At 45.9% G+C, this 72,089-nt stretch overlaps 1 non-coding gene and 2 pseudogenes across 1 annotated transcript; all 3 read left to right on the top strand.

Moving 5' to 3' along the window:
* Positions 1-24,181: 24,181 nt before the first annotated feature.
* On the top strand, positions 24,182-24,351 carry LOC117356089 (annotated as a pseudogene).
* Positions 24,352-41,771: 17,420 nt separating this feature from the next.
* Positions 41,772-41,962, top strand: LOC117356069. Its single transcript, XR_004538534.1, has one exon. It is a non-coding gene; the product is annotated as a U2 spliceosomal RNA (small nuclear RNA).
* An 8,657-nt stretch (positions 41,963-50,619) lies between these two features.
* LOC117356092 lies at positions 50,620-50,743 on the top strand (annotated as a pseudogene).
* Positions 50,744-72,089: the final 21,346 nt, after the last annotated feature.

Raw genomic sequence — 72,089 nt, 5'->3', positions numbered from 1 at the left:
CAGATGTCCCACCCGAATCTGCGGGAGGCCGGGTGAATGGGAATGTGAGTGTAGGCCTCCTTGAGATCCAGAGAGCATAACCAGTCGTTCTGCTCGAGGAGTGGGTAGAGAGAAGCAAGCGTCAGCTTGCGAAACCTCTCTATGACCAGGAGTTTGTTGAGAACCCTGAGGTCCAAAATGGGTCTCAGGTCGCCCGTCTTCTTCGGAACAAGGAAGTACCGGGAGTAAAACCCCTGGTTGTGTTGGTCCACAGGGACCGGCTCGACGGCCCGGAGCCGGAGCAAAGCCTGGGCTTCCTGAAGAAGAAGGGCGGACTGAGTCAAGTTGGAAGGATACTCTCTTGGAGGGTGGTCCGGAGGGACCCGATGGAATTGAAGAGAGTACCCTTCCCTGATGATAGTAAGGACCCAGAGGTCGGTGGTTACGGCCTCCCAGTGATGATAAAAATGATGGCGGAGCCCTCCGATGGGAAAAATAGGGGGAGGCAGAACGAGATTGGACATGTCCTCGACGATACAGTCAAAAAGGCTGAGGAGCCTTGGGGACAGCAGACGGCTGAGACTTTTGCTGACCCTTCTGAGGAGGCTGCCGCTTCGCAGGTTGCCTCGCTGGAAGAGCTTGCCTCGGCTGATAACGCCGCTGATAAATCAATGGCGGTCGAGAGGGTCGAGACTGTTGAGGCTTAGGCTTCGGCCTCAGAATGGACTGGAAGGATTTTTCATGATCCGACAATTTCTTTGTGACAGTCTCGATGGATTTGTCAAAAAGATCCGCCCCAGCACACGGAACGTTAGCCAGGCGGTCCTGAAGATTCGGGTCCATGTCAATGGTCCGTAACCAGGCCAAACGGCGCATAGCCACCGAGCAGGCTGCCGCTCGTACCGAGAGCTCGAAAGCATCATAGGCTGACTGCATCAACTGAAGACGAAGCTGGGACAGCGAAGCGACGACTTCTTCAAACTCAAACCGAGCCTGGGACTCGATGTAGGGCGTGAATTTTCGAAGCACAGGCAGAAAAAATTCCAAATAGGTGGCGAAGTGGAAATTATAATTCAGGACTCGGGACGCCATCATAGAATTCTGATAGATGCGTCGTCCAAACTTATCCATCGTCCTGCCCTCGCAGCCCGGAGGCACCGAAGCATACACCTGGCCTGGATGAGACCACTTGAGCGAGGATTCTACCAGGAGGGACTGATGAGAAAGCTGAGGTCCCTCGAAGCCCTGATGATGCACCGTGCGGTACCGAGCATCCAATTTGCCAGGCACCGCCGGAACGGAGTAAGGAGACTTAAAGCACCGCATAAAGGTCTGATCAAGGAGCTTGTGCAGAGGGAGGCGCAAAGACTCGGCCGAAGGGCGAGGCAAGTGCATGGTATCGAGATATTCCTTGGAGCCGCGGGACCCCGCATCGAGGGTAATGTCCATGTCATCCGCCATCTGCCTGAGAAACGAGGAAAAGGACAGTTGGTCCGCCAACGCCGATCTCCGAGAAGGACTAGAAGAAGTCGAGGGCGAGTAAAACACTTCGGGGTCCTCTAACTCCGGCCCGGGAGGAGGAGACCCAGCAGAAGCAGAATACCCCATCCAAGGCAATTTCTTATGAGGCGAGACGGTGGAGTGCCGGGAGGAATGCCTCGAAGAGTGTCTGGAACGATGCCCCTCTCGATGCCTGGAAGGGGATCGAGTCCGCCTATGAGAATACTGGTCCCCAGAAGCCTCCAAGGAGCAGATAGGACTCGAAGCCGTCGATCGCAGAGGCGGATGCGTCGGAGCCTCCCCGGAAGCCGCCCAGGCTTGATAGGGGGTCCGGAAGAACTCGTCCTGCCTCCTGCTATGCCCAGGACTGGGAGGCCTCGAAGATGGACGCCACACAGTGTCATGGGGCGGAGTAATAGGTTCCAAAGGAGGCAGGTCACTAAGGGAGGCTTTCCTCGAGGGAATCGGCTCCAATGGAGGCATCTCCCCAAGAGGAGCCTTCGTCGATGGAATCGGTTCCAAGGGAGGCATGTCACCAACCGAGGCTCGCCTCGAGGAGCTGGACACCGCCCGCCCATCCTCCTCGCTGAGCAACGAGGTCGTGCGGCGCAGAGGAGGAGGAGGAGGGGGCGGCCCGCCCCTCGGGACCGGAACTGGGAGGTCACCCTGGATCGAGGCAATCAGCCGGGGACCCATGGTGGTCATGAGTTCCACAAACTGAGCCTCCAGGATGGACTTCAACGAAGCCGATATGGAGGAATCCGCACCAAACGGGGGCCCTTCCGCACGGTCTTAGCGCAATTTCGGTGCAGCGTGCTTCTGTTTGCCAGCTTTCGGCACTTTAAGCACCACCGGAGGAACTATGGGGGTCGGTGCCTGTTCCGAGGAGACAGATGAAGGCACCGGCGCAGAAGACGAGGCCAAAACCGGCGTGAACGAGGCCGGTTTCAAAAGGCCCGAAGCAGCCGGGGAGATAGAGGGCTATGTCGATGAAGTCGAAGCCCCAGTCGATGTTGAAGCCACAGGATCCAACGAAGCTTCCATCTTGAACATGGACTCCCACAGCAGGCAGCGACGCTTAAACGCTCGCGCCGTCCAAGTGGAGCAAGGCTGGCACGATTTCGGAAAATGATCCGGGCCCAGACACTGGAGACAGCGTTGATGAGGGTCCATGAGCGAAATCGCACGCTGGCACTTGCTGCACTTTTTAAAACCGGTGATCGGCCGGGACATAGGCCGAAAAAGTTCCGTCGCAAGGTCGAACGCGCGGGGCCCAAGCCACGCGACCGACCTGGAGTCGGAAGGAAAAATTTTTTTTTTTTTTTTGAAAAAGAAATCAAAGAAAGAAACAAACACACGGGAGAGCCCAAAAGAACCCAACCCGCGGAAATTAGAAGGCAAAAAAACAGATTCAATGGGCGCAGAACTGAAGTTGAACTTCTCAGCTCCGCGGAAGAAAATGAACTGAGGAGACACGCCCGGACCATCGGGCGGGAAGGCACTGGCGCATGCGCGGTGCGGGCATCTCGAAACTTCTAAGTTTCTTCAAGCAAGACATGCTTGTGAGACGTCCGTATCGGGGCTCTGTCGGATGACATCACCCACTAGTGAGAATACCTGCCTGCTTGTCCTGGGATAATAATAGTTTGTCTAAAATAATAATTATTTAAGCCTTATGAATTTTTATCTTTATCTTTTAGAAATTAACCCCTGATGAAGCCCCTAATAGGGTGAAACGGGGCCCTTTGGGTCAGGATTCGCATTGAAAAATTATACCGGCAAAAGAAAACAAAAAAGCTAAGTGCTGGTTTTTCAAATGCGTTTTCAGTTTATAACATTTTGCACATAAAGTTCGTTGCACCTTAGCATCTTAAAATTTCTTAAAAAAAAGTTTTAGTATACTCTGGAGCTCGATGAAAGATACCTCCTTGCCTGCATGAGTTAGCTTTAACAACTTGTTGTAGCTAACACAGGCGTCTGAGAGCTCTAGAGTTTAACATTGTTGATGACAATACTATAAGTTCTAGTTGGCTTTTATTTCAGATTTTGAGGACTTTTTCCATTACTTAGATAGAGTGTGTTCCCAAATTCTCCCACACAAAGTGTGTCCAAGGTTACTGAACGTAGCCAAGCCTAACCTAGGCTAACTTTCAGGAGCTTCTTACCCCTCTAGGTCCTCCAGAGGTAAGGTAACTATCACTTCTCAATTGGGCCAGGATTGCCCTGACTCTGCTTCAAACACTGCAAGTGTCCAGGGCTTCAATTAGCCTAGACTGGATGATTGAGGAAAGGGGCAAGACCTCTCATATCTCCCACTCCCCTAAGTCCATGTCCTCCCCGGGCTCACTCTCCCCAGGAATGCTATTCATTTCCCAGTCCATAGACCCATAAACCTGGCTGGTTCCCCACCCAATTTTGGGCTAATTCCCCCTCTTGGCCGCTGGCTGCCCTACCTTCTCGGGTCTCGAAACAATCCCAAAAATAGGGCCACTCCCTGCCTAGGATTACTTCATAGGGAGGCCTAGGCATCAGGGCCATCTTTAAGACATGTTCCTTCCCTTGGTACTCCACCCAAACCTGTTTGAGCTCATATGGTAGGGAGGTCCCATGCATGCATTGGATCCGTGACTGCCCTTGGGGTCTATCCACCTCCTGACCCCGAGCCTTGAGGATCCATGCCCACACCCTCTGGGATAGGATAGATTGGTCGGCCCCTGAGTCTAACAGGGCCATTACTGGCACCCCCTCCAACTTTAACTGGACCATGCACTCCTCCTTAGGCTCCAGTACCGAGGACCCAACCCTGTTCGTCAGCTTCCTCTTGGCCGGGCAATGAAGCTTCCAATGACCAGGCTTCCCACAGGAAAAACACCTGCTAGGAAGAGGAACCCTACCCTGCCCCCGGTACATTCCCCTGGATCTCCGGAAGCATCTTTTAAGGCCTGGTATCAAGGCTCTAGGGCTCTCACTCAGAGCCACATATGTTGCTCGGAGCTGTCTCCCTCCCTGTTCGGGGCTATAGCCCGGATAATCCATCAGGGTCTGTTTTAGGGTCTGGTAATCCGCCGCCTGTTCAGCAGTTAAAGTCTAGTAGGCCTCTAAGGCTCTCCCTCCCAGGCAGGGTATTAACCTCATGGACCACTGGTCCACCGGCCAGCGTGAGGCAACAGCCACCCTTTCAAACCCCACCAGAAAGTCTTGGATGTCATCATCCGCAGCCAACTTATTTAGTCTTATTGGCTCCTCATAAGGAGCTCCTACCGGCCAGACGACTGCTCCTCCAGCGTTGCCGGCCACTGGCACTGCCGGTCTCTGAGCCAGGTTATTGATGGCCTGGATCTGTGCAGTCATCTGCTGCAATAGTTCGGTGTGTCTGGCTTTCTTGGCTTGCTGGTCTGCCCTCCATAGGTCTGCCTGACTCTGCAGCATGTCCTGGAAGTTCTTCTGGAGCTTCTGCATCTCCGACTCTAGTTCGGTGAGGAACTTTGATGCCTCCATCCTGAAAAATAACCAGCAGAGAAAAAGGAAACCTAAGTGCGGCTCTTTTTAAGCTTAAGGGTCTCCCCTCCGCCCTCCGTCCAGAGCTCTCTGGTCCCCTTACCCTGCAATCCACACCAGCACCTCCCTAAACACTATTACCTTGGGGACTGATGGGTCTCAGCATTCGGGATCTTAGGGCCTCCCCAGCCACTCCTCCGACCAGGACCTCTGGACCACAGCTCACACGTTCGATTCCTCTCCCTGGCCCAGCAGTCTGCTCTCCTGGGCACCTCACTGCTGCTCCTTATACTCCTCCGGTCCCTTTTCTTCCGGCTTCCAACTTTGCTTCCGGCTTGGCTTTTGTAATCCACAAACTGGCTGCTTCAAAGTCCAGTTAGCTACAATCGGTGCTTTATTTTTTTTTTTTTTTTTTTTTCCTTCTGACCTCAGGATACAAAAAAACACAAAATGTCCCACACTCTGGGGTCAAATTCTGGGTGTTAGTTGCCTACTTTTCCAACACAGTACCTTGGCAACTGTTCCCCCTTTCCAAAGGCACACCTCGCAGTCAATTATGCTCAGTTCCAAATCACAAGCAAAAAAAAAATTGTTCAGTTTTTCTTGCCTTTTCTTTTTTCCTTTCAATTGTTCCTGCAGTTCCTTTACCTGCCTGTGGGCGACGCTATATCCCACTTCTGACACCAACTTCCTATGACCGGGCCTGTCCCTGAGTAGGTGGGAAACCGGGCTCCGACCACAAGTAGATTTATTAATGCGCCTTTCATATGGCTGAATGAACAAAAACCCGGAGGACGGATTTCTTAGGAACTGGAACCAGGTTTATTGAAGTTTTCAAAAAAAAAAAACCCCAAAAAAACATGTTGGAACATATAGTACTTTCTTCACACTTTCCTCCACCTGGGCTAATTTCAGGAGCTTCTTACCCCTCTAGGTCCTCCAGAGATAAGGTAACTAAACAGTTCTGCTAATCACTTCTCAATTGGGCCAGGATTGCCCTGACCCTGCTTCAAACACTGCAAGTGTCCAGGGCTTCAATTAGCCTAGACTGGATGATTGAGGAAAGGGGCAAGACCTCTCATATCTCCCACTCCCCTAAGTCCATGTCCTCCCCGGGCTCACTCTCCCCAGGAATGCTATTCATTTCCCAGTCCATAGACCCATAACCTGGCTGGTTCCCCACCCTGTCTCCTCGGGCTGCTTCTCCCAACCCCCATCTTGCCTGGGTGTTAGCTCCTTGCTAACCTGTCCTCTCCAAGGCCAGTCTTTTGGTCCACCCTCCCCATGTTTTTCTGGCAAGCCAAGATAGCGACCAGGGATTTCAATCTCCCGCCTGCTGGGCTGTCTCCTGGATAGCATACGGGGCTGGGGAACAGGAACTCCTTGGAAGCTGCACTCCCTGCTGGTGGCTGGCTGATTGTGATTAGCCCCAGCTGAGCTCTCCAACTGACTTCCCCTGGTTTGTATTTGAGGCTTTCTGACGTGCACACCTCGAGTGTTAACCTCACCACCTCCTGAGTTGGGTTTAGGTTTCAGAGCAGGAGGAAAGGAGTAATAGGGGGAAGAATTCGGTTCAAGTGCCCTCCCCCTCTGGCTCTTAGGCTGGGTTATGACCGGGTTTTTCTCTTCCCTTCCTGGCTGTGCCGGCTCCATGCGCCAGGTTTTCCTGGGACCAGGGCTTGATGCATGCTGGGTTTTGTGGTTCTTTTGGCTGGGACAGGGGCTTCCCTGTCACATACCCCCCTACTTAAAACCCTATTGGTCCTTTCTTTCTTTAAACTCTCAGAGGACTTTTCCCTTAAACGAGACAGACCTTTTTGGGGTATGGGTTTCTTCACCATCCCTTCTCTTTCCTCTGAGGAGGCCCAGCCCTGCTCCCCCCGAGCAGTGTCTGTCTTTATCTCTTCCTCTCGTAGTTCAGGAATCATCACTCGCTCACATATTAATTGAGCTATACAATCTCCCTCCTTTATTTCATATTCTTTCTCCCCTATATTCATTACCAAAATCTTAAGGGCTCCCTGATAATCCGGGTCGACCACTCCAGTCCCTATGTGTATGCCATGCCGGAGGGCCAAACCCGATCGTGGCGCCATGCGTCCATAACATTCCCCTGGTAGGGCTATCACTAACCTAGTATCCACGACCTTCCTGCCCCCTTGACCTCTTGGATACTACTTAAGTCCCAGCCCACGGACCCTGGCGTCGTGCGGACTGGCAGTTTAGCTTTGGGAGATAGCCGCATAACCCTTAAAATGGGCTTCTCCTCATCCAGTTTAACCGACGCCCAGTGGACCTCTTTAATGTCTTTATTCAGGCCCACTTCTTCTTTATTCCTCGGCGGACTCCCCCTGCCCTCACTACACCCTGGGCATTCCTTACACCATGCCATCACCTCTTGCACTAGGCCAGGCCAATAAAATTTCATTTGGATCCCTTTTATGGTTTGGTCTTGGGTCAAGTGCTCCTTCCCTAGGTCCCTATGGATGGACCAAAATATCTGTTTTCTAAAGCTTGCCGGTATTACTATGCGCCTTTGCACCCTTCGGACCTTAGGATTCCACCCCCTCTGATATAGGAGCCCTCCTACTACCTGGAATGCACAGGCTCCCCTCCCAGCGTCTTCCCACTGTTCTATAGCCGAACTTCACGAAGGGTCTTTTCTTTGTTCCCGGCCTAAAGTAGGGAATCGTTGGGCCACCTCATAAGGCACCCAGGGTCTCCAGGAGAGGTGACTCCCCCCTCTCGTTCCTTGAGAGCAGGGTCTTTTGTCTGCCCGCCTCTTAGCTCTCTTCTGGGACGGTTCTCCTAGGATGTCATCTTCTAGAGGGAAAATCTGGGCTAATTTCTCCTCCTGCCCTGGGGAAGCTCCTGCCCCTCGCATGCCAAAGCATTCCCAGAAATAGGGCCACTCCCGTCCCAGGATCACTTCATACGGGGACCTAGGCATCAGGGCCATCTTCAGAGCATTCTCCCTCCCTTGATACTCCACCCAGACTTTCTTCATTTCATAGCGTAAGGAAGTCCCGTGCAAGCATTGTATCTCAAATTGTCCTTGGGGTCTATCAATTTCCTGACCCCGAGCACTTAAGATCCTCTGCCACACCTTCTGGGCCAGGATGGACTGATCGGCCCCAGAGTCTAATAGGGCTACCACCGGGATTCCCTCTATCTTTATCTGGATCATGCATTCCTTCTTACGACCTGTTTCCGAGGAGCCCACCCGGTTCATTAAGTTCAATTTGGCCTGGCACTGTCGGCTGGGTTTCCCACAAGAGAAACATCTGCCAGCGGGGAAACGCTGCCTAGCCCTCGGGACATTCCTCCAGATCTCCGGAAGCTTGGGGGCTTGGACCCTACCCCCTCCTGAGCAGCAGGCCCCTGTTGCTGAGTTTCAAAGAATGCTTCAGCCACCCCGATAGCCTGGCCTAAAGATGTAATATTCTGCCTTAATAACCAGTTTTTTAAGGCCCCAGGCACTGCCTCCAGGAATTGTTCCCGCACCAACTCGCTCATAACTGCTTGCATGTTATGAGCGTATGGTGCCATCCAGCGCTCACACAATCGCTTTAGACGCTGTACTAAAGCCTTAGGACGCTCCCCTGGAACCATCTTTACTGTCCTAAATTGGACTCTATATCGCTCCTGCGATTGACCCAAATAGTCCAGCAGGGTTTGCTTTAGAGTTTGATAATTAGCCACTTGTTCAGCACTCAAAGTCTGATAAGCCTCTAAGGCTCTACCTCCTAAACAGGGTATCAGTCTTACGGACCATTGGTCCACTGGCCAGTGCGAAGCCATGGCCACCCTTTCAAAACCAACAAGATAGTCTTGTATGTCATCATCCACATTTAACTTATGCAGTCGTATCGGCTCCCCAAAAGGAGCGCCTACCGGCCCGACGATTGCTCCTGCACCGCCAGCTGCCGGCGTTGTAGGCCTCTGCGCCAGGTTGTTAATGGCCTGGATCTGGGCTGACAACTGCTGCAAAAGTTCCATATGCCGAGTTTGCTGTGCCTGGTGGTCCGCCTTCCAGAGATCCGCCTGCGACTGCAGCATCTCCTGGAACTGCTGCTGGAGTTTGTGCATCTCCGCTTCCAATCCAGTCAGGAACTTGGACGCCTCCATCCTGGGAACATAAACAAGAGAGAACAGGAACCCAAGTGCGGACTTTCACTGCTAGGGTTTTCCCTCACTAGCCCCGAGCCTCTGGTCCCCTTACCCACCAATCCACATCAGCTACCCCCTAAGCACTTTTACCTCAGGGACTGATGTGTCTCAGCCTTGGGATATTCGGGCCTCCCCAGCCACTCCTCCGACCAGGAACTCAGGAACCTCGAACCGCTCCTCCGGACTCCGCTCTGCTCCCCCAGCAGATTGTGTCCTCCAGACGCCTTGATGCTGCCTTGTACTCTACCAGGAACCACACCTCACCGGATGCTGCTCCTTCTTCCTGCTTTGCCTCTGGGTATTTGTAATCCACGGGCTCAAATAAAGTCAGGTTAGGGCCCGTAAGGCTTTCAAAAAAAAAAAAAAAACTCAAATTGCTCCAAAATCACAATCCCAAAATACTGTATTGCCAGCCTTTACTCACAGTACTTCTGGCACTAGTCTCCTCCAAAGGTCAGCGACTTGGCTAGCTTTGTCCCAAAAAAAAAAAAATCACAGGTTTTTTTTTTCCCCTTTTTTTTTCCAAGTCTTTGGGCGCGCTTCCTCCACTAACCTGTGGGCGGCGCAATCCCACCACTGCCACCAACTTCTTGTGGCCGGGCCCGTCCCCGAGTAGGTGGGAAACTCAGGCTTGGATAACAAGTAAGAATTTTGTACGCCTTTTATATGGTTACGTGAAGGAAAACCTGGATACTGGATTTCTGGAAAACAGCATCAAGTTTATTAGTATCCCAAATAAAAATAAGAAAAAAAACATTCAAACTTGGCTTCTTAGATGCGCCCAGGCGCTTCCCGTACTCTCATACAGTTCAATCCAGGAGAGTCATATGGGGCTTAACTCAGGGACTGGATAGCCCATTTTCACCACAATAATCAAAATTCCAAAACTCAAAATTGCCCCAGTAGTTCAGTACCTTCACTGTCCCATATCCCCTTTGGGTTTATCAGTTTCTCCTGACCATTGTTCCTTGCTTTACAGCTGAGCACGTCCCGTGCCAGCTTTCTCACTTTTCAGCTACTTCACCATCCCAGTATAAACAAACTTAACTTTGCTTCTGCTGTTCTCCCAAAGAACATCCACAGCCCTGCCTGCCAGGCTGTGAGGGCCACGCCTCCCTTTGGTTTAAGGTCTCCAGGTGTGACCCTTATCTTCTTTAGTTCCTGCCCCTAGGGAGTCTGAATATGGGGTTTATTTAAACAAGCATTCTCACTTAATTAAGCAGGGCTGCCTCAGCCCTGCTTGCAGCCATGCTCTGGCTCAAGTTTAAAGGAAACAGAAAACTTTCTTTATATGAATGGACGGGACCCTCATACATTGTACTCTCCTAGGTCCATGTCTTCATCACCCACACTATCCCCAGGATCACTACACATTTCCCACTCACACTCTTGGGAACTCTAGCTTTCCATTTCCAAATTCATTCCAGGCTTTACATCCCATCCCCCTCCCTGCATATCTGCCAAATCTCCTGCAGCATTTCCATGGGGTTAAACTTCCAGCCCTTCCCTCTGGGGTTTAATCTGCAGGTCACTGTACCTCCCAAGTGTTGTCCTGCCTCTCCTTATGAACTGGCTTCCTGCACCACGGTCCTGCTGGGGCTTAGGTAACTGGTGAGAGCTAGCAACCCCATGATTCGTTTGGCTTCTGTAATCAGGGCCAGCTGTGTCCTCTTCCTTTCACCCCACCTGACTTTGCCTATGAGGTTCTGTGCTTGTAAACTCCAGGGTCTGACTCCACCCCTTTGCAAACTGGTGTCAGGTTTCTCTCTGACTTGGGGAAAGGAGTGATAGGGGAAATTAGTGGTTTTCAGAGCCCTCCCCATCTGGCTCTTGAGCTGTGCTGGGACCTGCCTTTTCTTGCATTCTTTTGGCTGAGCCAGCTGCCCTGGCTCCATGCCGGGTTTTACAGGACCCTGTGCTGCATGTTGGGGAGTTTTAGCAGTAGTTTTCACTGTGACAGGAGCTTCCCTGTCACAGTATACAACAGCTCCCATCCAACCAAAGTTCATCATCTATGAGTTTAAGTTCATCTGGCAGTTCCACCTCTGGTAAACCTTTTTTTAGGACAAAGAACCGGCTATCAACAACACAGAAACAAGCGAGGCAGAAATCAAACAAGGGGAAGACCCTGGACAAGATCACAACAATCCAGCAACCAGTCACAGTGAATTTATCTCACCATCCAGTGGCGTACCAAGGGGAGGGCGTGGGGGAAGGTCCGCCCTGGGTGCCAAGCCCTGAGGGGGTGCTCCCGGTCCGGTCCGGTTCCCCCCCCTGCGCCGGGTGTCGCATTTGGAAACAGCCTGCAGCAAGATCGCAATGCTAGCGATCTTTGCCTGCTTCGGATGTTTCCTCCGCCATGGTCCCGCCCCTCCTCTGATGTCAGAGGAGGGGGTGGAACCGCGGCGGAGGAAACAGCCGAAGCAAGCAAAGATCGCTGGCACCATGCGATCTTGCTGCAGGCTGTTTCAGGGAAATGAAGCATAGAGGCCGGGGGAATGAGCAGTGCTTCGTGGTGGTGGTGGGGCCGAGAGGTCCTTCGATGTAGTGGGGGGGGCAGCAGGACTTCAGGGTGGGGTGGGCAGGCAGACCTTGTTGAGGGGGGGGACAAGCCTTCAAGGGGGACAGGCAGGCCTTCGGGGAGGGGGGGTGACAGGCCGTCGGGGGGGGGTGCAGGCCTTCAGGGGGGGACAGGCCTTCGAGGGGGATGTAGGCCTTCGGGGGGGTGCTGGCCTTCAGGGGTGGGATGCAGATCTTTAAGGGGAGGACAGGCCTTCAGGGGAGGGGGGGCCCTGGTGTAGAAGTACACAGAGGGAAGGGGGAGGAGTTCAAAGAGATGTGCATATGCCGGACTTTAGGTGGGAAGAAATAATGGGTCTGAAAATAGAGGAGAGAGAGAGAGATGATGGACATGGGTTTTAGGGAGGGAAGGAACAGAAAGGGAGAGAAGTTGGACACAAGGGATGGTGTGGAGGGGGGGATAGAGATACTTGTTAGGAGGGTAGTTGGGAAAAGAAAGGGAGAGATGGTGGACCCTGGGGTGGTGGAGAAGGAGGGAGAGCTGCTGGATGAAAGGGTAGTTAAGAAAAGGTGGATCTGTGGAGGGAGACAAAAAAAGGAAAGATGCCAGACATCCGGGGGAGAGAAGGGAAACGGAAGGGGAGGACAGAGATGGCAGATGGATGGTTAGCACGGAGAAAGAAGAAAGGAGACCCTTGCAAGCAAGTTATCAGAAGACAACCAGAGCCTTGGACCAACATGATTTGAAAAATAACCAGACAACAAAAAGGTAGAAAAACTAATTTTATTTTCTGTTTTGTGATTACAATATGTCAGATTTGAAATGTGTATCCTGCCAGAGCTGGTGTTAGACCGCAAACGTGAGCTAGGATTTATCAGAGAGAGGAAAAGTCCTTTTTGTTTCTTTATTTTATTTACACCACAGCGCCAGTGTGGTTAGGAGAAGCCAAAGGGGGGTGAAAAAGCTATAAAATAAACCCACCAGGATGTTTGAAAAAAACACCCAATTGGGCAGGAAAATCGAATCGATAAACCAATTCAATAGGCTGAATCGAATCGAAATTTTTTTTCCTGAATCTGGCAGCACTAGTTTGTGCTACTGTCTTAGACTTTAGGACCTGGGATTGGGGAGAGATGGCATCCTCAGTACTTTATAATGCAATTGAAATGAGGATTTGGTCAGATTTTTGAAGGGTCTGCACTCTGCAGAAGAAAAATATTGTATAGGCCGGGGACATGAGACAGCAGGAAATGGGAACTTTTCTTCCTTCTATTTTTGTGAATGGAAAGGCTGAAAATGTCAGAGAGTTCAGTTAAAATATGTGCTTTATAAGAAAATATAATAATGTGTTTTATAAAGTTTATAGCATTGCTGGCCTACCCAGTGAGGTGTTCCTAGTGGTGGTGGTGGCAGCGTGTCAATGTGTTGAGAGGAAGAGGTGATCTGGGAAATTCTGCTGAGCAAACTCCGGGCCCATTTCCACCCCCCAATTAGTCCACTCCACTCAACTGGTTCACACACTGAGTGGGTCTTTGGGTGTTGTTCCTGGGTAGTTGTTTTGGGATCTCTTCTAGTGGTTTGTCAGCATCTCCTTCTGGTCCAAGGAAGGAAACTTTATTAACCTTAGCACTGACCTACAGAATATGTTTGTAACAGCGCTGCTTGTGTGGCATTAGTCTATGTAGTGATCGAAAGAAAAAACCAGACCTTTGCACATTTTTGCACTATATGGTGGGTATATGAGGAGATTCACATTTCCTGCACAGCTAAGTCCGTGTGAAGTTACCTTGTGCTGTATTTGACATCTAGCAAAGTCTCTGTTTGGAAGGAAAGATCTCAGCTTAAAAATGAAGTGGCCAGAAGTTATGGTAAAAGCAGATAGCATAGCTGGTTTTAAGAAAGGTTTGGACAAATTCCTGGAGGAAAAGTCCATAGTCTGTTATTAAGACATGGGGGAAATATCTGCTTGCCCTGGATCGGTAGCATGGAATGTTGCTACTCTTTGGGTTTTGACCAGGTACTAGTGACCTGGATTGGCTTCATGAGAATGGGTTACTGGGCATGATGGACCATTGGTCTGACCCAGTTAGGCTATTCTTAAGTTATGTTCTCATCTGTAGGGGCCTTTGTTTTCACTTCTTATTTTAATGTATTTTTTTTCTGAGAACTTATCAGTGTTTTTTATAATGGGAACAAAAATGGAAGAGAATTAATGTGTGTGGAATGGGGGGGGTAACTAATTTCTTCAGCTAAATAATTCAATCCACCTCAACCAGACATAGGAGAACTCATGCACCATTCACACACCCTCCACCAAAAACGTCAAAAGAAAAAAAACAGTTCGACAACCTCCTAGCTATTCGAGCTGCAACACTCGACCCCTAACTCTACAACCTATTGACCTCGACCACAAACTACAAAACCTTCAAAAAAGAAATAAAAACCCTTCTATTAAAAAAACACATAAAACCGAACTAACACAATCAGAACTGTCCCAAGCATCACCTGCAGCTACTCCATATGTACTTCTGATGTCATGACAATTCAGACATAATTTATGTTATGTTATGGTATGTTTGGAATAATGGTTACATATATGAGGTTCAATAAAAGAAAATTTTCACTGCCTGTTTCTATTATGACCATTTATTCAGTTTCATGGTTATTACAAAAAATATTTTTTTACTTGGGGGGGGGTGTCAAAAAATTATGGGCCCCGGGTGCCACATACCCTAGGTAGCCACTGTCACCATCATTTAAATTTCGCAGAAAACAAGTTGTTGAATCATGGTCTTTCCTTTGTACCTACTGTTCCAAGTAATGAGTTCCAATTTCACATTGATTTTGAGAGATTTGTCAGACTTTTGGAGATCAAATTTTTTTTTCTGATAAAAGTAGCAATCTAGACAAAACCATCATTGCACCAAAATCCGTTTGGAAACCTGTTAGTCCAGCAGATTCGACAATAAGTGTCTTTAAAAATCTAGTTGTCCAGGATTGCAAATTGTTGTTTAATCATCCCACGAAATCTAAATACAAATCTAATTTGTCCTCTGAAGAACACAAAGCTTTAACCGTGTTACAAAATAATACGAATATCACAATTAGATCTGCAGACAAAGGTGGAGCGATCTCTATTCAAGACATTTCAATCTATAAATGCAAAGCATTAGAACATCTTAATGATGCGAATGCATATTTACCAATTAAACTCGATCCTACTAAAAGATTACAGTCCATCATACGCAAACTCACCAACACGGGTCTTAAGGAGGGTTTATTGACTTGCCGTGATTACTGTTTTTTAAACAAACCACATCCAACCATTCCCAATATTTACTTTTTGCCAAAGCTGCATAAGGACCCTCTCAATCCACCTATGAGACCTATTATATCCACACGGGGCTCTTTATTAGAACCTCTTTCGAAGTTTGTAGATGAATTCATCAAGGTAGATGTCCCTAAATGTAAATCTTACATCCGTGATTCCAAAGATTTTTTGAACAAATTGGAATCGGTTAATGTTTCAGAAGGTCCTTTCATTTTGGCTATTTTAGATGTTTCTTCACTATATACGTCCATACCGCAGCGAGATGCATTAGAAGCAATCAGAGTGGTTTTAGATTCGCAAGTCAAACCCCAACTTATTCCCACCAACTTTTTAATATCTTTAGCGAATCTAGCTATGTGTGAAAACTTTTTCTTTTTTGAAGACAATCTATATAAATAAATTCAAGGCGTTGCGCCCCCTCAGTAGCAAACATCTTCATGACTTCCTTTGAAGAAACCTGGATTGACCATTTACCTTTTGAAGATTTAATCTATATCTGGTGGCGATATATAAATGATGCGTTTCTTCTTTGAAAGGGTTCTGAAATCCAGTTTCATATCTTTATGACATGGTTAAATTCTTGCAACATGAATATTCAGTTTACTATTAAATACTCATTTACCAATATTCATTATCTTGACATAGAAATCACATATGATAATGACACCTTTAGTTCAAAAACATTTGAAAAACCAATGGCAAAAAACACATTTCTAGAGTACTCCAGTTGCCATCCTAAACATCTGAAAAATAGTTTGCCGTTTTCTCAAATGCTTAGACTCAGACGCAACTGTACACATATATCAGAATTCAAAACACAAGCTCAACAGTTGAGCAAAAAATTGAAACAAAGAGGATATCCGGACAAGATCATCAAGAATGCTTACAAAAGAGCTAAATTTAACTATAGAGATCTGTTATTAACTGACTATAAGCAAATTAGCTCTGACTCTGATAACATGTTTACCACATGCGTTCTGAAACATTCTACATTGAGTTCTGAGATTATGAAAATTATCAAGAATCATTTGAACATTATTCAATCAATTCCTGGTTTTCAGAAAACAACACTTAGATTTGCGTTTTCAAGAGGAAAAAATTTTAAAGAATTTTTTGAACAGCAATCAAACTTTTAAACCACCAACACAATTGTTACCTTTGGGCCACTACAAATGTGGTCACTGTTCCTTTTGTGACTTTACCTTACAGATCAAAGAATTTACCAATCCTTCTTACAACAAACTCTATAAACTAAAAATCTTCTGTACCTGTCAATCTGATCATGTCGTATATGTCATCATTTGTGCATGCCCTAAGCTCTATGTAGGCATGACATCTAGACCTTTCAAAACTCGTTTAGCAGAGCACAAATCTAACATCAAACAAGCAAATACCAAAGAACCGTTCATTCAACATTGTATTGATGCTTCACATTCATTTAACAGTTTAAAAGGTTTTGTCATTGACATAATCAGGACGAATGTTAGAGGTGGCGACAGGATTCTCACTTTAAAAAGAAGGGAAACTTATTAGATTTTTACTTTGAACTCTTTGTTTCCAACAGGTTTAAATGATAAGATTGACTGGTCTGGGTATTATTAAAGACATTATTTTCATTTTATTTTACTTTACAAACCTTGATTACGTAATATCTAATTCCATTCAAATTCAGTTTGTAGAGGGCATGCTTACCAACTTTTTCACGCTGTTTACGTTCATGACATCTTTTACATCATGACGTTATTGAGCTTTTCAAAGTATGGCGTTTACTCTAGTTGCCGCCATCTTAAGAATCACTTCTTGAATTCAGCAGAAGGAGTGTTGTTCCGTAAGTTTCTTGCTTTAAGCACATTGTTAAGCTTGTTTTACTTGCAAATTTGTCATATTTTACTTAATGTTCTGTAAATCTTTTCAGGCACTGTTATGGCAATTTTCCCCTGACGAAGCCAGCATCGGTGAAACGGTGGCCTCGTTGGGTACTAATTGCAGTGCCGTTGTTCAGATAAGTGCTATTTATTTTTTATGCACTATCTTGATTATGATGGACAATGATGGACACGTTCACAATTATTAAAATACTAAAAAAATATTTTATATAAAAAAATAAGTTATATTTAAAATCAAAGTACATTGCTTGACACAAGCCAATGATTGAGATTCTGACCGGCTATACGTATTTAGCAGATTATTGCTTGAACGTAAGGTCTCGGAGGCTTGTTATCTTAGAAGTTCTGTACTTTTTTGGTGTTATTCACTAAGGTGATTTAGGCTTTGACTACATATGCTATCCAACCTGAAACTAAAATCATATATCTACGCAGATGACATCACTATTATCATTCCTATTACCTTGCTTTCTCTAGAGACCGAACAATTCACCTCATCCATCCTCACCAAAATAGAACAATGGGCCACTCAATTCAAAATAAAGCTGAACCCAGAAAAAACCAAAATTTTCCTGGCCAGTACCAACAACAAGCTAACAAACACCTCCTTGAAACTAAACTGGTTAGACTACCCAATCAACCCCACTATTAAAATCCTTGGAGTCATCCTGGACCGCTGCCATACCTTCGAAGTCCACACCAATGCTCAGATTAAAATTATGTTTTGGTACCCTCTGGAAACTCTGCACCATCAAACACTACTTTGACTTCCTCTCATTCCGATTACTGGTCCAGTCACTAATCCTGAGTATCCTAGACTACTGCAATATCATCTACCTAGGTTCATTTAAAAAAACCATCAAACGCTTAAGACTCGTTCAAAATGCAGCCGTTTGACTCATCTACAATCTCAAAAAACAAGACCATATAAGCCCCTTCTACAAAAAACTGCACTGGCTGCCAATGGAGGCAAGGATTATCTTCAAATTTGCTTGCCTCTGCTTCAAAACCTTAACAGGCTCGTCTCCAATCTACCTGTCAGATCACTTTGTCTGTCCTGGCCCCACCCGCACGCGTAACGCCCACCTGTTTGCCTTCCCATCCCTAAAGTGCTGCATCTACAAGAGATTCCTTGACAGATCTCTGGCGTTCCAGGCAGGCAAATGGAACAAATGTCTTTCCACTTTCATCTCTAATTCTCCCTCCTACCAAACTTTAAGGAAATCAATCAAAACTTATCTCTTTGACAAATATCTCTGACTCCCGCCCTCCTTGACAAATATCTCCGACTCACGCCCTCCTTGCAATTCTACCTTTAACTATTCCGTGTTCCTCCCACCCACCTGCACCTCCTACCTACCTGCCTCCTACCTACGTGCTCTCGACTTCCTAAGCTACGCTGATTGACTTGTTTATAACCATGCTAACTCCTTTTTGCCTGCTCCCGACTTGCTAAGCTATATTGATTAATTGACTTATTTGTAACTTCGCTGTAGATGTACAGTCTCTTGCCATGTAAACTGCTCTGAACTATTCTGGTACTGCGGTATACAAAAATAAAGTTGTTATTATTATTATTATTATTAGTATTAACTCTCATTTCTGGATTGTTGGATGATAAGGGGGTAACTTCAGTCAGTTGCGTTGCGGTTTTTTTCTAATCTGTATGCGCGTAGGGATTGGGAGATGGGGTGACTCAGGAGTATTTGGGGTATTTGGATGGGGTGCTCCAGCAGGAGGAGGGTGAGCACTTGGGTAGGGTGTTGGAGGAGGGGGAATATGACCAGGCAATGCAATCCTTGAATGGAGGAAAAGTTCCAGGTTTGGACGGCCTTCCTGTGGAGTTTTATAGAGAGTTCTGGCCTCTTTTGCGAGGGGAGTTGTTGGAAGTGCTTAGGGAGAGCTTAGCTAGAGGGCAGTTGCCTCCCTCCTTCAAGCAGGGTTTAATAGTGTTGATTAAAAAAAAGGGTGATTTGCGGAGAATGGAAAACTGGCGCCCAATTACTCTTCTTAACACGGATTATAAGCTGCTGGCTAAGTGTTTGTTTTTTCGCCTACAGGGGGTGGTTGGTAGGCTTGTAGGGCCTGCTCAGGCTTGTGGCATTCCAGGACGTCAGATAGTGGATAACCAGGCCTTGGTTAGGGATGTTCTCCTGTATTGTGAGGAGCGCTCGCAGCCGGTCTTTGTTGTCTCTCTTGATCAAGAGAAGGCATATGATAGGGTTAATCGGGATTTCCTTTGGGCAATTATGGCACAGATGGGGCTGGGAGGTTCCTTTATCGGGTGGGTGAAGGTCTTACTATTAGGAGTTCATAGTCGGGTTCTGGTAAATGGGTTTGTCACTGCGCAGTTTGAGGTGGAGTCGGGGGTGAGACAGGGCTGTCCTCTTTCCCCCTTGTTGTATGTTTTGGCCATAGAGCCGTTTGCAGCTGCTATTCGGAAGGAGCAGCGAACACGGGGTGTGCCTCTTCCGGGGGAGGGGGTTTGGAGGACCGTATTATGTTGTATATGGATATTACTATTTTTTGTCGTGATAATGATTCTTTGAAGTGGATGGTGTGGCATTGCAGTAGGTTTGCCAAGGCCTCCTCGTCCAAGATAAATATGGGGAAAAGTGAATGTTTGTACCTGAATTGGAGGGGTGGGTTGGTGAATTGGGGCTTGAGGGTGGTTACAGGGGGGATCAGGGTTTGGGGTTGTTTTTTGGGAAACATATGGTTAGCATGAACTGGCAGCAGGCTGTGGAGCGACTATAAGTCAAGATTAGTTTTTGGCAATCCAGAAAGTTGACTTTGTCAGGGCGAATCTTGGTGGTCAAGAATGAACTGTTGCCTACTGTGCAGCATATAGCACCGGTTTTTCCTATTGGAAAGGTGTATCTTCGAGTATTGAAGCGTTTGATGTTTTGTTTTTTCTGGGGGGCGAAGATGGAGTGAATTAAACGGGAGGTGTTGTGTAGTCCTCCAGAGTGAGGGGGGAGGAATGTGCCTGATTTGGAACTTAAATTTTTGGGTATGTTTATGTCAGTTTGTGTGAGAGCAGCGGTGGAGGTTAAGCGAGAAGACAGGTTGTGGACCTTCTTTGCGAGGTTGTACTGCCAGAGTTTTTTTGTGTCTTCAGTGGGGACTTCAGTGGCAGCATAATGTTCCTCATCAGTAGCGTACCTAGGGTATGTGGCACCCGGGGCCCATCATTTTTTTGACACCTCCCCCCCCCCACCATGTAAAAAAATATTTTTTGTAATAACCATGAAACTGAATAAATGGTCAGAATAGAAACAGGCAGTGAAAATTTTATTTTATTGAACCTCATATATGTAACCATTATTCCAAACAACATAAATTATGTCTGAATTGTCATGACATCAGAAGTACATATGGAGTAGTTGCAGGTGATGCTTGGGACAGTTCTGATTGTGTTAGTTCGGTTTTATGTGTTTTTTGAATAGAAGGGTTTTTATTTCTTTTTTGCAGGTTTTGTAGTCTATGGTCGAGGTCAATAGGTTGTAGAGTTAGGGGGGTCGAGTGTTGCAGCTCGAATGGCTAGGAGGTTGTCGAACAGTTTTTTTCTTTTGACGTTTTTGGTTGGAGGGTGTGTGAATGGTGCATGAGTTCTCCTATGTCTGGTTGAGGTGGATTGAATTATTTAGCTGAAGAAATTAGTTACCCCCCCCCCCCTTTCCACACACATTAATTCTCTTCCATTTTTGTTCCCATTATAAAAAACACTGATAAGTTCCAAGAAAAAAATACATTAAAATAAGAAGTGAAAACAAAGGCCCCTACAGATGAGAACATAACATAAGAATAGCCTAACTTGGTCAGACCAATGGTCCATCATGCCCAGTAGCCCATTCTCATGGTAACCAAACCAGGTCACTAGTACCTGGTCAAAATCCAAAGAGTAGCAACATTCCATGCTACCGATTCAGGGCAAGCAGACACTTCCCCCATGTCTTAATAACAGATTTTGGACTTTTCCTCTAGGAATTTGTCCAAACCTTTCTTAAAATCAGCAACGCTATCTGCTTTTACCATAACTTCTGGCCACTTCATTTTTAAGCTTAGATCTTTCCTTCCAAACAGAGACCTTGCTAGATATCAAATACAGAAAGAACAAGGTAACTTCACAAGGACTTAGCTGTGCAGGAAATTTGAATCTCTTCATACAGCCATCATATAGTGTAAAAATGTGCAAAGGTGTGGTTTTTTCTTTCGATCACTACATAGCCTAATGCCACACAAGCAGCGCTGTTACAAACATATTCTGAAGGTTAATGCTAAGGTTAACAAAGTTTCCTTCCTTGGAACACAAGGAGATACTGACAAACCACTGGAAGAGATCCCAAAACGACTATCCAGGCACAACACCCAAAGACCCACTCAGTGTGTGAACCAGTTGAGTGGAATGGACTAACTGGGGAGTGGAAATGGGCCCGGAGTTTGCTCAATAGAATTTCCCAGACCACCTCTTCCTCACAACACATTGACACGCTGCCAGCACCACCACCATTAGGAACACTTCACCGGGTAGGCCAGCAATGCTTATAAACTTTATAAAACACATTATTATATTTTCTTATAAAGCACATATTTTAACTGAACTCTGACATCCTCAGCCTTGCCATTCACAAAAATAGAAGGAAGAAAAGTTCCCGTTTCCTGCTGTCTCATGTCCCCGGCCTATACAATATTTTTCTTCTGAAGACCCTTCAAAAATCTGACCAAATCCTCATTTCAATTGCATTATAAAGTACTGAAGATGCCATCTCTCCCCAATCCCAGGTCCTAAAGTTTAAGACAGTAGCGCAAACTAGTGCTGCCAGATTCAGGGGGAAAAAAAAAAAAATTTCGATTCGATTCAGCCTATTGAATTGGTTTTTTGATTCAATTTTCCTGCCCAATTGGGTGTATTTATTCAAACATCCTAGTGGGTTTATTTTATAGATTTTTCACAACCCTATGGCTTCTCAAAACCACACTGGCGCTTTGGCAGGAGGAGGTTGAGCACTTGGGAAGGGAGTTGGAGGAGGAGGAATTTGACCGAGTGTTGCAATCTTTGAATGGAGGTAAAGTCCCTGGTTTGGATGGCTTGCCAGTGGAGTTTTATAGGGAGTTTTGGCCTCTTTTGCGAGGGGTGTTGTTGGCTGTGTGTAGGGAAAGCTTGGCTGGAGGGCAATTGCCGCCCTCTTTCAAGAAGGGTTTAATTGTGTTGATTAAAAAGAAGGGTGATTTGCGGAGAATGGAAAACTGGCACCCAATTACCCTTCTGAACACGGATTATAAGATGTTGGCTAAGTGTTTGTTTTTTCACCTACAGGGGGTGGTGGGTAGACTTGTAGGGCCAGCTCAGACTTGTGGTATTCCAGGCCGTCAGATAGTGGACAACCAGACCTTGGTTAGGGATGTTTTCCTGTATTTTGAGGAACGCTCGCAGCCGGTCTGTGTTGTCTCTCTTGATTAGGAGGAGACATATGATAGGGTTAATAGGGACTTCCTTTGGGCAGTTATGGTGAAGATGTGGTTGGGCTATTCCTTTATCGGGTGGATGAAGACCTTACTGTTAGGAGTTCATAGTAAGATTTTGGTGAATGGGTTTGTCTCAGCGCAGTTTGGGGTTGAGTCGGGGGTGAAGCAGGGTTGTCCTCTTTCCCCCTTGTTGTATGTATTGGCTATAGAACATAACATAACATAGAGCCGTTTGCAGCTGCTATTCGGAAGAAGCGGCGGATACGGGGAGTGCCTCTTCCTGGGGGTGGGGGTTTGGAGGCCCGTATTATGTTATATATGGATGATATTACTATTTTTTGCTGTGATAACGATTCTTTGAAGTGGATGGGGAGGCATTGTAGTAGATTTGCTAAGGCTTCCTCGTCCAAGATACATATGGGGAAGAGTGAGTGTTTTTAATGGAACTGGAGGAGTGGGTTGGTGGATTGGGGCTTGAGGGTGGTTCCAGAAGGGATTCGGGGCTTGGGGTTGGTTTTTTTGAAATCTATGGTTAGCCTGAATTGGCAGCAGGCTGTGGAGCGCCTACAAGGCAAGATTTGATTTTGGCATTCCAGGAAGTTGACTTTGTCAGGGTGCGTCTTGGTGGTCAAGAATGAGCTGTTGCCTTCTGTGCAGCATATAGCCCCAGTTTTTCCTATTGGAAAGATATATCTTCGAGTGTTGAAGCGTTTGATGTTTTGTTTTGTCTGAGGGGCGAAGATGGAGCGCCTTAAACGGGAGGGGATGTGTAGCCCTCCGGAGTGGAGGGGGAAGGGGTGTGCATGATTTGGAATTTAAATTATTGGGTATGTTTGTATCTGTATGTGTGAGAGCGGCGGTGGAGGGTAAGCATGAGGACAGGTTGTGGACCTTCTTTGCGAGGTTGTACCTCCAGAGGTTTGTGTGTCTTCAGTGGGGACTTCAGTGGCAGCATACTGTTCCTCATGCATATTCTTGCCCTTATGTGTATCAGGTGGCAAAAGATTGTATTCGTCAATTTGCTTTGGGGGATCTGCCTTTGGCTGGCTTATCGGCGAAGGGGATAGAAATGGCTCTTTTGACAAGTAAATTGAAATTGTCCCCGATTGGGAAATTGAATGAGGTCGCTTGCAGAAAGGTGTGGAAGAAGGTCAATGCAAAATATCTTTTGAATGAGCAAAAAGACCTTCCCTTTAATGCTGTTCATGCGTGTCTACAAACAAGGACATTTTTATTCAAGCGGAGATTAGTTCCCACGATGGAGTGTGTATGGGAAGGATATGGGGATGAGGAGTCCCCTGCTCATCTCTTTTGGCACTGTGGTGTTGCACAATATGTGTGGCAAAGACAGCTTCATGGAGAAGAGTATTCAATCCAGATGTCGTGTTGTCAGCAGAAGGGGTGCTATGAGGCCAGTTTGCTTCTCGGAGTTCAGAGCAACGTCTCTGCATTGGTGTTAACTGTTTGAAGGATGCTTTGTGGAGGGCGCAGTGCCTGAAGCTGTGGAAGTCGGTTCCAATGCATACCTCCATGATTTGTCAGCTCGGGAGACGTCTTCTGCTTGCATATGTGGTGCGTGAAGGACAAAGCTCGTGTATGGCAGCGGCATATGCTGATTGGCGTTGGCCTTTACTGCAGGCGTGGACTACGTAATTGACTGGGAATGATTGTGGTTCCAAGGGGCTTCTCCTGTCCCCTTTGCTGATTGGTTTGCTGAGTATTAGGGTGGGGTTAGGCTTAGCTGTTTGACAGAGGGGTCATTGTGCATTGATTTTGTATTGGCTTGTGCTGTGTTTTTTTGTATTGCTGTATATTGTTTTGACAATAAACTTTTCTAGAAAGTATCTGTTCTTATCAGTTTAATATCTGATATGTCCCTTATCTAGGGATGATATATTAAATTGATTTTTGGAACAGGGAGATGGAATATGAGCTTGCTTCATCCACTCCACGCATCAACCTGGTATTGCAGTATCTCCAGGAATGGTGCACCTCCCTTTCAGGAAAATGTCATAGTTTTAAAAAAATAGATAAAAGCATGGGGACCTTTTCTCATTTCCTTTGTAGTTCTCTGTACCCTTTGGGCCCTCACACACCCTCCACTGCATTTATCCTTCTTTATCTTGCCTCCAAGGCCATTCTTCCTGTCCCTATATTCCACCCCTACCCAGCTTCTTTTCCTCTTTTACCCTTTCTCTTGTACCCCACCCCAAAGCAGTACCCCTTCCTTCTCTCTGGGAATCCGCCCTGCGCCCAGCTTTCGCCATTCTGCATGGAGTCCTGCTGACCTGCTCATGATTTTATTTCCATGCCCTCTTTAGCTTTCCTTCTGTTCAGGGTTGTAAAAGCAGGAAATTTCTTAGTCATACTTTAGCGTTTCAAGCGGCTTCTCATGATAAAGAATTTCGAACACTGCTGGTTCACAGCTTACTCCTACAAACATTTGTGGAATACAGCTGAAGACCTATCTTTTTTTTCCCAAGCACTTGACTAATTAATTTATTCTATTCCCTGTAATCATGTTTACTTTTATAAACTTTTGTAAACCACGTTGAACTTACGGTTACACAGTTAACAAGCACAATGTTATGTTATGTTCCAGCTTCTGTCTTCAAGGAATGTCCGACTAAGTAATAATTACCAGTGAGGAGAGAGTGACTGCAACTTTGAAAAATGCTCAGAGAAGTGAAACCCTGAAGAGGGGGTGAAAACCTCCTCTTGAGAAAAGAGTTTACCATCCAATCGTTGCATTGATATATAGAGCATCACTCTCTGATCTCTGGTAGAGATTTAGATTATTCTTATAAGCTCAAAGTAATGGTAATCCAAATATTCTTACGCAAAAAAATCTCATCAATGGAAAAATAATGCAATGCACTTAGCTGTATAAGCTCAATGTAATGGTATTCCAAATATTCTTACGCAAAAAAATCTCTATCAATCGAAAAATAATGCAATGCACTTAGCTGAAAAATGCTCAAAAAAATAGATAAAATAGATAAAAAGACCAATCAGATCAAGACAAACAAGAAACCAGCCCTAACATCTAACATTTTTAATCTCTCTCACAGAGACCTTACCCCTGTTGAAACATCACTATTAGATAAGGGTCTCTCGTTTGTACCTTCAAGTACATATCAACCTTTTGACACCCACATCGCTTTATTTAAATTCATCAGAAAATGTAAACTTAGGAATTTTTTTCACAAGGACATAGCTGACATTCAAGACAACACTTTGTTGTCTTCAAATACCCTGTCAGATTCAGAAACTCCTGTACATCCGACACTGCAGGTTAAATCCACTTGGTGCCCCCCTGGCACCGTAGATCCTCATATACAGGCCTTTGAGAACCTTATATTAAAAGATGTAGGTATTCTAGAACATCAGAAATCCCTATTTAGGTTCAACCTCTCCCGATCACAGCAGACAGCTTTAAATTCTTTAGCTGTAGACAACAGTATCATTATTCGTCCAGCTGATAAGGGAGGAGGTGTAGTCATCTTAGATTCAGATCAGTACGTGGCAGAAGCCCACCGTCAATTAACAGATACCACATATTATGAGGTCTTACATGCGGATCCTGTAGAAGATATTCAGGATGTTATTTCACATTGCCTGGTTCAGGCTCTGGAGAAGGGAGTACTAATTACAGAGAGGGAATACAGGTTTTTATCCTGTAAACATCCTAGAACTCCAGTTATCTACTTCGTTCCCAAGATCCATAAGTCTCTAATTAATCCTCCAGGTAGACCGATAGTCTCAGGGATTGGGTCCGTATTAGAACCCCTGTCATCTATGTTGGATTCTTATCTTAAGGACAGGGTGCCCCTAGCACCCTCATATGTTTTAGACTCAGCCAGCATAATAAAGTTTTTGGCCACGCTTAACAACATTCCAGATGGGGCCATACTTTTTACCTTGGACATCACTGCCTTATATACCAACATTCCTCAACGCGAGGCAATAAACATTATCAATGCGGAGTTGCATCTTTTGGCTATTTCAGATATTAAGATTGAATTTTTGACTACTTTGGCCTCTATTGCACTGGGTATGAACTATTTTCAGTTTGGTGAAGTTTTTTACAAGCAAGTCAAGGGTACAGCTATGGGAGCTAAAATGGCCCCGTCCATAGCCTGTCTCTATGTGTCTAAGTTTGAAGAGACTTTTTTATATACTTCAGTACATTGGGGACATCTGTTGTTTTGGAAGCGATACATTGATGATATTCTTGGAGTATGGTTGGGCACCGCCAGTGAATTAGACCAATTCTTAGTATGGCTCAACAGTTGTGACGGCAATTTACAATTCACCATGACTACAAATCATCATCAAGTTTCTTTTTTGGACATTAATGTACTGCTGATCAATGGGAGCTTTCAGACTACCATATACCGCAAACCCACAGACCGAAACAATCTTTTGCAATACAAAAGTTTTCACCCCAAACATCTGAGGGACAACATTCCTGCAGGGCAATTTCTAAGGCTCCGGAGACTTTGCACTTCAGTACAAGACTATATTTTACAATCAGAAGCCATGATAGCGAGGTTCAAAGAAAAAGGATATCCTTCTGGAGTCATCCATAAAGCCTATAAGAGGGGGCTCTATGCCAATCGATCCTTGTTGTTAGAGGCTCAACCCAAATCTGAGGACCATCCCCTAGTGTGTATTCTACCATATTCACATCTAGCGTTTCACATCAAGCGCATTATCAAGCAACAGTGGCATATTATGCAGTACCACCCTGAGTTCCAAGATTTTCCTCGCTTCGCATTTACCAAGAACCACAACTTGAAACAAAGATTGGTTCATTCACAGTTTTTATGCGCACCCGCAGTAGTCTCCTCCGGTGTGTGTGGCCACACGCCGTGTGGTCATTGCAAAATGTGCACGCACAGTGTTCCCTTACAGGAAATGAGTTTAACTACAAAAAAGAAACCCACTTCTTTGGCTTCAGACTGTAATACCAAGGAAGTGGTGTATATCATACAGTGCCCGTGTGGTATGCAGTATGTGGGTTGTACTGTCCGGAGTGTCAAGATCCGGATAGGAGAGCATATCAGCAGAATCAAATCCGGCACCCGAGAAGCTCCGCTAGTCCAACACTGGCTTCAACACCAACACAGTACAGCTGATTTGAAATTTTCCATACTGGACTTAGTAATTCTCACCCGGGGGGGTGATGTACCCAAATTGCTCTGGCGCAAAGAACAACAGTGGATTTTTGAACTAAACACGCTGCACCCTTATGGATTGAATAATGAGATTGAATGGGTTGCTTTCTTGTAAATTCTGCTTTGTCTCTTTCAAGTTTCATTGTTATTTTTGGCATTTTTGTATTTTTTATAGTTTTATTATAATTTTTATATATTTCTATTTTTTATATATTTTGTATTTTTATTTTTATTTTTATTTTTTATATTTATTTTTATTTTATTTTTATTCTTTATTTTTAGGAGTTTTTTAGCATTTTTTAGTAAATTCTTTTCAGTTTTCATTCATTTTTTCATTTTTTTCATTAGTTTCAACACACTTTATGTACAGTGACAGCTGTTAGCTTGTGACAGTAACCTTTTGACGTTTGTGACGTCACCACGTTCCGACGGAGGTCAGCCTTCCCCTCCCCCTCCTTTTGGTATAAATCGGGGGAGGTGGGCAGTATTCTCCGTCGATTGGAGATTTTTGAACTTTAAGACCGGTATGTAAGCTTTTTGTACTTCCTTCCCTATTGTTTCGCCAATAAGACGCTATGTGTTCCCTCATCACAGTAAGTTTGAGCATACTGCTGCGATGTGTGGTTTCTGATAAATTTATTGTTTTTCAGACTTTCTCTTGGAAAAGCATTGTGACTTTATTAAGACTGCATAGAGAGCTTCAAACGTGTATTTTGGGTCTCCTGAAGCAGACATTCGAAACGGGGCCGCGTTGGGACCCCCGAGAGCCTTAAGATTCTTGAGCATTTTTCAGCTAAGTGCATTGCATTATTTTTCCATTGATAGAGATTTTTTTGCGTAAGAATATTTGGAATACCATTACATTGAGCTTATACAGCTAAGTGCATTGCATTATTTTTCCATTGATAGAGATTTTTTTGCGTAAGAATATTTGGAATACCATTACATTGAGCTTATAAGAATAATCTAAATCTCTACCAGAGATCAGAGAGTGATGCTCTATATGTCAATGCAACGATTGGATGGTAAACTCTTTTCTCAAGAGGAGGTTTTCACCCCCTCTTCAGGGTTTCACTTCTCTGAGCATTTTTCAAAGTTGCAGTCACTCTCTCCTCACTGGTAATTATTACTTAGTCAGTCTCTTATTTATCATTATAGTTATTTTTCTGACTAATATTTATACATAAAATCCCTGTATTTCCATAATTCAAGGAATGTCCAGCATTCATTCATTCATTTATTTCCTTCCTTCCTTCCCCCTACCCCAGGTTATCTCCAGCATGTCTGTCCTTCATTCAGCACACATGCAATTTACAGCATGTCACTCCTTCTTCTCCTGCCCCCTTGATCTTCAGAATGTTCAGAAGGCACCGGAAACAGGATGTTCAGCTGTAAGTGGGGTCCGACTCGCCACCAAAGCATCCCCAGAGCCTTTCCTCATGCCAACGGCACAATACCCACATGGATCCCTCGCCCTGCTGCTGCTCCCATAGCAATGGCAAGCCCCGACACAGCTCTCTCCCGGCAGAAAGGTTCCCTCCAATCCAAAGCATGATCGTTCTCTGCATCCCCCCACACATCTCTTCACGCTTCTCCTTCCAGATGGTCACACCCACCTTCCGACCACGGCCGTCTCTCCCTTCCTTCACCCTCGCCCTTCGCTCTCAGAAGGCACGACGGTGCGCTGCGCATTCGGAGGCACAGAGTTTCAAGTGCGCATGCGCGCTAAGGGTTTTATTACTCATACAGCTGTTTTGTTTCTTATTTTATTTCTGGAAGTTTTGCCTTTCATCCTGCATAATAAGTAGCTTGATCAAACTTAGAAAAATTGTACACTTAAATAATGTATTTTTTTGTGTGCCTGGCCTCTCTCATCTTTCCATTTGTCAATAAAGAAAGCACTAATGGATTTGTACAAATGTTATCTTAAGGGACCTGTAGCTTTATCAATTTCTTCCACTGGTAGGTTGACTGTTGAAAGAGCAACCCCCTCGCTCCCAGGTTAAAAAAACAAAAATTAGTGAGGTTTTTTTTTATTGGGACTAAATGGGAAGTTGTGTGTTGGGTGGATCAATGAAGTTCAAATTTTATTTTCCAAGAAATTACCTATGAACAATAGAAAAAGTCTGATGTATGACCACAACCTGACATGTCAAGCTTTAGCAAGTGTTTTTTTGCCGACAGTTGTGTCAGCCTGTAAATGTGTTTTGGAAATCCTGAACCGGGTCTCCTGAAGCAGATTCCGAAACGGGGTCACGTTGAGACCCCCCCCAACTACGTCTAAGATAAGTGACGTTACTTCAACTTGCTTGTCAGTTATGATTTATGGCATGAACCATTTTATATCAGGTTAAGGAAGAAAAGAAATTAGAGTAGCAAGTATTCAACAGAATAAAACAATGAAGTAAAAATAAATTAAAAAAAAGAATATACAAAAGAAGAAAATAAATATATTGCAGAAGCTGATTGAGAAAATATATGATAGGCTGTGACTGGACAGTAAGCTCTGCGAGGGGGGCAAACATTCCCCATTAGAGCTTTTTTTTTTCCGAGCATATTGTTACCTGCCGGGGTCCCAGAAAGCTTGTGGAGGACCACCGACAGGTGGCAGCACGACCCTGGCGTGGCTCCAAATGAGGAAGAGCCAAATCAAATCAAAATGTCCAAGGTTTAATTTGTTACCAAAAAGACAAGAAATAGAAACCCAAAATAATACAAGGAAGTACTAGCACTATCTTCCTTTTCTCCCCAAAAAAATATTTGTATTGAACAAAAACAGTTCAACGGATGAACAGAAGTTTTTGTAACAGGTAAGTTCATATAAGTCAAAAGTAAGGTTCTACTAGCCTCATCCAGCACTTGTCACAAACACTCCTCAGCGCAGAGCTATCGTGTGACAAACACTGGGATCCTGGTGTGTCCCCTATAACAAGGGTATCTTCAGGTCTTCTAGTTAGCCCTAGGTGCCTGCCTAGGCTTGGGAGGCAAGGGTCAATATAGGCTTCAAGTTATCACTCCTCAGACAGCGTTCTTAAATAAATAATCAAATATTGGCAAAATAAATTCAGCTGAACCAAAAGGGAAAATCAAAATATACAAGCAAAAATCCCATACAGGTTATCTTGCCAGAGTTCTTGCACTCTGATTCAGCAATATACTTTATAATGGTATTCAAACATAACTCAAATTTTCTCCCAGCAATATTTGTTAGAGGCATAAAACAGATAATTTCAGCAGTCAGGCAAAGTTTAGAACAAAACCTTGCCACAGCTTTGCAAACAGCCCAGCATTTCTTCAGCCACCTCATGGAAGGCAAAAACAGCTGAGGGAGATAAGCTAATTAGCTTCCCCAGGAATGGGAGCCACTGCAAGATTTTCACAGTTCACAAATAGACTTAAACATTCAACCTTTACTTTTAGAAAAACATCAGTTGCCAGCATTCAGGTAAGTCAATTTCTGAAATCAAACTATTAGTTAGCTTCAAAAGCCAATGGCAAAATTCTTCAGGCTTTCTTGCACAGAAAGAAAGCACAAGCAGTGGGAAAAAAAACACTAATTGCTTCACAGTTACTCACTCTCTCATTCAATGTCCATGGATTCTGCCTGGTTCTCTATCACAGGACCAGCAGTTTGTACCGCCATGCTTTCCACACCATTAGGAAACTGGAAGCCTCACCTCCTACATAGGCCAATCTGGAACTTCTGGCCCTCCTGCCTGACTCCACGGCTCCTGCCCTGCCTTGGGCTGTGGGAGTTACTCACCCTGGTCACTCACTCCTCCCCCTGCTGCTTGCATCAGTCTGCTCTTAAGCAGCTCAGAGCCAATCCCCTTCAGCCTGTAGCGGGGATGGGCTTTGGTTCTAAAGCAGCTTTTCTCTGCCTGGGTTTACTCAGTGCAGCTACATTCTTTGTAGCTTCTCTAACTGCCCTATAGCCTAATGGCTGCTGTTGACAGTCTGCCTGCCTCTGTCCCATATCACTATTACTCTGAATATAAGGGCAAGAGAGGTCAGCCTCAAGTTGACCGCCAGAATCAACCTGGTCAGCTCTTCTGCACAGGCTCTTACCAGAGTCAAGACTAGAGCTGATGCTGGGTTTGTCACACACTGAACCCTCAATTCAATAAGAAAAAAAAACAAAAAACTAGTCCCAAAAAGGAAAATTCCCCAGAAATATCCTTGAGACCTGGACTTTCAATCATACCTTCCTGTTTCTTCGTCAGGCTTTCATATATTGTATTTCTAAACAAACTTCAAAAATGAAAAGAAAGGCAATGCATTACTGCAGGCTCTTGTTATTCCCAGCAATGGCTACTCTCTAGTCCTTCTCACTGTTGGGTAACAGAATTGCCGGTTCCCCTTTGTAAATGGCTTTAATAAGCTCCCGCAGAATCCCAACCCTTAGCTCTTCGGGGATCCTACCCCAATTCTGGAAGTCCCTTGGAGTTTAGCAGCTAACAAGGAAAATACTACACAAGCTCAAAGGCAAACTTCCTTCAGCCTTTCCTGGCTTGTGCACAGCTGGGGTGTAGCAACTCAATTAATGCTGCTGCAGCACTGCTCTCAACCCGGTTCCACAGAAGAACCAAAACTTCTTCCTCAACCGAGAAAAATAGTCTTTCAGCAAACAGTCCAACAAACATCCTGATAGAAACGCGTACCTTCCATCCTTAGTGAGAGACTGCCAAGCTCACATCCATGGCTTCCACGTTCTTAGTTTCAGGCAGCTCACATTCAGCCGTGTCCATGTTTTCTGGAGCACCCAGCTGCTCTGCTGGCTCTTGAGCTACTGAATCCTTCCACTCCATAGGTTCCTGAGCGAGGTCTGGCCTTTGCCTGGCCCGGAGAACCTTCTCTGCCAGCTCCTCATGCGCAGCCTTTCTTACTGTTTAAGAGTGTTTGTGCCACTCCCTGTTCTAGGTGTCTGTGTTCCTAACAGAGTTAGGTTGCTGGGCAGAATGCAACTGGGAGCTGAGTTTTTTACTAGAACGTGGAGCTAATCTGTATTTCAGCTCCTGCTCAGGCTCAGATGGCTCAGGATAGGCAGTTCTGCTTTCAGGATGTCCTGTCTGTTCATTCTCACTCAGTGTCTGGTCTCGGTCAAAGGATTTACTATTGGGTTGCACTCTGACATGAACGTCCCTGGGAGTGTAAATGTCACACACCCCCTCCCTTAAAGTCTGCCTCGTCTGAGGTTTCTGTTTCCTCTGGGGTGTCTCATACATCCTAGACAAAACATTTACGTTAGTATTCAGTTTTCCTACGACCTCTAATTTTCCCTCCCTACAGGGTTTGGACCTGGGACTGGATCCATGAAGTCGTCGGGCCACTACAGTACTGGAGTTTCATAACCTGACTGATCTCCCAACAGCTTCTCTCCACCCAACTCCTCCAAAACATCCATTCTCTGTGCCAGGGCTGACATTGCCTGTCTGACTTCTCCTAACTCCTTTTCTCATATATCATTGACCTTTTGGTGCAGATTATCCATATCCTCGCCTGCTTCCTCCAGAGAATCTGCCATTCTTCCTAACTGGCCAAGGTGGCGTTCCCACCGCTCATTGCCTGCCTGATTTTGTTTGACTAACAACTGAGCTTCTGTCTCTTTTTGCATTAGTTGGTCATTAAGCTCTTCAGTTCTTTTAAGTCTCATCAACATATCTTGGCCTCGGGCTTGTTCCTCATGCAGCTGTTCTCTCACTTGTTGAACTTGAACATACACTTGCGCCAGGTCTTTCTGTAGGGTTTCTAACTCTTGACTATATGGAATCACGCCTGGTGGACTGACCTGGCTATTAGCTGTCTCGGGTTTAGGTATCTGCAAGCTGCCCTCCTTTTGACCTGCCTTTATTTTCTCCAGCTCCTCCAGTAAAGATTTTATTTCCTCCAAGAGAGTTTTGTCCTGCTCGGGCTGATTTCCCTCCCCCAGTCGCTGGGATTTCCCTAGCTATTCTTCATCAGAGGACCCGAATCCTTTCCGTCCTCGCTGGGTATCTGGGAGTCCTTCGCACTTCTCCAATTTCGGGTGCCAAATGCGCTCACATATCATCTGAGCCACCCGCTCCCCGGGCAGACCTTATAATCCACATTGCTCTGGTTAACCAGCAACACGGCTAGGTTGCCCCTATAGTCTGGGTCGACTACCCCTGCAGCCACATCTACAGAGTATCGTAGAGCCAGGCCTGACCTCGTTGCTATCCTAAGATAAGAATCCGGAGGAGAGGACACCTGTATATCAGTAGTAATCAAAGCATGGCCCTGAGCTGGGACAATCTGCTCTTGGGCAGCGTACAAATCGTACCCTGCGGCACAATCATAAGCCCGTGTAGGGGTGTGAGCTTTATCGGATAGGGGAGCCCACCTTATAACCGGTCTCCAACTCTTCCGTGTCACCCTGGTACTCCCGTTATTACCCCATGGGTAAACTTGGGTGCGGTTCCGTTCCACCCGGGCCCCCAACACCCATTTCTCCTTATGGTGAGCTTCATGTACTATCGTACTAGCTTGGGCAACCTCCTGGATTAAACCTGTCAAGTCCTTCCCTAGAACCACTGGGTAGGGCGAGAAGTCAACAACCGCTACCTTCATGTACCATCTTCTCCCCTTCATTTCTATGGGAACTTGATGAAGGGGATATTCCCTGGAGTCACCAATGTATACATGCAACGGAGATGCTCTCAGACCCTTCCTGAGTGTAGTCTGCCTTCCCAATCTGCTTCCACAGCCTACGTGAAATAACAGATTGCTCGGCCCCAGTATCAACCAAGGCTTTGACCCTTTTCCCTGCTACTGAGACAGGTACTTGATAAGGTCCGATCCAGTTTAACTTAGAGGACCGGACCACTATGAGATCTCTCTTTTCCCGGCAATATCGCTGTGTGTGTCCCTGCTTCCCACATTTGAAACATCGGAGACCCTCATCCTGACCTGGTCTCCTAGGAGTACTGGACATCAGTTTCTTTTGAGAAGAGCTCCGAGTGTCCAGTGACTTGGACCATGGAGCCTGTTCCCTCCATGTCGTCACTTTACTCGGCCTATCAGATTTTCTCTCCTCAAACGAGCTCTGAGCGTCCATAAATGCCTCAGCCGCCTCTAACACCTCCGGCAAGGTCTGACAGCCTTTCCTTCGGATCCATCCCCTTAAATCCCTGGGGACTGCCTCAAGCACCTGTTCCTTTACAACCTCTGCAAAGAGGGCTCTAGTTTCCGCAAGGTGAGGTTGTAACCATCTTTCCGCTAATTTCGACAGCCTCTACACTAGCGCTTTGGGTCTTTCTTTAGGTAGTAACTGTGTGGCTCTAAATTTCTGACAGTAGTGTTCGAATGTATATCCTAGATAATCCAGAATATGGGTTTTTACTGTGGCATAATCATTAGCTTGCTCAGGGTTGAGTGTCTGAAAGGCAGATAGGGTTTCTCCTGCTAGGCAAAGCAACAGACGCACGGCCCACTATTCAGGTGGCCATCCGGATGCTGTCGCTATACGCTCAAATGTGTTCAAAAACTCATCAGGGACTTCCGGTGACGTCACTGATCAAGATGGAGGGTTAGAGACTTTGCTCTGACTCTCCACTGCAGATAGCATACCTTTCCCATTGCGGGCTGCCGATTTTCGAGCACGTGTGTGTAGCCGGGAGTGGGCGACGTCCAGTACAACTGCGAGATGCCGTCGCGAAAGAAAATCGATACCGGCAGACCGTCGGAGCGTGGAGGAGAGCAGGGAGGCCTCCGCCATGTGAGAGGGCCTCCAGCGTGTCCGCGCGCGAGTCGGGAGACAGCGCGTCTGAGGAGGAATCGGAGCGCGGTGCTTCCTCGCGGTTGCGGCGTGCAGGCTCGGCAGCGGCTATTACAAAAGCCGATTTACAATTATGGGCTGCAGAGATTAAAGATGAGGTGGCGGCTGTAAAAGGGAAAATTAAAGAGGCGGTTAAGGAGATTCAGCAGGACTTTGCAGATCTGCTGGGCAGAGTGGAAGATACAGAAAAGAGAATGGGGGAGCAAGAGGAAGCTGTGCAAGGAATCACTACCCAGATGAAGGCAGTCCAAAAAGATCTTCTGGATTGTTGTGCCCAAGTGGAAGACCTGGAGAATAGGTCCCGACGGAACAATGTCCGGATCCGGGGAGTTCCGGATACAGCTGAGTATGGGGACGCTGCGGCTGTGGTGCAGGAGCTTAGCCGGTTTCTGCTGGCTGATGATGGGGCATCTGATTCTACTCCCGGGGGCCTGAGAGTGGATAGGGCGCACCGCACGCTGGGTCCGAAGAATGGGGATTACCCGAGAGATATTATCGCTTGCATCCACCACTTCCCAGATAAAGATCGCCTGGTGAAGAAAGCTAGAGACTTGGGGGTTATCTCTTGGAAGAATTTGAAAGTGGAGATATTTCAAGATCTCTCAGCCATCACTTTGCAGAAAAGGAGGGAGTTTCGACCGTTGCTGGAGGTGCTGAAGCAGAACAACTTGCGCTATCGCTGGCTTTTTCCATTCGGCCTGCTGGTGACTTTTAATGGGGTGCACAAGCGTGTAACGACAGTGGCGGAGCTGCAGGCGTTACTTTTGAAGGAGGGCCTGGTGAAGATGGGAGATTCTGCCTTGAGCAAGTTATCGGCGCAGAAGTTGGAGCGTTATCAGTGGAAAGCGGTGCCCCAGAGGCGGAGAGGACGGCAGAGCTCTCGACCTGAGGGGGAGGCGACCGAGCTAAGACCAGCAACATCCCCTGACACCTGAGTGGCTGGCTGAGGGTGGTAGTGTCCATCCGCTGCAGGGTTCTGGACCTTGGTGCTGATCCAGTGTTGACTTTGGGAGTGTGTTTGAGATTGTATGGTTGAGGCTACGCAGATTATCCCTAGTTTGTGATTGACACTGCTATGCGTAGGCTCCGTTTCTGAGGCCATAGTCCTTCAAATTTGCTGGGCTAATAACATTGATGTGTATTGCTGGTTATTAGCAGTATTTAGGTTTGCTTTCTACTTCTCGTATCCCCGTCAGCCCCCTTTCTAGGTACTCTTTACCTGAGGTACTGACGAGTCTGCGCATTTGGTTAATAGGCCTCCTTGGCCTCCAGTCGTTCTGGCTACTCTCACACGTCCTGCTTCCCATGGGAACCGACACCACACTGGCTCTGGTCTGATCAGGGCTGTTATACTCCCGGCTGCTGAACTTCCCGAAACTTACTTCCGGTCTGGTCCTTCCGGTGGCCCCTCAGAAGCAAAGTCCCGTGCGACTCCCTCAGCGTCGTCCCGGATCACAAGAGAACTCCACAAAAATATAAAGCAGCAAAACAAAAAAAAAAAAAACCAATACTTTTTTTTTTTAAACAGGTTATGACTAGGAATCACCAGTAGGGTGTGCTATATCCCTCTTCCGACACCAATTTTGTCACCTGCCGGTGTTCCAGAAAGCTTGTGGAGGACCACCGACAGGTGGCAGCACGACCCTGGCGTGGCTCCCAATGAGGAAGACTTTACTGATGTCCCAATACTTTGGGCTTCGCTACAATAAACACCAGCGAAAGCCAAATCAAATCAAAATGTCCAAGGTTTAATTTGTTACCAAAAAGACAAAAAATAGAAACCCAAAATAATACAAGGAAGTACTAGCACTATCTTCCTTTTCTCCCCCCAAAAATATTTTGATTGAACAAAAACAGTTCAACGGATGAACAGAAGTTTTTGTAACAGGTAAGTTCATATAAGTCAAAAGTAAGGTTCTACTAGCTTCATCCAGCACTGAACCCTCAATTCAATAAGAAAAAAAAGCAACCTAGTCCTAAAAAGGAAAAGTCCTCAGAAATATCCTTGAGACCTGGACTTTCAATCATACCTTCCTGTTTCTTCGCCAGGCTTTCATATATTGTATTTCTAAACAAACTTCAAAAATGAAAAGAAAGGCAATGCATTACTTCTTGTTATTCCCAGCAATGGCTACTAACCAGTCCTTCTCACTGTTGGGTAACAGAATTGCCGGTTCCCCTTTGTAAATGGCTTTAATAAGCTCCCGCAGAATCCCAAGCCTTAGCTCTTCGGGGATCCTACCCCAATTCTGGAAGTCCCTTGGAGTTTAGCAGCTAACAAGGAAAATACTACACAAGCTCAAAGGCAAACTTCCTTCAGCCTTTCCTGGCTTGTGCACAGCTGGAGTGTAGCAACTCAATTAATGCTGCTGCAGCACTGCTCTCAACCCGGTTCCACAGAAGAACCAAAACTTTTTCTTCAACCGAGAAAAATAGTCTTTCAGCAAACAGTCCAACAAACATATCCTGATAGAAACGCGTACCTTTCATCCTTAGTGAGAGACTGCCAAGCTCACATCCATGGCTTCCACGTTCTCAGCTTCAGTCAGCTCACATTCATCCATGTCCATGTTTTCTGGAGCACCCAGCTGCTCTGCTGGATCTTAAGCTATGGAATCCTCCCACTCCATAGGTTCCTGAGCGAGGTCTGGCCTTTGCCTGGCCTGGAGAACCTTCTCTGCCAGCTCCTCATGCGCCGCCTTTCTTACTGCCTGTGAGAGCTGTTTAAGAGTGTTTGTGCCACTCCCTGTTCTAGGTACAGTATCTGTGTTCCTAACTTTTGTGCTCTCTGGCTTCCCCCCAGGTTGCTGGGCAGAATGCAACTGGGATCCTGATTAAGTCTCTGGTAGGTTGACTGTTGAAAGAGCAACCCCATCGCTCCCAGGTTAAAAAAAACAAAATTTATGAGGGTTTTTTTGTTGTTGTTGGGACTAAGTGGGAAGTTGTGTGTTGGGTGGATCAATGAAGTTCAAATTTTATTTTCCAAGAAATTATCTATGAACAATAGAAAAAGTCTGATGTATGACCACAACCTGACATGTCAAGCTTTAGCAAGTGTTTTTTTGCCGACAGTTGTGTCAGCCTGTAAATGCGTTTTGGAAATCCTGAACCGGGTCTCCTGAAGCAGATTCCGAAACGGGGCCACGTTGAGACCCCCCTCCCCCAACTACGTCTAAGATAAGTGACGTTATTTCAACTTGCTCGTCAGCTATGATTTATGGCATGAATCATTTTATCAAAAACAAAATATAATTACAAATAATAATAGCAGCAGGGATTCATTCATACCACCATGATAAAAAGAACTGTTGACAAAATCATAAAAAAAACGGAGAAAAAATAAACCTCAATTGTGAACTGCCGGGACTACACAAGTGCCCTAAGCCCCCACATCATCACAGGTTTATAAAAAAACTCCATACAAATATATATCACTCTCATACATTGAGATATAATCTCCCAAATAATTTTTCAAAAGAGATATATTTTCAGTATTTTCAAGATGTTCAGTAATTTCAATGAAAACGTTCAGAAATGTCCTATAAGATAGTAATTAAATCCCAAACTCACCACACTATAGCAATCGGCTCAGCTGTAAGTAAATACGAATACAATTGAATACGAATGAACCATTTTATATCAGGTTAAGGAAGAAAAGAGTAGCAAGTATTCATCAGAATAAAACAATGAAGTAAAAATTAATTTTAAAAAAAAAAAAATATATATATATATATATTGCAGAAGCTGATTGAGAAAATATATGATAGTCTGTGACTGGACAGTAAGCTTTGCGAGGGGGGCAAACATTCCCCATTAGAGCTTTATATCTCCGAGCATATGGGAGCAAAATCAATCAGCGACTGGTTCCTATTGTATCCTTAAAAGATAGGAGAGAAGTTGCGTGATATTAGTATCATTTGGTATACATACATATAGTATACAGTTTCATATCTCCTTTTGGTTCAACAATTCAGTACCCTGCTTGTATATTGTTGACTAGGTCTGCACTTATTATCAGGGTAGAGACCATGGCATCCATGGGGTTGGAAGCCCTATCAGACCTACCTTCCACTTACTCACTACAAAATAAGGGGAGAACATGCTCACAGACTGGGACCACCTAGAGACATTACAAACACGTATAATTAGAGCAGAACTACATGCCGCCACATTGGCAGAAGAATATTGTCACCTGAAGAGGATACCTAGAGTCCTCCGTAAGAAGACTGAACCACGATTATTCTTGAACAACTCAACTTTTTTGGACAAATGAAACGCCGTACTCCACAAATGCTCATTCGTTCTTATGCTTCTTTTCATTGAAACCACTAAATCTGAATTACAAGCTTACCATACAGAATATCAACAGGAAAGTACTACCTTGGAGAGCGGTTCCACAGCAGATGAGTACAGCGCATAGTTAAAAGACTTCAGTTCAAAAATAGAAGCACATTGCGACGTTACGCACTTCCGGGTGTCTCGAGGCTTGGCTCGATACTGCCCTAGAGGAAAGGAGGGGCAGGGGGGAGATATGGTTCAGATGTTCAAATACTGTACTTGAATCTTTTCCAGAGAAAGGAAAATGGTAAAACCAAAGGACATAATTTGAGGTTGAGGGGTGGTAGACTCTAGAGTAATGTTAGGAAATTCTTCTTTACGGAGAAGGTTGTTGATGCCTGGAATGAGATCCCGAGGAAGGTGGTGGAGAGGAAAATGGTGACAGAGTTCAGAAAAGCACGGGATGAACACAGATCAGTGGCATACCTAGGGTATGTGACACCCGGGGCCCATTGTTTTTATGACGCCCCCCACCAATGCAAAAAAAAAATATATATATATAAATATATATATGTTTAGTAATGTTCCCTCGGGTGCAAGCCATGAGGGCGGTGTTCCCGGCCTTGGAGACATGGTCCGGGAACTTCCCTTCTCACGGCCCGGTGCCAAGGCTCTGGTTAGTCCCCGTGGCCCTGTATGTTCCCAGCCTTCTCTCCTGTCCAATGGCCCTTTACCTTCTGTGAAGCTGAAAAAACTGCCGGCCTCGGCAGTGATTCAGCTATGTCGCCCGTGACTCCCCTTCCCGCTTTCCGTGTCTGCCTCTGCCGCAATCCAGCCGTGCGGAAACAGAAAGTTGCGTCATTGGCAGATGTGGCAAGCAGGAAGGGGAGCCGCGGGCGACGTAGCTGAATCACTGCCGAGGCCGGCAGTTTTTTCAGCTTCACGGAAGGAAAAGGGCCATCGGACCGGACAGGCGAGAAGGCAGGGAACACGCTGGGCCACGGGGACTACCCAGAGCGTTGGGACCGGGCCGTGAGAAGGGAATTTCCTGGACCATGACTCCAAGGCCGGGAACACCAACACCATGGCTTGCACCTGGGGGCGGACCGCCCCCTCCCCACTGACACAGATGATCTCTAATCAGAAAATAATGGTATATATTGAAGAACTAAGGCCAGTACCGGGCAGACCTGGCAACCCTGGACCTGAGCCACGTTGGTAAAATACATGTGAAATGCTCAGCGACAGGCAGTGTGGTTTTGTGTTCTTGAAACCAGTTGGGTGTGAGTGAACCCTCCTAGTGCTTCTGTAGTTGTTTTCCAGCTTAGTAAGTGTTCGTTCGGAGTTTTCATGCTCGTTGCTGTGTTAACTTTTCTCATCTGGTTTTCAAACATGTTTTGTACCACTTGGAGTCCTCAGGAACAGCACCAAGCTGAGTAGTAGATAAGACAAGAAGGGTGTTTTTCTATTGTTGAACCAATTATTATATACATTTATAATTTATTTTTTTTTTGTATTGGGCTTTGCATTCATTTTACCAGAGTTCTGCATCCAAGAGATCAGGCTGCGGTGCTGGGTGTTGCTCCCCAGATTAACGCACTAAAATTCGATGTGTGCCCTCGTGCAGAATACTGTATTACATTCTAAGATGATGTATTTACAAAATGTGACCTGCAGGTGATGCCACCACAGTACAGGCATGAGCACGAACGGGATTTGAAATGCAGTTACAAGCTGGTCGGAATTCTCTTCAAATTCAGCTCCCTGAAAGGAAAACAGTCTCCCAATTGCAAGCAAAGCACGATCCCGACCCCTTGTTGCAGTGCAGTGGAAGAGAAGAGAGCAACTCAGCCAAAGCGGAAATGTCAGAGAAGTGGGCAGGCCAATGCAAATATCAACGAGTCACCTGACACTCGGAGAAACAACAGGAATAAGAAAAATCGATCTGGAAAGAGATTAAAGCCAGCTCACTTAGAGGACTTGTTTGGAAAAAAAACAAACCCAAAAAACTACTAGGCTTATAGACCAGAAAGCTTGTGGCATTTTGTGGAAGAAAGCGATAGGATTATAGCCCTTGTTTCGAGTCGTTAGTGCCTTGAGTACTCTCCCTGAGTTAGAAAGAGAAGAGGAACAGAGGGCTGCTGGGTACTGAGTAAGCTGCAGTATCGCTTCTCGGCCTTTTGGCTAAGATCAAGTGTAGTATCTGTTCTTATCAGTTTAATATCTGATATGTCCCTTATCTAGGGACGATATATTAAATTGATTTTTGGAACAGGGAGATGGAATAGGAGCTTGCTTCATCCACTCCACGCATCAACCTGGTATTGCAGTATCTCCAGGAATGGTGCACCTCCCTTTGGGGAAAATGTCATAGTTTAAAAGAAAGAGATAAAAGCATGGGGCACCTTTTTCTTATTTTCTTTGTAGTTCTCTGTACCCTTTGTGCTCTCACAGATCATCCACTGCATTTATCCTTCTTTCTCTTGCCTCCAAGGCCATTTTTCCTGTCCTCCTATATTCCACCCCCACCCACCCCTTCCTTCTCTCTGGGAATCCGCCCTGCGCCCAGCTTTCGCCATTCTGCATGGAGTCCTGCTGACCTGCTCATGATTTTATTACCATGCCCTCTTTAGCTTTCCTTCTGTTCAGGGTTGTAAAAGCAGGAAATTTCTTAATCCTACTTTAGCGTTTCAAGCAGCTTCTCATGATAAAGAATTTCAAACACTGCTGGTTCACAGCTTACTCCTACAAACATTTGTGGAACACAGCTGAAGACCTATCTTTTTTTTTTTTTTCCAAGCACTTGACTAATTAATTTATTCTATTCCCTGTAATCATGCTTACTTTTATGGCAAATATATTTTTATTGAGCAATCAAGAAAACAACAGGGTAACACAACAAAATGCAAAACCAGCTCAATAGAGTATGAAACGTACCCAAAAGAACCCTCTCCCCTCCAAACCCCAACCAAAACAACCCCCCTCCCACCCCCATCCACCCTCATTCCCACCCCTGGGTCCTCCTCCCAAATACATAGTAGCAAAAATTTAGAAAAGAAAGTAAAACACCAAGCTAAAGAAAAGGATAAGTACAAACAAGAAGCATCAATTAAGTATCCGGCTACGAGCCAGAGGGGTCAAAGTAGTCCAAAATGGTTCCCAAGTGATCTGGAAAAGGCGACCCTGGCGAGAAGACAAATCAGTCACATCCCGCCGCTCCCACATCAGAAGAGAAATCATGCGGCATCTCCAAAGGGAATAGTCCGGAGCTTCGGCCTCAAGCCATTTCAGAGCAATCAGGATAGACCACTTTAGGAAAGTTGCAACTCCTTTTGAACGTGGAAAGTAATGAGGAACAGTCCCAAACAAGAGTAAAGGTGAGCTGCGAATGGAGACATGCCAGAGATTCTCCACAAAAGCAAATATAGCAGTCCAAAAAAGCTGAACCTTAGGACAAGTCCAAAACATGTGTCCCAAGCTAACTTCCGGAGCCTGGCAACGAAGGCAGGCTGCGTTGAGACGGAAGTGAGATAAATAAGCCCTTTTAGGAGAAATATATAAACGAAAAATCAATTTAAAATGTTGCTCCCAAAAGGTAGTGTATTTACGAAAAGCAGGCAGGCGGCGGACAGCCTGAAGGAGTATGTCAGAGGGCAAATCAACAGCAAGATCACAAGACCAAGCATCTCGCAGCCGAGAATGGTCGAACAAAGGGCATTCATCTTTCAAGTGGCGATGATGGAACTTTAGGGGGACCGGTAGTTGGGAATCAATGGTAAAAGCCGTGGACAACGACTCTTGACAGGAGGCCTGCAAGGAGCTAGAGGGTAAGGAAGAAATGTAATGATGGAGTTGCATGTAAGCAAAATAGTCAGTAGGGGGGAGAGCAAATTCAGCTTGCAATTGAGCAAAGGATTTAGGAGTGCCATCATCATTAACCACGTGAAATATATATTGAATGCCCCTAGTTTCCCACCGAGCAAAACTCGGCCCATCAATCCCAGGCAAGAAAGAACCATTAAAACGAAGAGGCAGAAAGGGAGAGACAGAGGGAGGAAGAGAGTGAAATTTACAGACCCAACTCCAATCCTTCCGCAAGGGTCGATGTAGTAGTTTCACAGAAAGAGACTCAGGTGCAAGAGAAGGGATAGAATGAAGATAGGCACTAAAATGAGTAGAGTGAAAACAGGTAAGTTCCAAAGAAGTGTTAGTGAACGCTGAGGTACCCCTAAAGAGATCATTAATATGACGCATGCCACAACCAATCGTCAAATATCGGAGATTCAATAAACCCAAGCCACCTCTGTACCAGGGAGTCGCCGCCCGCCTATAAGACAAACGAGGTCTCTTCCCAGCCCAAAGAAATTTCTGGACCAGTCGCTCCAATCTGCGCTCGTCACGAGACGTCAAATAAAGGGGAAGGACCTGAAAAACATAAAGCCAACAGGGAACAAGAAGCATGTGCCCCTTGAACGCCTACTGAAGAAACTGTGGAGTCACGGGGTGGAAGGGGACGTGCACAGATGGATCAAAAATTGACTGGCGGGCAGGAAGCAGAGGGTAGGAGTAAAGGGGCACTACTCTGACTGGATAGGGGTCACAAGTGGTGTTCCGCAAGGGTCAGTGTGGGACCACTGCTGTTCAATATATTTATTAATGATCTAGAAATGGGGACGAAGTGCGAAGTTATCAAATTCGCGGATGACACAAAACTCTCCAGCAGGGTCAGAACTGTTGAGGAATGCATAGAACTGCAGAGCGACCTGAACAAACTGAGTGAGTGGGCAAAAAAAATGGCAGATGAGCTTCAATGTGGAGAAATGTAAGGTCTTGCACATAGGGAAGGGGAACTCCATGTACAGCTGTACGATGGGAGGGAGGGTACTCGGGGAAGGCAGCCAAGAAAAAGATCTGGGGGTATTGGTGGATAACACAATGAAGCCGGCGGCGCAATGTGCAGCGGCCTCAAAAAAAGCGAGCAGAATGTTGGGCATTATCAAAAAAGGTATCACTACCAGAACGAAGGAAGTTATCCTGCCACTGTATCGAGCAATGGTGCGCCCACATCTGGAATACTGCGTCCAATACTGGTCGCCATACCTCAAGAAGGACATGGCAATACTCGAGAGGGTCCAGAGGAGAGCAACGAGGATGATAAAGGGTATGGAGAACCTTTCATATGCCGAACGGTTAGACAGGCTGGGGCTCTTTACCCTGGAAAAGCGGAGACTGAGAGGGGACATGATAGAGACTTATAAAATCATGAAAGGCATAGAGAAGGTGGAGAGGGACAGATTCTTTAGACTAGCAGGGACAACTAAAACAAGAGGTCATTCAGAAAAACTGAGAGGAGATAGATTCATAACGAATGCAAGGAAGTTCTTCTTCACTCAACGGGTGGTGGACACCTGGAACGCGCTTCCCGGAGAGGTTATAAGACAGAGTACAATTCTGGGGTTCAAAGAGGGACTGGATGACTTCCTGGAAGCGAAGGGGATAACAGGGAACAGATAGAGGTTTACCTTACAGGATTTTGAACGAATAGGGTATGGACATTTTAGGTTAGGTAGGGAAAACTTTCAGGTCATGGACCTGGAGGGCCGCCGCGGGAGCGGACTGCCGGGCACGATGGACCCCTGGTCTGACCCGGCAGAGGCAATGCTTATGTTCTTATGTTATACAGGTGCACTCGACCCAGAAGCGAGAAAGGAAGAGGTTCCCAAAGGTGCAACTTATTCTGTAGAGCCTGAAACAACGGCGCCACATTTAGCTGGTACAAACTAGATAAGTCCAGCGGAATGGTAACCCCCAGGTACCGCAAAGCGGAATCAGCCCAGCGAAGAGGAAAAGCACCCCTCCACGAAGTTCGTAAATCTGGTGGAAAAGGTAAGGCTAAGGATTTATCTAAGTTGAGAGACAGCCCTGAATAAAAACCAAATTCAGAAATAAGGTCCAGGGCTGCTGGGAGAGAATCTTCAGGCCGGGTAAGAATCAAAAACATGTCATCCGCATACGCCAGAGTCTTAAGCTCGAAGTCGCCAACCGAGAGACCTCTGACCTCCGCGAACCCCCGCAGAGTACATAATAAGGGTTCCAAAGAAAGAAGGAACAGAAGGGGGGAAAGAGGGCAACCCTGACGGGTACCTCGAAGAATAGGGAAAGAGTCTGAACGGGTCCCATTGACAAGCAGGGAAGCGTGCGGATTGGAATAGAGTGAACGCACGGCATCCAGAAAGAAACCTCCGAGCCCCACATACTCCAAGGTACGAAACAAGAAAGACCAGTGAATGCTATCAAACGCCTTAGAAGCATCCAGGCTAACAAATAGAGTCGGAATTTGGCGAGATTGACACTGAGCAAGAGCAAGAAGTACCTTGCGGACATTGTGGACAGACTGGTGGCCCCGAACATAACCAACCTGATCCTCATGTATAAGCTGTGGTAAATGAGGAGCAAGACGATCAGCCAACATGCGTGCGAAGAGTTTGAGGTCTACATTTATTAAAGAAATGGGGCGATAAGACCTCGGCAAATCAGCTTCCTTACCCGGCTTCAAGAGCAAAGTAATAAGGGCCTCGTTCGCAAAGCGCAGAAAAGAACCACGGGCAGTAGCTGCATTAAAATACGCCAAGAAAGGTCCATAAAGAGTAGGAGAAAGGAGACGGTAAAAGTCACCCGAGAACCCATCCGGGACGGGAGCCCGATCAGAGCGGAGCGCTTTAATGGCAGACTCTAGTTCAACCGCCCGAAACGGACTATTAAGAGAGGAAATTACACCCGCCGACAAACGGGGCAGCCCAGAGGAGTGAAGATAGTCCGTCAACATCTCCAAGGAGGCGTCATCCGGAGCGTCATATAACCGATGAAAAAAGTCAAATAGGACCCCGGAGATCTCAGAAGTCCGGGACACCACCCCACCACTCCGGGTCCGTAAAGATAAAATCGGCTTCCTACCAGTCGCAGCTTTAACCAAACGGGCCATTAGGCGGCCGGGTTTGTTCCCATAGCGAAGAAAACGATGCTGATAAAAGGCTTTGCATTTTTGGGAACGAGAAAGGAGAAGCGAGTTCAAGGCCACCTGAGTAGACAGATAACAATCTCGAGTCTCCTGGGAAGGGTGGAGAGAAAAAGACCGCTTCGCCGAACGCAAGGCCCGTTCCAGAGTAACGATCCCTTGGTTAATACGCTTGTTACGAGCACACAGAAATGAAATGATATGACCCCGGATCACCGTCTTCCCAGCCTCCCAAAACAAAATAGGATCATCCATGTGGAAGAGTCATCCCATTGGGCCTGCAGAAAGGTACGAAATTCCGGATCCTGGGCAAGATAGAAGGGAAACCGCCATGACGACGTCCGGAGATACGTAGAGTCCAAGAAGACATCTACCCAAATCGGGGCGTGATCAGAAATAGACAAAGGGCCAATCTCAGCCAACTGAACAGAAGAAAACATAGAGGAAGACACAAAGATGTAATCCAAACGAAACCAAGTGCCATGGGCACGAGAAAGGTGAGTATAGTCACGAACTTCAGGGTGCAGGAGGCGCCAAGGGTCCACTACCGAAAGAGATTCACAAAAGTCTGAAAGAAGGTGACCCTTAGAACCCAAAGAAGAGATTCGAGATCCGGATTTATCCTGATCAGGATTCATAACCAAGTTAAAATCTCCCAGGAGAAGTAAAGGATCACCAGGAAAACGAGAACAAAGTTTGAGCAAGCGTTGCAAGAATGCCGATTCTCCAGAATTAGGGCCATAGACCACTAGAAAAAGATAGGAGCGACCTCCCAAGGTAAGCCGTAAGAGCAAGGATCGACCGTCAGTCGCCGTATCAAGAACTTGGACACCAATAGGCGAAGACTTGCGGACCAACATAGCAATGCCCCCATGACGGCCCGAAGAGGAGGCAAAGTACACTTCCCCCACCCAAGAACGGCGCAACTTAAGATGTTCTGCATCAGTCAATCTAGTTTCCTGTAGACAAGCAATATCTGACCGATATCGTTGCAGGGCAGCAATTATTTTGGATCTCTTGACAGGCGATGTGATCCCCCCAACATTCCAAGATGTAATTCTAAAAGGGGTACTCAAAGCAGAAAATCAGAAAAAAATGCAATAGAAGAAAAAGGAGAAGCAAAAGAAAACTACCCCAAGGGCCCCCCCCCCCCCAGAGTAGCAGTGACAACGTGATGAGAACAATTGATAAAGAGGTTGGACAATGGAACATATCAAAGAACTGAAACAAATGTACTGAAGGAGGACTCCCAACGCCCCCAAACCCACCCCCCCCACCCCCAACCCCCCCCCCCAACCACCCAAACCAATATCCCCAACACCAACAATCCCGTCCCATAGAAAGGAACGGAAAGAGAGCCACGTTAAGATGTGTCAGGGGCCCCCAGTCCCTCCACCTCACACACCCCTTGACAGCCCAATTCATCCACAACAAGTCCATTCATCCAGCAAACCACTCAAACAGGGGTATAAAGCTAAAAGAAACAAAGAAACAGAATGGCACAAGACCCAGGACTCCTCAGCACCAGCAGGCTGCAGAAAGCAGCACAACCCCCCAGGTCACTCACCCAACAAGACAGCCACAAGAGACAGGGATACCACCTAACCTCCCTTGCACACAAAAACAATGCAAACCCAGACGAAAAAATCCAACCCTATACCCACAAGCAAACCGAGATAGGCAAGGCACAGGAGGTGCAGGAAAACCAACAAAGCACCGCAGGGCCAGCTCCAACAAGAATAAGGAAAACACCGCTAGCCATGAGTCCTGAACAGTACGCTCCAGCCATGCCTCAAGGCTCAGAGCTCAGGGGGCCGAGGAAGAAGGCCCAGACTCTCCCGGCAAAGCGTCTATGTAGGCCTGAGCGGCCTCCGGCGAGGCATAGGTCTCCCACCCTTTAGGGGTCCAGATTTTCAACTGCGCCGGATACAGAAGTTGGAAGCGTTGTTTCCGATCAAACAGCTCCGAACACACTCGGGAGAAGCGACGGCGACGCTCCTGAAGCGCTGGTGAGTAGTCCTGAAATAGGCGCACCGGCGTCCCCTCATATAGAAGGGTATTCCGATGTTGGCGGTATTGTTTCATCAATTCAGCCTTGACAGCCGAGTGATGGACTTTAAATATGGTGACCCTAGCGCGATCCCGATCGTCGGAGCGCCGGCCCAGGCGGTGCGCTCTGTCGAGCTTCAGAGGACCCACTCCAGCCGGAAGGGGCAGCGCAGACTGGAGCCACGATTCCAGAACAGATAGGAGGCGAGATTCAGAAACCGTCTCCGGGAGGCCAACCAGACGGAGATTGTCCCTTCTCGAGCGATTCTCGAGATCCTCCAATTTGTCTGCCTGCCTCTGAAGTTGGGCTTTCAGGGACGCCATGTCTGCAGCAGAAGCAACGTGGGAGTCCCCGACCAACGAGACCCGATGTTCTAACTCTCCCGTGCGTCTGGTGGTTCCCCCCAAGAGGGATTCGAGCGACGTGAGCTGGGAGGAGAGCTGGTAAAAGCGGGAATCCAACGCCCGCACTACCGACGCTGACAATGCGGCAATATGGGCCTCCGATAAGGGGAGCACGGAACCCAAGTCTCCCGCCGCCGCCATCTTAGAATCAGGCCGCGCTGATCTCGTCTCCCGGTCTTTAGTGGAACGGCTGGATTTGGTGCTCATGACAGGGCTAGCGTGCTGGAGGAACCTGTCCACGCACCACCCCGAAGGTCAGGGGAAATGCGGGACCCGCAAAGATAAGTTAAATAGGCACAGAGGGACTCGGGGCCCCGGAGCACGAGCAAGTCACGTCTTACTCGGCCCAGCACATCACGTGACTCTCCATGCTTACTTTTATAATCTTTTGTAAACTATGTTGAACTTACGGTTACGCAGTTAACAAGCACAATGTTATGTTATGTTCCAGCTTCTGTCTCCCTGGATTGTCCAGCATTCATTCATTCATTTATTTATTTCCTTCCTTCCCCCTACCCCAGGTTATCTCCAGCATGTCTGTCCTTCATTCAGCACACATGCAATTTACTCCAGCATGACACTCCTTCTTCTCCCGATGGCCCTTGATCTTCAGAATGTTCAGAAGGCCCCGGAAACAGGATGTTCCGTTGTAAGTGGGGATCGACTCGCCACCAAAGCACCCCCAGAGCCTTTCCTCATGCCAACGGCACAGGACCCACACGGATCCCTCTCCCTGCTGCTGCTCCCATAGCGATGGCAGCCCCGACACAGCTCTCTCCCGGCATAAAGGTTAACTCTAGCGCACCCCTCCCCCCAAACCAAAGCAAGATCGCTCCCTGCACCACCACCCCCCTCCGCATCTCTTCACCGCTTCTCCTTCCAGATGGACCCGCCCACCTTCCGACCACGGCCGTCTCCCCCTTCCTTCACCCTCGCCCTTCGCTCTCAGAAGGCACGACGGTGCACTGCGCATGCGGAGGCACACAGTTTCAAGTGCGCATGCGCGCTAAGGGTTTTATTACTCATACAGCTCTTTTGTTTCTTATTTTATTTCTGGAAGTTTTGCCTTTCATCCTGCAAGATAAGTAGCTTGATCAAACTTAGAAAAATTGTACACTTAAATAATGTATTTTTTTGTGTGCCTGGCCTCTCTCACCTTTCCATTTGTCAGTAAACAAAGCACTAATGGATTTGTACAAATGTTTATCTTAAGGGACCAGTAGCTTTATCAATTTCTTCCACTGGTAGGTTGACTGTTTAAAAGAGCAACCCCCCCCCCCCCCCGCCCCAACTAAGTCTAAGATAAGTGACGTTATTTCAACTTGCTCTTCAGTTATGATTTATGGCATGAACCATTTTACATCAGGTTAAGGAAGAAAAGAAGTTAGAGTAGCAAGTATTCAACAGAATAAAACAATGAAGTACAGATTAATTAAAAAAAAATATATATATATTGCAGAAGCTGATTGAGAAAATATATGATAGGCTGTGACTGGACAGTAAGCTTCGGAGGAGTGTGTGGCGCAATGGTTGGATCTGATATGTCCCTTATCTAGGGATGATATATTAAATTGATTTTTGGAACAGGGAGATGGAATAGGAGCTTGCTTCATCCACTCCACGCATCAACCTGGTATTGCAGTATCTCCAGGAATGGTGCACCTCCCTTTGGGGAAAATGTCATAGTTTAAAAGAAAGAGATAAAAGCATGGGGCACCTTTTTCTTATTTTCTTTGTAGTTCTCTGTACCCTTTGTGCTCTCACAGATCATCCACTGCATTTATCCTTCTTTCTCTTGCCTCCAAGGCCATTTTTCCTGTCCTCCTATATTCCACCCCCACCCACCCCTTCCTTCTCTCTGGGAATCCGCCCTGCGCCCAGCTTTCGCCATTCTGCATGGAGTCCTGCTGACCTGCTCATGATTTTATTACCATGCCCTCTTTAGCTTTCCTTCTGTTCAGGGTTGTAAAAGCAGGAAATTTCTTAATCCTACTTTAGCGTTTCAAGCAGCTTCTCATGATAAAGAATTTCAAACACTGCTGGTTCACAGCTTACTCCTACAAACATTTGTGGAACACAGCTGAAGACCTATCTTTTTTTTTTTTTTTTTTTTTTTTTTCCAAGCACTTGACTAATTAATTTATTCTATTCCCTGTAATCATGCTTACTTTTATGGCAAATATATTTTTATTGAGCAATCAAGAAAACAACAGGGTAACACAACAAAATGCAAAACCAGCTCAATAGAGTATGAAACGTACCCAAAAGAACCCTCTCCCCTCCAAACCCCAACCAAAACAACCCCCCTCCCACCCCCATCCACCCTCATTCCCACCCCTGGGTCCTCCTCCCAAATACATAGTAGCAAAAATTTAGAAAAGAAAGTAAAACACCAAGCTAAAGAAAAGGATAAGTACAAACAAGAAGCATCAATTAAGTATCCGGCTACGAGCCAGAGGGGTCAAAGTAGTCCAAAATGGTTCCCAAGTGATCTGGAAAAGGCGACCCTGGCGAGAAGACAAATCAGTCACATCCCGCCGCTCCCACATCAGAAGAGAAATCATGCGGCATCTCCAAAGGGAATAGTCCGGAGCTTCGGCCTCAAGCCATTTCAGAGCAATCAGGATAGACCACTTTAGGAAAGTTGCAACTCCTTTTGAACGTGGAAAGTAATGAGGAACAGTCCCAAACAAGAGTAAAGGTGAGCTGCGAATGGAGACATGCCAGAGATTCTCCACAAAAGCAAATATAGCAGTCCAAAAAAGCTGAACCTTAGGACAAGTCCAAAACATGTGTCCCAAGCTAACTTCCGGAGCCTGGCAACGAAGGCAGGCTGCGTTGAGACGGAAGTGAGATAAATAAGCCCTTTTAGGAGAAATATATAAACGAAAAATCAATTTAAAATGTTGCTCCCAAAAGGTAGTGTATTTACGAAAAGCAGGCAGGCGGCGGACAGCCTGAAGGAGTATGTCAGAGGGCAAATCAACAGCAAGATCACAAGACCAAGCATCTCGCAGCCGAGAATGGTCGAACAAAGGGCATTCATCTTTCAAGTGGCGATGATGGAACTTTAGGGGGACCGGTAGTTGGGAATCAATGGTAAAAGCCGTGGACAACGACTCTTGACAGGAGGCCTGCAAGGAGCTAGAGGGTAAGGAAGAAATGTAATGATGGAGTTGCATGTAAGCAAAATAGTCAGTAGGGGGGAGAGCAAATTCAGCTTGCAATTGAGCAAAGGATTTAGGAGTGCCATCATCATTAACCACGTGAAATATATATTGAATGCCCCTAGTTTCCCACCGAGCAAAACTCGGCCCATCAATCCCAGGCAAGAAAGAACCATTAAAACGAAGAGGCAGAAAGGGAGAGACAGAGGGAGGAAGAGAGTGAAATTTACAGACCCAACTCCAATCCTTCCGCAAGGGTCGATGTAGTAGTTTCACAGAAAGAGACTCAGGTGCAAGAGAAGGGATAGAATGAAGATAGGCACTAAAATGAGTAGAGTGAAAACAGGTAAGTTCCAAAGAAGTGTTAGTGAACGCTGAGGTACCCCTAAAGAGATCATTAATATGACGCATGCCACAACCAATCGTCAAATATCGGAGATTCAATAAACCCAAGCCACCTCTGTACCAGGGAGTCGCCGCCCGCCTATAAGACAAACGAGGTCTCTTCCCAGCCCAAAGAAATTTCTGGACCAGTCGCTCCAATCTGCGCTCGTCACGAGACGTCAAATAAAGGGGAAGGACCTGAAAAACATAAAGCCAACAGGGAACAAGAAGCATGTGCCCCTTGAACGCCTACTGAAGAAACTGTGGAGTCACGGGGTGGAAGGGGATGTGCACAGATGGATCAAAAATTGACTGGCGGGCAGGAAGCAGAGGGTAGGAGTAAAGGGGCACTACTCTGACTGGATAGGGGTCACAAGTGGTGTTCCGCAAGGGTCAGTGTGGGACCACTGCTGTTCAATATATTTATTAATGATCTAGAAATGGGGACGAAGTGCGAAGTTATCAAATTCGCGGATGACACAAAACTCTCCAGCAGGGTCAGAACTGTTGAGGAATGCATAGAACTGCAGAGCGTCCTGAACAAACTGAGTGAGTGGGCAAAAAAAATGGCAGATGAGCTTCAATGTGGAGAAATGTAAGGTCTTGCACATAGGGAAGGGGAACTCCATGTACAGCTGTACGATGGGAGGGAGGGTACTCGGGGAAGGCAGCCAAGAAAAAGATCTGGGGGTATTGGTGGATAACACAATGAAGCCGGCGGCGCAATGTGCAGCGGCCTCAAAAAAAGCGAGCAGAATGTTGGGCATTATCAAAAAAGGTATCACTACCAGAACGAAGGAAGTTATCCTGCCACTGTATCGAGCAATGGTGCGCCCACATCTGGAATACTGCGTCCAATACTGGTCGCCATACCTCAAGAAGGACATGGCAATACTCGAGAGGGTCCAGAGGAGAGCAACGAGGATGATAAAGGGTATGGAGAACCTTTCATATGCCGAACGGTTAGACAGGCTGGGGCTCTTTACCCTGGAAAAGCGGAGACTGAGAGGGGACATGATAGAGACTTATAAAATCATGAAAGGCATAGAGAAGGTGGAGAGGGACAGATTCTTTAGCCTAGCAGGGACAACTAAAACAAGAGGTCATTCAGAAAAACTGAGAGGAGATAGATTCATAACGAATGCAAGGAAGTTCTTCTTCACTCAACGGGTGGTGGACACCTGGAACGCGCTTCCCGGAGAGGTTATAAGACAGAGTACAATTCTGGGGTTCAAAGAGGGACTGGATGACTTCCTGGAAGCGAAGGGGATAACAGGGAACAGATAGAGGTTTACCTTACAGGACTTTGAACGAATAGGGTATGGACATTTTAGGTTAGGTAGGGAAAACTTTCAGGTCATGGACCTGGAGGGCCGCCGCGGGAGCGGACTGCCGGGCACGATGGACCCCTGGTCTGACCCGGCAGAGGCAATGCTTATGTTCTTATGTTATACAGGTGCACTCGACCCAGAAGCGAGAAAGGAAGAGGTTCCCAAAGGTGCATCTTATTCTGTAGAGCCTGAAACAACGGCGCCACATTTAGCTGGTACAAACTAGATAAGTCCAGCGGAATGGTAACCCCCAGGTACCGCAAAGCGGAATCAGCCCAGCGAAGAGGAAAAGCACCCCTCCACGAAGTTCGTAAATCTGGTGGAAAAGGTAAGGCCAAGGATTTATCTAAGTTGAGAGACAGCCCTGAATAAAAACCAAATTCAGAAATAAGGTCCAGGGCTGCTGGGAGAGAATCTTCAGGCCGGGTAAGAATCAAAAACATGTCATCCGCATACGCCAGAGTCTTAAGCTCGAAGTCGCCAACCGAGAGACCTCTGACCTCCGCGAACCCCCGCAGAGTACATAATAAGGGTTCCAAAGAAAGAAGGAACAGAAGGGGGGAAAGAGGGCAACCCTGACGGGTACCTCGAAGATTAGGGAAAGAGTCTGAACGGGTCCCATTGACAAGCAGGGAAGCCTGCGGATTGGAATAGAGTGAACGCACGGCATCCAGAAAGAAACCTCCGAGCCCCACATACTCCAAGGTACGAAACAAGAAAGACCAGTGAATGCTATCAAACGCCTTAGAAGCATCCAGGCTAACAAATAGAGTCGGAATTTGGCGAGATTGACACTGAGCAAGAGCAAGAAGTACCTTGCGGACATTGTGGACAGACTGGCGGCCCCGAACATAACCAACTTGATCCTCATGTATAAGCTGTGGTAAATGAGGAGCAAGACGATCAGCCAACATGCGTGCGAAGAGTTTGAGGTCTACATTTATTAAAGAAATGGGGCGATAAGACCCCGGCAAATCAGCTTCCTTACCCGGCTTCAAGAGCAAAGTAATAAGGGCCTCGTTCGCAAAGCGCGGAAAAGAACCACGGGCAGTAGCTGCATTAAAATACGCCAAGAAAGGTCCATAAAGAGTAGGAGAAAGGAGACGGTAAAAGTCACCGGAGAACCCATCCGGGACGGGAGCCCGATCAGAGCGGAGCGCTTTAATGGCAGACTCTAGTTCAACCGCCCGAAACGGACTATTAAGAGAGGAAATTACACCCGCCGACAAACGGGGCAGCCCAGAGGAGTGAAGATAGTCCGTCAACATCTCCAAGGAGGCGTCATCCGGAGCGTCATATAACCGATGAAAAAAGTCAAATAGGACCCCGGAGATCTCAGAAGTCCGGGACACCACCCCACCACTCCGGGTCCGTAAAGATAAAATCGGCTTCCTACCAGTCGCAGCTTTAACCAAACGGGCCATTAGGCGGCCGGGTTTGTTCCCATAGCGAAGAAAACGATGCTGATAAAAGGCTTTGCATTTTTGGGAACGAGAAAGGAGAAGCGAGTTCAAGGCCACCTGAGTAGACAGATAACAATCTCGAGTCTCCTGGGAAGGGTGGAGAGAAAAAGACCGCTTCGCCGAACGCAAGGCCCGTTCCAGAGTAACGATCCCTTGGTTAATACGCTTGTTACGAGCACACAGAAATGAAATGATATGACCCCGGATCACCGTCTTCCCAGCCTCCCAAAACAAAATAGGATCATCCATGTGGAAGAGTCATCCCATTGGGCCTGCAGAAAGGTACGAAATTCCGGATCCTGGGCAAGATAGAAGGGAAAACGCCATGACGACGTCCGGAGATACGTAGAGTCCAAGAAGACATCTACCCAAATCGGGGCGTGATCAGAAATAGACAAAGGGCCAATCTCAGCCAACTGAACAGAAGAAAACATAGAGGAAGACACAAAGATGTAATCCAAACGAAACCAAGTGCCATGGGCACGAGAAAGGTGAGTATAGTCACGAACTTCAGGGTGCAGGAGGCGCCAAGGGTCCACAACCGAAAGAGATTCACAAAAGTCTGAAAGAAGGTGACCCTTAGAACCCAAAGAAAAGATTCGAGATCCGGATTTATCCTGATCAGGATTCATAACCAAGTTAAAATCTCCCAGGAGAAGTAAAGGATCACCAGGAAAACGAGAACAAAGTTTGAGCAAGCGTTGCAAGAATGCCGATTCTCCAGAATTAGGGCCATAGACCACTAGAAAAAGATAGGAGCGACCTCCCAAGGTAAGCCGTAAGAGCAAGGATCGACCGTCAGTCGCCGTATCAAGAACTTGGACACCAATAGGCGAAGACTTGCGGACCAACATAGCAATGCCCCCATGACGGCCCGAAGAGGAGGCAAAGTACACTTCCCCCACCCAAGAACGGCGCAACTTAAGATGTTCTGCATCAGTCAATCTAGTTTCCTGTAGACAAGCAATATCTGACCGATATCGTTGCAGGGCAGCAATTATTTTGGATCTCTTGACAGGCGATGTGATCCCCCCAACATTCCAAGATGTAATTCTAAAAGGGGTACTCAAAGCAGAAAATCAGAAAAAATGCAATAGAAGAAAAAGGAGAAGCAAAAGAAAACTACCCCAAGGGCCCCCCCCCCCCCAGAGTAGCAGTGACAACGTGATGAGAACAATTGATAAAGAGGTTGGACAATGGAACATATCAAAGAACTGAAACAAATGTACTGAAGGAGGACTCCCAACGCCCCCAAACCCACCCCCCCCACACCCAACCCCCCCCCCCCCAACCACCCAAACCAATATCCCCAACACCAACAATCCCGTCCCATAGAAAGGAACGGAAAGAGAGCCACGTTAAGATGTGTCAGGGGCCCCCAGTCCCTCCACCTCACACACCCCTTGACAGCCCAATTCATCCACAACAAGTCCATTCATCCAGCAAACCACTCAAACAGGGGTATAAAGCTAAAAGAAACAAAGAAACAGAATGGCACAAGACCCAGGACTCCTCAGCACCAGCAGGCTGCAGAAAGCAGCACAACCCCCCAGGTCACTCACCCAACAAGACAGCCACAAGAGACAGGGATACCACCTAACCTCCCTTGCACACAAAAACAATGCAAACCCAGACGAAAAAATCCAACCCTATACCCACAAGCAAACCGAGATAGGCAAGGCACAGGAGGTGCAGGAAAACCAACAAAGCACCGCAGGGCCAGCTCCAACAAGAATAAGGAAAACACCGCTAGCCATGAGTCCTGAACAGTACGCTCCAGCCATGCCTCAAGGCTCAGAGCTCAGGGGGCCGAGGAAGAAGGCCCAGACTCTCCCGGCAAAGCGTCTATGTAGGCCTGAGCGGCCTCCGGGGAGGCATAGGTCTCCCACCCTTTAGGGGTCCAGATTTTCAACTACGCCGGATACAGAAGTTGGAAGCGTTGTTTCCGATCAAACAGCTCCGAACACACTCGGGAGAAGCGACGGCGACGCTCCTGAAGCGCTGGTGAGTAGTCCTGAAATAGGCGCACCGGCGTCCCCTCATATAGAAGGGTATTCCGATGTTGGCGGTATTGTTTCATCAACTCAGCCTTGACAGCCGAGTGATGGACTTTAAATATGGTGACCCTAGCGCAATCCCGATCGTCGGAGCGCCGGCCCAGGCGGTGCGCTCTGTCGAACTTCAGAGGACCCACTCCAGCCGGAAGGGGCAGCGCAGACTGGAGCCACGATTCCAGAACAGATAGGAGGCGAGATTCAGAAACCGTCTCCGGGAGGCCAACCAGACGGAGATTGTCCCTTCTCGAGCGATTCTCGAGATCCTCCAATTTGTCTGCCTGCCTCTGAAGTTGGGCTTTCAGGGACGCCATGTCTGCAGCAGAAGCAACGTGGGAGTCCCCGACCAACGAGACCCGATGTTCTAACTCTCCCGTGCGTCTGGTGGTTCCCCCCAAGAGGGATTCGAGCGACGTGAGCTGTGAGGAGAGCTGGTAAAAGCGGGAATCCAACGCCCGCACTACCGACGCTGACAACGCGGCAATATGGGCCTCCGATAAGGGGAGCACGGAACCCAAGTCTCCCGCCGCCGCCATCTTAGAATCAGGCCGCGCTGATCTCGTCTCCCGGTCTTTAGTGGAACGGCTGGATTTGGTGCTCATGACAGGGCTAGCGTGCTGGAGGAACCTGTCCATGCACCACCCCGAAGGTCAGGGGAAATGCGGGACCCGCAAAGATAAGTTAAATAGGCACAGAGGGACTCGGGGCCCCGGAGCACGAGCAAGTCACGTCTTACTCGGCCCAGCACATCACGTGACTCTCCATGCTTACTTTTATAATCTTTTGTAAACTATGTTGAACTTACGGTTACGCAGTTAACAAGCACAATGTTATGTTATGTTCCAGCTTCTGTCTCCCTGGATTGTCCAGCATTCATTCATTCATTTATTTATTTCCTTCCTTCCCCCTACCCCAGGTTATCTCCAGCATGTCTGTCCTTCATTCAGCACACATGCAATTTACTCCAGCATGACACTCCTTCTTCTCCCGATGGCCCTTGATCTTCAGAATGTTCAGAAGGCCCCGGAAACAGGATGTTCCGTTGTAAGTGGGGATCGACTCGCCACCAAAGCACCCCCAGAGCCTTTCCTCATGCCAACGGCACAGGACCCACACGGATCCCTCTCCCTGCTGCTGCTCCCATAGCGATGGCAGCCCCGACACAGCTCTCTCCCGGCATAAAGGTTAACTCTAGCGCACCCCTCCACCCAAACCAAAGCAAGATCGCTCCCTGCACCACCACCCCCCTCCGCATCTCTTCACCGCTTCTCCTTCCAGATGGACCCGCCCACCTTCCGACCACGGCCGTCTCCCCCTTCCTTCACCCTCGCCCTTCGCTCTCAGAAGGCACGACGGTGCACTGCGCATGCGGAGGCACACAGTTTCAAGTGCGCATGCGCGCTAAGGGTTTTATTACTCATACAGCTCTTTTGTTTCTTATTTTATTTCTGGAAGTTTTGCCTTTCATCCTGCATGATAAGTAGCTTGATCAAAATTAGAAAAATTGTACACTTAAATAATGTATTTTTTTGTGTGCCTGGCCTCTCTCACCTTTCCATTTGTCAGTAAACAAAGCACTAATGGATTTGTACAAATGTTTATCTTAAGGGACCAGTAGCTTTATCAATTTCTTCCACTGGTAGGTTGACTGTTTAAAAGAGCAACCCCCTCGCTCCCAGGTTAAAATTAAAAAAAAAAAAATTGTGAGTTTTTTGTTGTTGTTGTTGGGACTAAGTGGGAAGTTGTGTGTTGGGTGGATCAATGAAGTTCAAATTTTATTTTCCAAGAAATTACCTATGAACAATAGAAAAAGTCTGATGTATGACCACAACCTGACATGTCAAGCTTTAGCAAGTGTTTTTTTTGCCGACAGTTGTGTCGGCCTGTAAATGCGTTTTGGAAATCCTGAACCGGGTCTCCTGAAGCAGATTCCGAAACGGGGCCACGTTGAGACCCCCCCCCCCCCGCCCCAACTAAGTCTAAGATAAGTGACGTTATTTCAACTTGCTCTTCAGTTATGATTTATGGCATGAACCATTTTACATCAGGTTAAGGAAGAAAAGAAGTTAGAGTAGCAAGTATTCAACAGAATAAAACAATGAAGTACAGATTAATTAAAAAAAATATATATATATATTGCAGAAGCTGATTGAGAAAATATATGATAGGCTGTGACTGAACAGTAAGCTTCGGAGGAGTGTGTGGCGCAATGGTTGGATCTACAGCCTCAGCACCCTGGGGTTGTGGGTTCAAACCCCGGGCTGCTCCTTGTGACTCTGGGCAAGTCACTTAATCCTCCATAGCCCCAGGTACGTTAGATAGATTGTGAGCCCACCGGGACAGAGAGGGAAAATGCTTGAGGACCTGATTGTAAAAACCGCTTAGACAACCTTGATAGGCGGTATATAAAATCCTAATAAACTTGAAACTTGAAACTTTGCGAGGGGGGCAAACATTCCCCATTAGAGCTTTATATCTCCGAGCATATGGGAGCAAAATCAATCAGCGACTGGTTCTTATTGTATCCTTAAAAGATAGGAGAGAAGTTGCGTGATATTAGTATCATTTGGTATACATACATATAGTATACAGTTTCATATCTCCTTTTGGTTCAACAATTCAGTACCCTGCTTGTATATTGTTGACTAGGTCTGCACTTATTATCAGGGTAGAGACCATGGCATCCATGGGGTTGGAAGCCCTATCAGACCTACCTTCCACTTACTCACTACAAAATAAGGGGAGAACATGCTCACAGACTGGGACCACCTAGAGACATTACAAACACGTATAATTAGAGCAGAACTACATGCCGCCACATTGGCAGAAGAATATTGTCACCTGAAGAGGATACCTAGAGTCCTCCGTATGAAGACTGAACCACGATTATTCTTGAACAACTCAACTTTTTTGGACAAATGGAACGCCGTACTCCACAAATGCTCATTCGTTCTTATGCTTCTTTTCATTGAAACCACTAAATCTGAATTACAAGCTTACCATACAGAATATCAACAGGAAAGTACTACCTTGGAGAGCGGTTCCACAGCAGATGAGTACAGCGCATAGTTAAAAGACTTCAGTTCAAAAATAGAAGCACATGTGGACGTCGACGTGACGATGTCACGCATGTGCGTGACATCATTGCGACGTTACGCACTTCCGGGTGTCTCGAGGCTTGGCTCGATACTGCCCTAGAGGAAAGGAGGGGCAGGGGGGAGATATGGTTCAGATGTTCAAATACTGTACTTGAATCTTTTCCAGAGAAAGGAAAATGGTAAAACCAAAGGACATAATTTGAGGTTGAGGGGTGGTAGACTCTAGAGTAATGTTAGGAAATTCTTCTTTACGGAGAAGGTTGTTGATGCCTGGAATGAGATCCCGAGGAAGGTGGTGGAGAGGAAAATGGTGACAGAGTTCAGAAAAGCACGGGATGAACACAGATCAGTGGCATACCTAGGGTATGTGACACCCGGGGCCCATTGTTTTTATGACGCCCCCCACCAATGCAAAAAAATAAAATAAAATATATATATATATATATGTTTAGTAATGTTCCCTCGGGTGCAAGCCATGAGGGCGGTGTTCCCGGCCTTGGAGACATGGTCCGGGAACTTCCCTTCTCACGGCCCGGTGCCAAGGCTCTGGTTAGTCCCCGTGGCCCAGTATGTTCCCAGCCTTCTCTCCTGTCCAATGGCCCTTTACCTTCTGTGAAGCTGAAAAAACTGCCGGCCTCGGCAGTGATTCAGCTACGTCGCCCGTGACTCCCCTTCCCGCTTTCCGTGTCTGCCTCTGCCGCAATCCAGCCGTGCGGAAACAGAAAGCTGCGTCATTGGCAGATGTGGCAAGCAGGAAGGGGAGCCGCGGGCGACGTAGCTGAATCACTGCCGAGGCCGGCAGTTTTTTCAGCTTCACGGAAGGAAAAGGGCCATCGGACCGGACAGGCGAGAAGGCAGGGAACACGCTGGGCCACGGGGACTACCCAGAGCGTTGGGACCGGGCCGTGAGAAGGGAATTTCCTGGACCAAGACTCCAAGGCCGGGAACACCACCACCATGGCTTGCACCTGGGGGCGGACCGCCCCCTCCCCACTGACACAGATGATCTCTAATCAGAAAATAATGGTATATATTGAAGAACTAAGGCCAGTACCGGGCAGACCTGGCAACCCTGGACCTGAGCCACGTGGGTAAAATACATGTGAAATGCTCAGCGACAGGCAGTGGGTGTGAGTGAACCCTCCTAGTGCTTCTGTAGTTGTTTTCCAGCTTAGTAAGTGTTCGTTCAGAGTTTTCATGCTCGTTGCTGTGTTAACTTTTCTCATCTGGTTTTCAAACATGTTTTGTACCACTTGGAGTCCTCAGGAACAGCACCAAGCTGAGTAGTAGATAAGACAAGAAGGGTGTTTTTTTAAATTGTTGAACCAATTAAATGGTGACAGGTCTAAATGCGGGGGGGACCGAACTGCGAATGCGCACATGTTGTTCAAAGTATGCATGCGCTGATTTATTGATCCTTATGATTCAAATGTGAGTTGCGCCTATATGAATGTGCAGCTTGCATGTGCAAAGGGCTTATCAAATACTCGCAATAATCTTGCGCGTATTTATTGTATACGCAAAATACGAGAGAGCAGATCGGTTGCAAGTCATATGCGTGAGATATACATTGTTTGAATATGGGTAACACATAAGAACATAATAATTACAATAATTTTAAAAAGATCTGGAGGCCATTGGCAAATTATTGTAATGATTAGACATCATTTTCCACTGATAGTATATATATACATTGGGGGGAGGGGGATGTTATAAAGTTCTATTTAAAGGTTAATCAATAAATAAGATTACAATATTTATATGATATTTTTGATTCAAATATTTTAGGGAACGGGGGGTGCGGAGGGAATAATTTTAACTGATGTGTAAAAGTTTTAAATAATGTAATATTGTGTACTTGTTGTAAGATGAAAAAATGAATAAAGAATTGGAAAAAAAAAAAAAAAGAACATAAGAATTGCCATCTCCGGATCAGACCCTGGGTCCATCAAGTTCGGTGATCCGCACATGCGGAGGCCACACCAGGTGTACCCTGGCCTAGTTTTAGTCTCCATATCACCGTATGCTTCTCAAGGGAGATGTGCATTTAATTTACCCTTAAATCCTACAACGGTGGATTCTGCAATTACTTCCTCTGGGAGAGCATTCCAGGTGTCCACCACTCACTGCATGAAACAGAACTTCATGATATTCGTCCTGGACCTGTGCCCCCTCAGCTTCAATCTATGTCTATGTCTATGTCTATGTCTATGTAAATGTCTATGTAAATGTAATAGTGTAGTACTTCACATTTGCACAGATGGAAATGGGTACTCGTTAGTTAGTGGAATAGTACAATAAAAACTAACAATAAATGCCATGGTTATTTATGTCATACTAAGATAAACAAGAGAAAAAATCATTTTCAACAATGGTAAATGTTTATTAACATATAGCATATGTGATAAACATGTAATACACATATGTTCAAATGTAGTGTCAACACCAAAAAATATTTGAGCTAACCATTCATGATCTATTATGTACAACATGCTGAATTATAAAACAATGTATTATTCTACATCTCATGTTTTCTGAGGCAGCACCTGATTGACATTCCTGTTTGGGGACTCTGCTTGTAGGTTCTTCAAAGGCCAACACCTGACTGCTAACATCACGTTTGCACGTTTGTTAACTTGGATGTGGTGCTTGTGGAAATACTCAAAGGGGGAAGCTACATGAATGTCAGAGCAAATGAACCTAGTACTATATTCTAATTCTGCTAATTATAGCAGAAAAACACACATGGGGATGTTGAACCTATAAATTGTATAGCATTGCATATAATCATGTATGGTCGAATATGTAACTATCAACATATTATTTATGGTACAGAGGCATTCATGGGACATTGTATCTGAATGAATTACCATGAATACAAACATTTTTAAGCAGTGTGTAAGCATGTCATGTGACTCAGGAGTATGTGAAAAGATGGCATAGTGCCAAAATATGACCAGCTCACACCATGGCCAGGCAGTGGGTGTGAGGGAAGGAGATAACCAATAACAGTGAGTCTGAGTGAAAGAGCTGGCACAGGAGATAACCAGCAACAGTGAGTCTGAGTAAAAGAACTGGCACAAGAGATAACCAACAACAGTGGGTGTGAGTGACAAAGCTGGCACAGGAGATAACCAGCAACAGTGAGTCTGAGTGAAAAAGCTGGCACAGGAGATAACCAGCAACAGTGAGTCTGAGTGAAAGAGCTGGCACAGGAGATAACCAGCATCAGTGAGTCTGAGTGAAAGAGCTGGCACAAGAGATAACCAACAACAGTGGGTGTGAGTGACAAAACTGGCACAAAAGATAACCAGCAACAGTAAGTCTGAGTGAAAAAGCTGGCACAGGAGATAACCAGCAACAGTGAGTCTGAGTGAAAGAGCTGGCACAGGAGATAACCAACAGCAGTGGGTGTGAGGGAAGGAGATGAACCACAAGCACCTGGCACAGGAAATGACCAACGTGAAGGAAAAAGCTTATGAACATCACCCACAACATCTTGAAAAAGTCAAAGTGAGTAAAGTATGCTTGAGTGGGTTACCTGGTCAGGATAAAAAACTTTCACACTTGGCACATGTCAGTGGATTTTAGGATGGGTAGGGGCCAGGGGAGGTCTTCAGGGAAACTCCTGGTGGAGGGATCCTGAGCACAGCAGTTAGCGGGCCTCTGGCTTTCTGGGCCACCAAAAAACTGGGGGACAGACATTTTCAAGTGTCTCATCTTTTCATGCAGCATGTGTGGTTGGGAAGACTGTATGGAAACCACACATTTTGCTATGAGACCCTTCAAAAAAAATGACAACACACCCTTCCAATTAAATCAGCACCTTTTGAAGGGTAGAAAAAGGGAAGGAGCTTAACACTGGCTATCTCTGAAGCCGCTCCAGCAATGACACCATCTGACCTGCCCTTATGAACATCACCCACAACACCTTGAAAAGGTCAAAGAGAGTAAAGTATGCTTGAGTGGGTTACCTGGTCGGCATAAAAAACCTTCACACTTGGCACATGTCAGAGCAGTGGGTTTTAGGATGGGTAGGGGCCAGGGGAGGGCTTCAGGGAAATTCCTGGGGGAGGGATCCTGAGCACAGCAGTTAGCGGGCCTCTGGCTTTCTTGGCCACCAAAAAAAAGGGGGACATAGACATTTTCAAGTGTCTCATCTTTTCCTGCAACATGTGTGGTTGGGAAGACTGAATGGACATGTCAAAGCAAAGTTCATGTCACTGAGTGAACACAATTGTAGTATAGCAACAGGAAAACCTGAACTTCAATATCAAACTCTAAAGTTCCAGATTATGTGCTATACCGCTGAGATATTGGAAAAGAGGTATTTGTCCGTATGTTGGCAGCAGCGTTGTTAGTCTTTGAGTTACTCTCACATACGTGCTCTTACTGCTGGCTGCTGCGTGGTTACCAGCATGGAATCTAGCAAGCAGCTGTTCTGTGTGATCTTGCTCACGCTGTATATGCTCAAGGAGTTTAAAGATGGTTGGATGATGGCATGAAACCGAAGATTGAAATGCATGATGTCTCAAAACACTCAGTAACATCTTCCACAGGAACAAAACTTAATGCTAACAGCATTTTGGTGAACAATCTTATTCTCTCATCTCTATAGTTGGCGGTCAATCCATCATGTTGAATTTTGCGCCACAATGATTGACCCAGATGGAGCAGGCAGCCAGAAACTGCAGCATTTGGAAATATTCTGCTGGCAGCTTGCAGGCTTGCTCTCTCAAAGTCCATCAAAATAGTCAATGGTGCCAACGTGTTTCTACTAGTTTCCTTAACACACGTTCATAGTCCTCCTCCCTTTTACTATTCAACAACACATACACCATGGGAAGTGCACGATTGTCTACAAATGCATGGATGGTAAACACTTGTACAAACAAATGGGGGGCAACTTTAAATGTCCCATCCATGAACCAATGGCCATGTTGCTCCGACACCTCAAGATTTGCTTGGGTTGTGAAAATGAAAATGCGTCTTTCATCATTTTCACCAGAATCCCACAAAAGTAATTGTTCACCACGCGTGGTTCTTTGCAGCTGCTCAGGAACTTGGATCTCTCTTATTGACCTGGGATTACCCATTGCTAGATGCCCTGCTTTTCTTTTTTGATTGATTGTTTTCTGCATGGAGGAGTATGCAGGCAATACTGTAGCTGCTTCTAACGTTGAACCTGCTGTTGTCCCCAGAATGATCTGTCGGGGCTTTTCAACTGTGGTCACAGCTCTTTCATTTAGGTCTCCCATCATTCTTTCAGCAGCTATTTTTGCGTTGTTGGGTGCATGCACATGCGCCATTATCTCGACAGAAGATCCATTGACATGCCTTTTTCTTCTGTCTACATAGTCATGGCGCACACACCTCCAGGACGTGGAACTGTCTGCCATTTCTCGGTCACGACGATAACGATGTTCTTCATGAACCCAGTGCTCTTGCCCACGCTGTGAAGTTATTACTTCCATCTCTATGGCAGATCACTCAGAATGAACAACCCCTGAAAGCATACAATTTATAATATTATACTATTTTGACTTACAATTGATATACAATTCCCTATATCATCAGTGCACTACTCAAAAGAACATCATATCTGTAAGACTGGAAGTATATCAATGAAACCTTCAGGACTTGTAGTCGACCTTTGACCCTGAACCAGTACCTGCAAGAGTTATAACATGCATGTAAACTTCATGTTCGCCCCCTCCCCCTCCAACCTCCAGCATACAAAAAACCTGCAAGGGTAAAATAGGTGAGGTTAGGCCATACATATGTAGAGTTCAGCACTATGGAACAGCACATTATACCTGCATGGGTGTGATCCCTGGCAGGAAAACACTGAAGATGTCTGTCGTCTCTTTTTTTTTTTTTAGTTCAAAATTTTTATTGGAGTTTTTAAGAATAATACAAACAACATTCAGAAATCCTAGAAAAGTACAGTCAATATCATCATGAATGAAGAAAATAGGTCATAATATACTGTACAATAAGCCCATATAGTCAAAAAGAACATATAAAAAGGAAATTGGCATAATAGGGCTTGTCAGAATATAATAAAGGCTACATGGAGAGGAAAAAGAAGAGAGAGAAGAGATAGGTAGAGGAGGAAAGAGAAAAAGCAACAGATAACAGGAGTGATCAATTATTGAAGATGCATAAAACGATCTAAGAATTTCCACGGTGATGGTGGAAAAGTGGAACCAAGAGACAATCTAGTGATACATCGTTTTTCATATGCATAAGATTCATATTTGTTATAAAGACATAATGAATTCCACCAAAAGGTATAATCTAACAAGGAGGCTGATTTCCAGTTCTTAAGAATGTGTAGTATAGCTATTACAATCATAACATCAATCAATTTAGGAGGGCAGTCAGAAGTATTGAAACATGGATGTTGGGAACGGATAATAATCACATCAAAAGTTATTTCAGATGAGCAGGATGTGATGGATTGAATAGTGGTCCATATGCGAGACCAAAATGGACGAATAAATTTGCAGTGGAATAACATATGGTCCAATGTACCTTCCTGTTTGATACAGTGCCAACATTTGGGATCCAATCTGAGCTTAGCCTTCCACATACGGTGCGGAGACCAAACAGCATGCCACATGACAAAGTACATGGATTGAGAGATTCTGGAAGACATCAGTGGTCTATTTGTTGATGTCCATAGTAATGGCCAATCAATATCTTGAATAGATGTAGTAAGCATGTGTTCCCAATGTTTCATGGATTGGGGGGTAAAGGTGTAATAGTGATCTCGTAGGATATGATAGAAGATAGAGATGGCTTTGTCCCCAGTGAGAGTTAGCGCACTCCAGCGATGGAGGGTGTTGATTGAGACATTATCATCATAGCATAAGGAGATTTCAGACAATGTGGAAACCAGAAGAAGCCATTGGGAGTAGCAATGCTTAGGTAGGGGATATGAGGAACACAATGAGGTGAAGGGGATAATTGAGTCTGAAGACATCAGTTGATCAATCATCCAAATGCCCGCCTTTTGCCATGTCTTCTAAGAGAAAGATTTACCCTTGTGTCTAAATTTTGGATTGTTCCATATCGACATATCAGGCTTATTAAATATAGAGATGTCAGCAGCAGCATCCAAACATCTCAGAGCATGCTGAGTTGCATTCAGTAGAGCATAATCTCTCAAGTGTCTAGGAATGTTGAGAGTGGTGAAAGGATATGGAGAACATATATAGTGCTCCATCTCAAGCCATGCGGGGGAGTCAGAAGGTAGTGTCCTCCTGAACCAAATAGCTCCATATTTAGCAAAGGAGGCAAGTTGATAAAAATGAAAATCAGGGAGATTCTTGCCCCCACAATCCTTAGAGGCATTCAGTTTAGCAAGAGCCATACGTGGTTTTTTGTTTCTCCAAATAAAACCTGAGAGTTTGGTATTGATCCATCTGAATAGCACATTAGTACATCGAGATGGAAACATAGACAAGATATATGTAATTTGAGGAGCAAGGCTCATTTTAATGGATGCTATTCTTCCCCACCACGACAGATAGAGGGGAGACCATTTGGAAATAGATTGTGTTATCAAATTCTTCACCTGTGATACATTAAGGCCCATAACCAATGAGGGGTCTTTATGAATGAGGATAACCAAGTATTTGATGGCTTTGGTAGACCAGTGAAATGGAAAATGGGATAATTCCGAAGAGGAGACATGATCATTCAGAGGGATAAGTTCAGACTTTTCCCAATTAACTGAATAACTGGAGAGCCGGGAGTACTCATTAACTATGTCAATAAGGGCGGGGAGAGATGTCTGGGGGTTTCGAATGAAAAGGAGAACATTATCTGCGTATGCAGCTAGTTTTATTTGTCTGGATGCGGAAGTGATGCCTTGTATAAGAGAGCATTGACGAATAGCTGCCAATAGAGGCTCGAGGGCCAAGTTAAATAATAGAGGGGAAAGAGGGCACCCCTGAGGTGTACCTCTGTGCAAAGAGAATTTGTTAGATAGAGAATTGTTGATTAAAATGCGGGAAGATGGTTGCCAATATAATGTTTGGATCCATTTGGTAAAATATGGGCCAAAGTTATACCAGTGAAGAACTCGTTGTAGGAAAGGCCATTCCACTCTGTCAAAGGCCTTTTCGGCATCAATGGCCAAACCTACAACAGGATCATTAAGAGATTTAACATGGACATTGATATGATGAAATAATCTAAGATTATCGCCAATATAGCGATTTTTTATAAAACCAATTTGATCAATGTGGATCAGAGAGGAAATCACTTTGTTAAGTCTCAGGGAGAGGATTTTTGCCATAATCTTATAATCTAAATTCAAAAGAGAAATAGGACGGTAGTTTTTAACTGAAGTGGAGTCCCTACCCGTTTTAGGAAATACTACTATGGTGGCTTCTGCAAAGTTAAATTGCTTGTCAGAGGTGTGATGTAAGAAGTGATAATAATCAAGTAGATAAGGGGAAAGAAGGTTGTGAAATTTTTTATAAAATTCGTTGGTGAACCCATCAGGTCCGGGTGCTTTATTGCTGGCCAATGTGGTAATCGCCGTTGCAACTTCTAGAGAGGAGATAGAAGAGTCTAATTCTGCTTTCGAGGCATCTGACAATTGAGGATGATCTATTGTCTTCAAAAATGAGTCAATTGCAGACTCTGGTGATGTAAGATCTGATTGATAAAGATTAGAGTAGAAATATTCAAATTGAGAAGAAATCAAATCTTTGGAAGTAAGGATTTAACCCTGGGGACTTTGGATGGACGAAATGTGGAGCTTTTTTGATTTCGACTTCAAGTAGCGAGCTAAAGGTTTACCCATAATGTTATCTCCTATGTAGTGCCCGGAAGAATGTATGAACAAATCATGTCGAGCTTTATAAGAGAGGAGAGAGTTATATTCATATTTTAATCTTAGAATTTGCTGATAGAGAGTGGTATTGTTAATAGAGGCTGACATATGAGCAAGTTCTAGTAGTTTGATGGAATGTTCTAAATCTTTCTCCTTTTGTAGGTGTAGTTTTCTTTTTCCAAGAAGATAGTTTAATTAATTCTCCTCTAAGAGAAGCTTTATATGCTTCCCATATGATAGATGGGGAAATATCAGGATCAGATGAATTAAAGGCGAAAAATTCCTCCGTGAAAAGTTTTATTCTGTCGCAAATCTCTTCATCTAAAAGAAGATGATTATTGAGCCTCCAAGAAGGGGTAGAAGTAGGAGTAGGCAATATGGATAAGTGAATGGAATGTGCCGCATGGTCCGTGAGAGCAATCGGATGAATGATGGCATCAGTCAATTGATGGGTGAGAGAGGAGGAAAGAAGAAAGAAATCTATTGTTGTGTATGTAGGTGGCGAAAAGTGAGAGTACTCCCGGCCCTTCGGGTTCAATAGTCTCCACGGATCAACAAGGGAAAAGTTGGTCTTTAGGTTAAGGATTTCTATTAGCGATTTGGATTCATGAATTTTGCATGAGGACAATCTATCCAGATAGAGATCCTGGATTTGATTAAAGTCCCCCCCTATTACTAAGGAACACGAGTTAAAGTCCATCAATATATTTTGAAGATCTCTGAAAAAATCAGGATGATCTAGAACTGAAGCATATAGGTTCAAAAAGACAAATGCAACCAAATGCAACTCAGCATGTACAAGACACCATCTCCCCTCTGTATCTGTTTTATGTGATAAGACTGAGATAGGCAAGTTGTCTTTAAAAAGAATGGAAACACCATTCTTTTTGTGGTGTGTCGCTGGAGAGAAGAAATGAGAAGAGTATCTTTTAATGTTGAATCTGGATGCAGCTGCAGAGGGGAGATGGGTTTCCTGAAGGAAGACAACATCTGGATGCTTACCTACAACATAATTGGAAATCTTTATCCGCTTAATGGGATGATTGAGTCCATTAACATTGTGAGAAAGCACATGCAAGTCAGCCATTATCAAATACACAGTTAAATGAATATTGCATCATGGATATCATAGAAAAAGCTGTAAAAAAGAAGTCACTCCGGTAAGCAGAAAAGAGGAAGAAAGAGTAGGAAGAAAGTACAGAAGAATCAAGCAGCAATACACCAACATGGGTAGAAAGAGAGCCATACTAATGTGCTAGTAAGCTAACAATTAATGGGTGCACCTCCAGTAGCAGATGAAAGGCACAAAGAGCAAGCATAAAACTCCACACTCATCTATATATATAAAATCGGATGGATGTATGTATGTGCCGCGATCACGCAAAAACGGCTTGACCGATTTGAACGAAACTTGGTATGCAGATCCCTCACTACCCGGGATGATATGTTCTGGGGGTCTCGCGGCCCACCTGCACACGTGGGCGGAGCTACAAACATAAAATCAGATTTCACCCATTCATGTCAATGGAAAAAATGTAAAAAGCTGCCATTCTCACAGTAATTCAAAAACGGCTTGACCGATTTGAACGAAACTTGGTATGCAGATCCCTCACTACCCGGGATGATATGTTCTGGGGGTCTCGCGGCCCACCTGCACACGTGGGCGGAGCTACAAACAGATAATCGGATTTCACCCATTCATGTCAATGGAAAAAATGTAAAAACTGCCTCCGCAAAACCGGCTTGCCCGATTTGAACGAAACTTGGTATGCAGATCCCTCACTACCTGGGGTGATATGTTCTGGGGGTCTCACGGCCCACCTGCACATGTGGGCGGAGCTACAAACATAAAATCAGATTTCACCCATTCATGTCAATGGAAAAAATGTAAAAACTGCCTCCGCAAAACCGGCTTGCCCGATTTGAACGAAACTTGGTATGCGGATCCCTCACTACCCGGGATGATATGTTCTGGGGGTCTCGCGGCCCAACTGCACACGTGGGCGGAGCTACAAACATAACTTCAGATTTCACCCATTCAAGTCAATGGGAAAAATGTAAAAAGCTTTGGGACCGATTTGAACTAAACTTGGTATGCTGATCCCTCACTACCTGGGGTGATATGTTCTGGGGGTCTCGCGGCCCACCTGCACACGTGGGCGGAGCTACAAACAGAACATCAGATTTCACCCATTCATGTCAATGGAAAAAATGTAAAAAGCTGCCATTCTCACTGTGACCAATTTGGACGAAACTTGGTATGCAGATCCCTCACTACCTGGGGTGATATGTTCTGGGGGTCTCGCGGCCCACCTGCACACGTGGGTGGAGCTACAAACAGAAAATCAGATTTCACCCATTCATGTCAATGGAAAAAATGTAAAAAGCTGCCAGTCTCACAGTAATTCACAAACGGCTTGACCGATTTGAACGAAACTTGGTATACAGATCCCTCACTACCTGGGGTGATATGTTCTGGGGGTCTCGCGGCCCTCCTTCACACATGGGCGGAGCTACAAACAGAAAATCACATTTCACCCATTCATGTCAATGGAAAAAATGTAAAAAGCTGCCATTCTCACAGTAATTCAAAAACGTCTTGACCAATTTGAACGAAACTTGGTATGCAGATCCCTCACTACCTGGGGTGATATGTTCTTGGGGT

Source organism: Geotrypetes seraphini, chromosome 2, assembly GCF_902459505.1.
Source record: "Geotrypetes seraphini chromosome 2, aGeoSer1.1, whole genome shotgun sequence".
NCBI classification, from domain to species: Eukaryota; Metazoa; Chordata; class Amphibia; order Gymnophiona; family Dermophiidae; genus Geotrypetes; species Geotrypetes seraphini.
Note: the sequence above shows the minus strand (reverse complement) of the source record. Positions and strands in the feature narration are given on the sequence as shown.